Source organism: Tamandua tetradactyla, chromosome 14, assembly GCF_023851605.1.
Source record: "Tamandua tetradactyla isolate mTamTet1 chromosome 14, mTamTet1.pri, whole genome shotgun sequence".
Taxonomy (NCBI): Eukaryota; Metazoa; Chordata; class Mammalia; order Pilosa; family Myrmecophagidae; genus Tamandua; species Tamandua tetradactyla.
In genome coordinates this window covers 42,527,383-42,599,471 of record NC_135340.1, presented here as the reverse complement: position 1 = coordinate 42,599,471, position 72,089 = coordinate 42,527,383, and the positions used below count along the sequence as shown (strand labels likewise).

General features: G+C 37.2%; 1 long non-coding RNA gene and 1 pseudogene across 4 annotated transcripts; both read right to left on the bottom strand.

Moving 5' to 3' along the window:
- Window positions 1–24,190: 24,190 nt before the first annotated feature.
- Window positions 24,191–57,006, bottom strand: LOC143655022 (uncharacterized). 4 transcript variants are annotated; one of them, XR_013162038.1, is made up of 8 exons: window positions 56,941–57,006; window positions 56,606–56,737; window positions 45,171–45,243; window positions 44,065–44,086; window positions 42,889–42,963; window positions 42,687–42,797; window positions 42,520–42,586; window positions 41,925–42,347 (listed from the first exon to the last, which is right to left on the bottom strand). It is a non-coding gene; the product is annotated as an uncharacterized LOC143655022 (long non-coding RNA). The 4 variants fall into 4 exon arrangements; XR_013162037.1 differs by lacking the exons at window positions 44,065–44,086; window positions 45,171–45,243 and adding an exon at window positions 24,191–24,522 and having other exon boundaries at window positions 42,221–42,347; XR_013162036.1 differs by lacking the exon at window positions 45,171–45,243 and having other exon boundaries at window positions 41,928–42,347.
- A 14,223-nt stretch (window positions 57,007–71,229) lies between these two features.
- On the bottom strand, window positions 71,230–71,788 carry LOC143655374 (TATA box-binding protein-like 1 pseudogene; annotated as a pseudogene).
- Between the last annotated feature and the right edge of the window lie 301 nt (window positions 71,789–72,089).

The window sequence follows — 72,089 nt, the reverse complement described above, 5'->3', positions numbered from 1 at the left end:
ACTGCAGTGGAAAGGACAAAATAGAGAAACAGTATTGTGCAAATGAGGCAACCCAGGAGATTATGGGCTATTATTCATTCTAGAAATACTAGAAGAAGTACCAAAAATAAATAGCTTTAGCACAGCTGCATTTTTTTATGATAAAGTAAGACTTTTTCAGGTGCTATCAAGTGATCTGCTGTTCTATTTCCATTTCCAAAATAATAAGCAGTGTAGCAGAGATGTCTCACATAAGGACACTTACCAACATTGCTTAGCTTATGCTTTATGATTTTATGTGTTTCATCTGTAAAATGGGGATGATGATAGTACATGAGGTTGATGAAGGGATAAATGCATTCATATATAAAGTGCTTGCAACACTATTAAGTTTGATATTTGTTTTTACTTTTATTGTTCAAGGTATCATGACTATCAAAAGCTTGTGGGTTCTCTAATTTTAGCTCAATAATGTCACAAGTCTGATTTGAAGATTTAATCTGGGATTGAATAAGTAATATCACATTACAGAGAAAATAAAAGATAGAGTAGTAACTCCAAAAAGGAATTCAAGAGGTGATGAGAGAAAACACAATTTAATTAGGGCTGTTTGAAAAATACTGACCACTGTGCTCTGCTCCACAAAGACCCCAGCTCACACAGAACTGAGAAAGATTTCCAGAAAAAGTCTGGGCCCATCCAACTGCTCAGGAGAATGGATGCCATTCAACAAAGCACAACCACTCTCTATTCTTTTTCTCTCTACGTTCATGGTTTTAGAACATGCTTATTTTTTCTTTCTTCTTATTCAAATGTCTTACTTTCCTCTTTGTTGAATTCTTTCATTTTGATCCATTTTCTCTGTCTTTTCAAATTGAATTTCCCATTTTTTAGCTTCTATTTTCCTTAACAATATCATTTATTTTGTGCTTATTTGGAAGCTATATTCCTTTTTTCCTCTGTTCCCTCAAGTTTAGAAGTATGTCTTTCTCATGCATTTTACACATGTATCTGCCTTCAGGATTCAGCTTGCGTTGTCTCCCCTGATTTTCCTAAGCAACTTCCCATATCCCTGCAGTGTATAGGGTAATGGTGCTCATTCACTGAAACAAGGAATAATTTTTCACATTAAAAAAATTGCATAGTTTGATAAATATCCCAAAGGCAGTATGATGTTTCCAGCAGTTTAATCCTTTCAGTAGTGTCAACTATAGTACACTGATGTGTTAATGTTAAAGGGTCTTTTAAGAAATCTTTTAAAAGCATTTTTGAACTATTGTGCAGTCAAAATTAATTATTTTCATTGAACATTCATGAAAGAAAAAATGTGAAAGAGCTCAACCCAGCTCACCAGAAAACAAGATTTAAATCATTCAAAATGATGGTTAAACATAGGGATTAAATAGACAGTAGTGTAGTAGCAAGATTTCTAAGGAATTCTACTATCCTATTAAAATTTTCCTATAATTTCCATCCATCAACTCTTAACATAAGATATCAAGATATAGAAAATAATCATCTTCTAAAACAATACAGGGCCATATTTACAATTTAAACTGAAGTTAGTAATGTGAACTAAACAGAATCTCCAAGATGGTGCTATATCATGGAGATTTGATTCTTGCATTCAAGCTTCCTCCCTGTTTCCTAATTAACAACAGGATCAACTCAAAGGTTCAATAAATAGCCATCTAGTTTGTGAAATGTTCCATAATGCTCTAACTTCCTACTATTCAGAGTGGTATCTACAATAAAAAGTTTGGAATATGCTAAAGAAAGTAAGGAAAAGATAGAGGAAGAGGGTAAAAAGAAGCTAAACCCATCTTTTATTGTGTATTCATGTACAGCCATTGCACAAAAATTCTCTTACCTACTAACAGATACTATTCCAAAATGCTGTGTATGAAGTCATAGATTCAGGTGTCTAAAGTGACACTATCTCTATCTCTGGCAAGAAGAGTTGAAACACTTTTATTCCATTGGGGTTCATGGTTAAGAAAGTGCATACATTTACACTTAGAACAAGAGCATCTGTTTAAGGTCTGGGTCTCACTGCAAAAGAGTGACATTGCCCCACAGATTTGCTAGCTTGAATTTGGAGAACCAAGTCTGCTCCTTTGGTTTTTCAAACATACTGGCCATTTTGAGACTCCTCTCCCACACCTCCTGAACTCCACATTCTTAAGAAAATGGAGCTGGCTCTCTGAGGCATTCTAGTTGTGCTTCAGGATCAAAATAAGGTAAATGTTGTGTGGGGGGGTAAGCATAGGGTTTCTAGCAGGGTTAACATCCATCTTTCTCCTTGTAGCTTCTCCTCTTCCCTCAGTTCACAGACAGGAGACAGGCAACCTATTTGATAATTTCTTGCCTCTGGAGTTTTGGCTTGTGAGAAGCAGTGACCATTTAGGAAATCAGATCTTAACTACTGAGGTCTCAAAGATCGTGGGGTCCCCATCCCCAAAGGGGACACAGTAGCATCTCCAGACTTAAAGGAGCATCTCTAAAGTTACCAGTGTGAACCTATGACCATGGCTCCAAAAGGCCTCTCCTAATGTTTCAATTTTATGGGTGACCTTCTTACAACCATTCAGGGAAAGTCCTAATTATGATAGAGATTAAATTTCCCAACAGTCTTGCAGTAGGGAAATACCCAGAGTCAGAATCAGGTTGATTTTTAAGAGAATAAAGGAAAACATTGCCTCCTGCATACTGAGCTTGTGAGCTGAACTTACTAAGTATTACTATAGAAATTCCAAAGGAAAAAGTGCCCTGTGGCTCATGGAACTTCAAGCAGAGATGGCAAAAAATATATATAAAAATAAAATAAGTAAAATACAGGAATAGAATTAGAAAGAATGCCCTTAGGTAAAACAGAGCAACAAAAAGACAAGAAATTAAGAGAATGATGGCTCCTTTTCAGAAAGTTTTAAGGAGAATGGTATTTTGAAAGTTAAAGTTGTATACCTCAATTGTATACCTGAGTCAAACTACAGATTTTGCAGGTGCAAAATATGGAAAGTTTATTATATTAAATTATTCTTTTTATCAAAACTTCCCTTTGTAACTGTGTAGAGTGTGAAACAGTCTACATCCACTAAAATATTAGGATAGGGAAATATTAAGATCACCTTTAAAATAAGATGTAGATATTATTATAATAAAAAATCCTATATGATCAGATATCCTGTAGGTCAGAAGTGTGGGATTAAAAAAACAGGGAGATGTCCCATCCTTGATGGATCTCACGATGTATTTGGGAAAACAAAATCTATGAATAAATATTTTGAAATCAATACATCTAGCCATATGATAAAGCATGTGGTAATTATTATAAATGAGCATTGTAAGCAATCAGAGAAAGAAAAACATGATGAGGATAAGAAAAGAAAAGAGAAGAAAAAATTCAAGCTATTAGAGAAGAACTTCTAAATTAAACTTTCTATCAGATTTACTTTAACAATAAAGAAGTAGCATTTTTTATTAATTAAAAAAAATTAACTAACACAACATTTAGAAATCATTCCATTCTACACATGCAATCAGTAATTCTTAATATCATCACATAGATGTATGATAATCATTTCTTAGTACATATGCATCGATTTAGAAAAAGAAATAGCAAGACAACAGAAAAAGAAATAAAATGATAATATAGAGGAAAAATAAAAATAAAAATAAAAATAAAAAATACAAAAATATATAAGAAAAAACACTATAGCTCAGATGCAGCTTATTCAGTGTTTTAACATAATTACATTACAATTAGGTAGTATTGTGCTGTCCATTTTTTTCTTTTAGAAATCATACCATTCTACATATGCAATCTGTAATTCTTAACATCATCACATAGATGCATGATCGTCGTTTCTTAGTACATTTGCATCGGTTTGAAGAACTAGCAATATAACCGAAAAAGATACAGAATGTTAATATAGAGAAAAAAATAAAAGTAATAATAGTAAGAAGAAAACAAACAAAACAAAAACCTATAGCTCGGATTCAGCTTCATTCAGTGTTTTAACATGATTACTTTACAATTAGGTATTATTGTGCTGTCCATTTTTGAGTTTTTGTATCTAGTCCTATTGCACAGTCTGTATCCCATCAGCTCCAATTACCCATTATCTTACCCTATTTCTAACTCCTGCTGAACTCTGTTACCAATGACATATTCCAAGTTTATTCTCGAGTGTCGATTCACATCATTGGGACCATACAGTATTTGTCTTTTAGTTTTTGGCTAGACTCACTCAGCATAATGTTCTCTAGGTCGATCCATGTTATTACATGCTTCATAAGTTTATCCTGCCTTAAAGCTGCATAATACTCCATCATATGTATATACCACAGTTTGTTTAGCCACTCGTCTGTTGATGGACATTTTGGCTGTTTCCACCTCTTTGAAATTGTAAATAACGCTGCTATAAACATTGGTGTGCAAATGTCCATTTGAGTTTTTGCCCTTAATTCCTTTGAGTAGATTTCCAGCAATGGTATTGCTGGGTCATATGGCAATTCTATATTCAGCGTTTTGAGGAACCGCCAAACTGCCTTCCACAGTGGTTGCACCATTTGACATTCCCACCAACAGTGGATAAGTGTGCCTCTTTCACCGCATCCTCTCCAGCACTTGTCATTTTCTGTTTTGTTGATAATGGCCATTCTTGTGGGTGTGAGATGATATCTCATTGTGGTTTTGATTTGCATTTCTCTAATGGCCAGGGACATTGAGCATCTCTTCATGTGCCTTTTGGCCATTTGTATTTCCTCCTCTGAGAAGTGTCTATTCAAGTCTTTTTCCCATTTTGTAATTGGGTTGGCTGTCTTTTTGTTGTTGAGTTGAACAATCTCTTTATAAATTCTGGATACTAGACCTTTATTTGATATGTCATTTCCAAATATTGATTCCCATTGTGTAGGCTGTCTTTCTACTTTCTTGATGAAGTTCTTTGATGCACAAAAGTGTTTAATTTTGAGGAGTTCCCATTTATTTATTTCCTTCTTCAGTGCTCTTGCTTTAGGTTTAAGGTCCATAAAACTGCCTCCAATTGTAAGATTCATAAGACATCTCCCTACATTTTCCTCTAACTGTTTTATGGTCTTAGACCTAATGTTTAGATCTTTGATTCATTTTGAGTTAACTTTTGTGTAGGGTGTGAGCTATGAGTCTTCTTTCATTCTTTTGCATATGGATATCCAGTTCTCTAGGCACCATTTGTTGAAGAGACTGTTCTGTCCCAGGTGAGTTGGCTTGACTGCCTTATCAAAGATCAAATGTCCATAGATGAGAGGGTCTATATCTGAGCACTCTATTCAATTCCTTTGGTCGATATATCTATCTTTATGCCAATACCATGCTGTTTTCGCCACTGTGGCTTCATAATATGCCTTAAAGTCAGGCAGTGCAAGGCCTCCAGCTTCGTTTTTTTTCCTCAAGATGTTTTTAGCAATTCGGGGCACCCTGCCCTTCCAGATAAATTTGCTTATTGGTTTTTCTATTTCTGAAAAATAAGTTGTTGGGATTTTGAATGGTATTGCATTGAATCTGTAAATCAATTTAGGTAGGATTGACATCTTCACTATATTTAGTCTTCCAATCCATGAACACGGTATGCCCTTCCATCTATTTAGGTCTTCTGTGATTTCTTTTAGCAGTTTTTTGTAGTTTTCTTTATATAGGTTTTTTGTCTCTTTAGTTAAATTTATTCCTAGGTATTTTATTCTTTTAGTTGCAATTGTAAATGGGATTCGTTTCTTGATTTCCCCCTCAGTTTGTTCATTGCTAGTGTATAGAAATGCTACAGATTTTTGAATGTTGATCTTGTAACCTGCTACTTTGCTGTACTCATTTATTAGCTCTAGTAGTTTTGTTGTGGATTTTTCCGGGTTTTTGACGTATAGTATCATATCGTCTGCAAACAGTGATAGTTTTACTTCGTCCTTTCCAATTTTGATGCTTTGTATTTCTTTTTCTTGTCTAATTGCTCTGGCTAGAACCTCCAACACAATGTTGAATAATAGTGGTGATAGTGGACATCCTTGTCTTGTTCCTGATCTTAGGGGGAAAGTTTTCTATTTTTTCCCATTGAGGATGATATTAGCTGTGGGTTTTTCATATATTCCTTCTATCATTTTAAGGAAGTTCCCTTGTATTCCTATCCTTTGAAGTGTTTCAACAAGAAAGGATGTTGAATCTTGTCAAATGCCTTCTCTGCATCAATTGAGATGATCATGTGATTTTTCTGCTTTGATTTGTTGATATGGTGTATTACATTAATTGATTTTCTTATGTTGAATCATCATTGCATACCTGGATGAATCCTACTTGGTCATGATGTATAATTCTTTTAATGTGTTGTTGGATACGATTTGCTAGAATTTTATTGAGGTTTTTTGCATCTATATTCATTAGAGAGATTGGCCTGTAGTTTTCTTTTTTTGTAATATCTTTTCCTGGTTTTGGTATGAGGGTGATGCTGGCTTCATAGAATGAATTAGGTAGTTTTCCCTCCACTTCGATTTTTTTGAAGAGTTTGAGAAGAGTTGGTACTAATTCTTTCTGGAATGCTTGACAGAATTCAGATGCGAAGCCGTCTGGTCCTGGACTTTTTTGGGGGAAGCTTTTGAATGACTGATTCAATTTCTTTACTTCTGATTGGTTTGTTGAGGTCATCTACTTCTTCTAGAGTCAAAGTTGGTTGTTCATGTCTTTCCAGGAACCCGTCCAGTTCCTCCCAATTGTTGTATTTATTTGCATAAAGTTGTTCATAGTATCCTGTTATTACCTCCTTTATTTCTGTGAGGTCAGTAGTTATGTCTCCTCTTCCATTTCTGATCTTATTTATTTGCATCCTCTCTCTTCTTCTTTTTTTCAATCTTGCTAAGGGCCCATCAATCTTATTGATTTTCTCATAAAACCAACTTCTTGTCTTATTGATTTTCTCTATTGTTTTCATGTTTTCAATTTCATTTATTTGTGCTCTAATCTTTGTTATTTCTTTCCTTTTGCTTGCTTTGGGATTAGTTTGCTGTTCTTTCTCCAGTTCTTCCAAATGGATAGTTAATTCCTGAATTTTTGCCTTTTCTTCTTTTCTGATAAAGGCATTTAGGGCAATAAATTTCCCTCTTAGCACTGCTTTTGCTGCGTCCCATAAGTTTTGATATGTTGTGTTTTCATTTTCATTCGCCTCAAGGTATTTGCTAATTTCTCTAGCAATTTCTTCTTTGACCCACTCGTTGTTTAGGAGTGTGTTGTTGAGCCTCCACTTATTTGTGAATTTTCTGGCACTCCGCCTATTATTGATTTCCAACTTCATTCCTTTATGATCCGAGAAAGTGTTGTGTATGATTTCAAAGTTTTAAATTTGTTAAAACTTGCTTTGTGACCCAGCATATGGTCTATCTTTGAGAATGATCCATGAGCACTTGAGAAAAAGGTGTATCCTGCTGTTGTGGGATGTAATGTCCTATAAATGTCTGTTAAGTCTAGCTCATTTATAGTAATATTCAGATTCTCTATTTCTTTATTGATCCTCTGTCTAGATGTTCTGTCCATTGATGAGAGTGGTGAATTGAAGTCTCCAACTATTATGGTATATGAGTCTATTTCCCTTTTCAGTGTTTGCAGTGTATTCCTCACGTATATTGGGGCATTCTGGTTCGGTGCATAAATATTTATGATTGTTATGTCTTCTTGTTTAATTGTTCCTTTTATTAGTATATAGTGTCCTTCCTTGTCTCTTTTAACTGCTTTACATTTGAAGTCTAATTTGTTGGATATTAGTGTAGCCACTCCTGCTCTTTTCTGATTGTTATTTGCATGAAATGTCTTTTCCCAACCTTTCACTTTCAACCTATGTTTATCTTTGGGTCTAAGATGTGTTTCCTGTAAACAGCATATAGAAGGGTCCTGTTTTTTGATCCATTCTGCCAATCTATGTCTTTTGATTGGGGAATTCAGTCCATTGACATTTAGTGTTATTACTGTTTGGATAATATTTTCCTCTAACATTATGCCTTTTGTATTATATATATCATATCTAACTTTCCTTCTTTCTACACTCTTCTCCATGCCTCTCTCGTGTGTCTTTTTGTATCTGACTCTAGTGCTCCCTTTAGTATTTCTTACAGACCTGGTCTCTTGGTCACAAATTCTCTCAGAGACTTTTTGTCTGAAAATGGTTTAATTTCTCCCTCATTTTTGAAGGACAATTTTGCTGGATATAGGAGTCTTGGTTGGCAGTTTTTCTCTTTTAGTAATTTAAATATACCATCCCACTGTCTTCTAGCTTCCATGGTTTCTGCTGAGAAATTTACACATAGTCTTATTGGTTTTCCCTTGTATGTGATGGATTGTTTTTCTCTTGCTGCTTTCAAGATCCTCTCTTTCTCTTTGACCTCTGACATTCTAACTAGTAAGTGTCTTGTAGAATGCCTGTTTGGGTCTAATCTCTTTGGGGTGCGCTGCATTTCTTGGATCTGTAATATTAGGTCATTCATAAGAGTTGGGAAATTTTCAGTGATAATTTCTTCCATTAGTTTTTCTCCTCCTTTTCCCTTCTCTTCTCCTTCGGGGCACCCACAACACGCATATTTTTGTGGTTCATATTGTCCTTGAGTTCCCTGATACCCTGTTCAAATTTTTCCATTCTTTTCCCGATAGTTTCTGTTTGTTTTTGGAATTCAGATGTTCCATCCTTCCAATCACTAATTCTATGTTCTGTCTCTTTAAATCTATCGTTGTAAGTATCCATTGTTTTTTCCATATTTTCTACTTTATCCTTCACTTCCATAAGTTCTGTGATTTGTTTTTTCAGTTTTTCTATTTCTTCTTTATGTTCAGCCCATGTCCTCTTCATGTCCTCCCTCAATTTATCGATTTCATTTTTGAGAAGGTTTTCCATTTCTGTTCGTATATTCAGCATTAGTTGCCTCAACTCTTGTATCTCATTTGAACTATTGGTTTGTTCCTTTGACTGGGCCATATTCTCAATCTTCTTAGCATGGACAGTTATCTTCTGCTGCTGGCGTCTGGGCATTTAGTCAGATTTCCCTGGGTGTCGGACCCAACAAGGTTGTAAGATTTTCTGTGAAATCTCTGGGTTCTGTTTTTCTTATCCTGCCCAGTAGGTGACACTCGTGGCACACGTTTGTCTGTGGGTCCCACCAGTAAAAGGTGCTGCGGGTCCTTTAACTTTGGAAAACTCTCACCGTCCGGGAGGTTCGCTAGTCGAAGTGGCTTGGAAGAGTGCCAGCCGGCCCGGGGTCCGAACGCAGGAAGGGTCGCTGGCCGCCGCAGCCCGGGAAAGTGCCCGTCCGAGTTTCCTAGTCAGCCTGTGGTGCCAAGCATGACAGGAGGGTGCCAGCCGCCGCGGCCCACCCGGGAGAGTGCACCTTCCCGGGGAGTCACGGGTTTGGAAGGGCCCCCCCATCACTGTTCTCCAAGGCCTGGGGATTTCCGATCCAATTCTCTCAGTTGGTCCGGGGGGCTGCGCGTGGTGTGGGCACCAGCTGCCATGGTTTGAGGGGACCTCCTGTCCAATTCTCCCAGCCGGCCCAGGAAGGGGGAAGGGAGTGACTCTGGCCACTTGCCTCCCCACCCGGTGAAGCCCGCGCCCCTCGGCCATCTCACCAGAGCGGGTTCTCTCAGCCAGCCAGCCATTCCAGGATGGGGTACGCTGTCTTTTTTAACTCTGTCGTGGCTTTGGGAGCTGTTCTGTATCGTTTCTACTCCCCTAGTATCTGTCCTGGAGGAGAAACTAAGATCCGTGCGTCTTACTAAGCCGCCATCTTCTCCGGAAGTCCAGAAGTAGCATTTTTATATTCAACATTTAAGGTGAAAATAAACTGAAATTTGAATAATTTGGGATCTCCCCAGCAATAGCTGAGAAATAAAGAGAGCTATAGGCAATTATAACTCATGCAAGTTTTATGCTTCAAATGGACATTATCCCAGCAAAAATGAAATTCCAAATTTATTAATGCCTATGCAGAAACAAAAATAATGTCTCAGCAATCTAAATTTCCTCTCCACTTTACTCTGGATACATTACATAATTCATTTAAACACATGGTACAACCCCCCACAAAGAAAAAAATCCAAACAAATATTCCGAGCACCACTGTCTCACCCAAACTCTTAAGCTTCATGTGTGAGAAAAGAGCAGTTGTGCAGTCTGTATGCTCAACCCATCTTAAGTTTCATAGGTAAACTCTGAGGGTTTGGTAAAATCATAAAAATCCACACCCCAGTGGGAAGTCTAGCCGACTACAATAGTTAAGCATAGAGCTCTAATCATTATTCAGCATGTCTTATAAAAAGGTCCAAAATCATTGGAAAACTCTGTTTTTTTCTCATTTAGGTGGCACACAAGGAGGTAAAAACCTACAAAAGCTATCCAATATATTTCTTATTAACCAACATTAACTGCCTTCCTTGGGAATTGAGCCCTGTTTCTCAAAAGCAAATAATAAACAGTAAAATTCATCACACAATGATTTTTTTTAGTTGGGTTTAACAAGAGTAGGAAGGAGATTAAACAAAATGGTTTGAAAGGCCAAATATATCCAACAGAGAATGCTTACTTCCTAAGATTCACATCTGTTGCAAGAATTACTTGTTTTTTGCAGAGACAGCTTCCTTTTGAGCTCTATAAACTGGCAGTGTTCCTTCACGCTCTCATTGCACACCAACCTTTTATGGTGCTCCGATTAGCTTCATTGTTTATCTGACTACAAATCTACCACTTCATTGATGTTAAATCAGATGTTATTTAAAGCTTTCATGTTATTTTGATAACTGGTAACATGATTTTTTTCAGTATTTATGCGTGATGAATTTTTAAAACTTGGACAAGATTATCAGCAAACACATTTTGACAGATTCCCCCATGGTGTCAGTTCACAGAGAAAAATATCCATTTGGCATGTAATATAATAGCAAATATGAGATTTAGTTGGCATTATTAGACCTCAGAAATGGACCACCAGAATAATTACTTGTGGCCTTTTTTCATAATTAGTTACTTTTCTATTATAAAAGTGTTAATTATTTCACTCAACCAAATATTGTGAAATGGAAAGGCCAGGCTAGATTATCTAAGTCTCAACTTGGTTGTTTGTAATTTATCATGCCAGGGAGTGAAACATTCTAGAGTGAACTTCAGCAACCTAGTTTAAGGTTACAAATAGGTTTAATAAATGTATGTGTTGGTCTGTGATCCCTTTGCATGCTCCCTTACTACTTCCTAATTCTATTTACCATCTAATTATCAATTCTTATCTTTAATAGAAATTAGCTAACATTATTTTAGACCTAAGCAATTAGAAATTCATATATTAAAAAGAATGATTAACTCTATGCAATATCTTTGGGCCCCCTGCTTTCATCTTGTCCTTTCTAGAAAGACTTCCTATAAATTGATACTTCATTAGAAGAAAATAGTTCAGCTTTTCAGAGAATCATCAAATACTTGCATTTACCCAAAACTAAATCACTTTTTTATGCTCATAAAATTCTAAAAAGAAAACTGTCATTAATTACATCAGATGTTTCAAATGTAAATGCCTATACAAGCCAGGAAGTTAATTCAAGTGACCATAGTCATCCAAGCATACTATTGCAAATCAGAGATGATACAATGTATTCATATTTTCTATCATATATCTCATATGAGTAGCCACTACTCATCAAAAATTTATTGCTTCCAGAAGGGTATAAGGCCTAGGATAGCCAGATCTTCTGATTTTCTAAGAAAAACTATAATTCTAGATTTTCTTGAAAAAAATGCATTAAATTTTTTAAAAATATTATGTAAGCCAAAATAAATACATCTGTTGCCTGGATTAACCTAGTTTGAACTTCTGAATTGAATAAACCAGAAAATTGAATTGGATTATAGTTCATTTTTGACTCTCGAATGCCATTGTAGGCAATTAGTCCCATCTCTTTTCCTTTTAGAAATTTATCTTAATTTTATTTGTATCACACCCCTTTTACTTAATAAATTTTATCATTTAAGTAAAAATTAATCATCAGTGGATTAAGGTTTAGAGAATACTCCAGTGTTCAAAAATAGAAGTGATAAAATGTCTTTCAACATACCAGTTAACTTCTTCTACCAAGTTTAGATGTTCTATCCTAACATCTAATCTAATTAGTCTCCTACAGCAACCACAAACTGGGTAGCTTAAAACAACAGAATGTGCCCTCTCACAGTTCTGGAAGTAAAAGTCTGCAAAGTGTCATCAGGGCTACCATCCCTCTGAAGGTTCACCTTCAACATGGCTTCTATGCTTCTCTGGCTCTTCTTATACGGACACCAGTTAATTGGATTTAGGGTCCATCATGATGTGGTATGACTGCATCTTAATTTATACATCTGCAAAACCCCTATTTCTAAATAAGGTCATATGCAGAGGTTCCAGATAGATATGAATTTTGGGTGGATGCTATCCAACCCAGCATATACCTGATTCTGATTGTTATAATCCTAAAATAAGAAAAGTGCACAGATGCCTACTTGTTCTTGTTAACTCAACAGAACTAAAGATCAGGTCCTGTCCTTACCACTAAAGAAAGCAATATAAAACCAGTGTAACTGTTTTCATTGGATTTCTTGTTCTTTTCATGCTTTATCTATGAACCTGTCAGAGGACAACATCAAGAAAGTGAAAATCAGTCCACAGACTAAATTAAAAAAAGTTTTCAAATCACAAATCTAGTAAAAGATTCTTAGCCAGAAAAATATTTGAAACATTTTCGAAACTCAATAATAAGATACCAAACAACCCATTAAAAATGGGCAAAAGATTTAAAAATACACTTCATCAAAGAAGACATACAGATGACAACTAAATGCAAAAAGAGATGCTCAGCATCATTGGTCACTAAGGAAATGAATATAGAAACTCCAATTAGATATCACTATACACCTTGTTAGCATGTCTAAAATTTAAAAGATTTAGTATACCAAATGTTAGTGAGGCTGTGCTGTGGCTAGAACACACATATACTGCTATGGGAGGGTAAAATGGTACAACTACTTTGGTATAAAATAGAAACATACACTAACCATGTGGCCCAGCCATTACACTAATAGTAATTTTCCTTAGAGGAAATAAAACACATGAACCTACAAAGACCTGTACACAAACATTTGTGGCAGTGAACCATTCTGTTGGGTGAGTAGGGTATAGCTTACCATGCTATGCATGGAATAAACGTTCAGGTTCCAAACCTATGGATGACATAGTCTGGATTTTCAAATTCTCATATGAGGTTCTTTTTTTCCTCATTTAGAGCCTAAATGGAGAAAAACTTCATTTTTTCCTCAATGGGTGAACAAATTTTGCCCTGCCCTAAGATCTTCTTTTACCAAAGATGCAGTTCTTTGATGGTCTTAGTTATTAAATTGTGTTGTTCCCAATTTCATGTACTTTATAGCCCCAAGTATTCATAATCTTACCCTGCTTGGGTATTATAATCTGAATATCTAGTCATAACTGGCTTGGATAGCCCTATCTGCCAACTCAAGAACTATTGCAGAATCAGATTTGGGATTATTGCTAAGACTCCACTTTCCTCTTCTTTCTATCTTCTTGGATTTTTCCTTGCTCTCTTGGGAAGTCTGTTTTTAAATATGTTTGTCATATTTTATCTAGCTCTGATTTTTTTCCTCTTTGAGGCCACCTGTTTCCAGCTCCTGATTTATTTTTCTCTCAGTCCCAGGTGATAAGTTATTTGCTTATCCTGCCCCAGAGATGATGAACCAAGGCTGAGAAGAAAAGTGATATTCCTTTCACCACGTGGCTATAAAGTGACAGAACCCAGATCTGAACTCAGAAAGTGCACGCCCCTACCAGCTATTCTCCACTGTGAAATTTTGGTTCCCCAAATCCACCTTTAGAACTCCTTAAATTATCATCCTAGTCTATTAAAAAATAGAGCTAAAATATAGCAGAAACTTTTGCTTGTTATTTCAATTCAGCTTTCTAAATTTGTGATGTTAAATTATAGCTATTTTTAGGGAATCGTATCTCTCACATTAAAAATTCTGGGTGGGAGTGCATGGGTGGTTCAGTGATAGAAAGCTCACCTGCAGCAGGAGACCTGGGTTTGATTCCATGCCCATGCCCTCTCCCCCAAAAAAAAATCAAAAAAGAAATTCTGGGTGAATGATTCTTAAAGTTTATATAAATTATGCAACAGGAGTTGGCCTCAAAGAACATATTTGGTGAATATTTTTCTATGTTTTAGGTTTTAATGTTTTAAGGTTTGAAGGTATAGAATACTGGCTTAAACTTCTTTGTAACTCAGATAGCAAGTCTTCAATATTTACAATATAGGGAAAAAATGAAAGTAGAGGGAAGGAAGGGACAGAATTAAAGAAAGTCTCTGAAAATGCCATGCAGTACTTAGGAAAACATCTTACATTTGAGGACATTTTTCCCCACTGTGTATTTGGCCTTTGATTCTGCCAGGCACCCCAGTGGTTTCACTTGCCTGAGACCAATTCGGATGGCTGTGGAACTCTGTATTCCATCCATGCTAAAATAAAAGAGAGTAAGTCATGTAGGAACCAAATATATTAAAACCATCAATATACATTAGCATGTTTAGTGGTTAATAATGTTGTACTGTATTTTTCTTAGTATCAACCCTAAACAGTTATGACCAGAACAGCTTCTTAAATAACCAGCCTACTGCATTCAAATATAATCAGCATAAATACTAAATAGTGTCAAAATCTGAATGTGTTGACCTATATTGCACGTGACTGTATCTATAGTTAGTCTAGATGCTTCTAGGTGAGAAATCAGAAAAGTAAGGGACTGGAATTTTGAAGGAACCAGAACCGTCCTTGTATGGGGTGCCTGTAACTTATACAACATGCCAGATATATATTCTTTAATATGTGTAAGGTGCAAAAGAGTTTGAAAATACAGATGACATGGATAATCTTCTAAGAATCTAAATTAGAAAAGCTGATCAGAGAAACAAAAAGCATGAATAGGCCAACAACTACAGATAAAATGAATAAAATAGATTAAAAAATAATGACCACTACAAAGAACTTAGCTTGATGGGGAGTTCCCATCCAAAGGAGAAACATGAAAGTGAGTAGGTCGATGCTTTAAAATATATTTTGCATTTTGAACAATTTCAAGACTATAGAAAAGTTAAGAGAACAATATAATAAATACTAGTGTGCCCCACACCTAGATATACCAACTGTTAAAAACTTACCAAATCACTTCCATATAATTCTATAAATACATACTTCCCTATTGCTCAAGTCATATGGAAATGGGCTTCAACCATCATGAAACCTCACCCTGAACAATTTCAGCATGCATCTGCCAGGAACAGGAACATTCTCTGACCAATACAACACCATCATCACACTAAAACCATTTCTATTACAGATAAATGTCCATGCAGTATGCAGTCTATACTAAATACTAAAATTTCCCATTTCTCCCAAATGTTACATACAGCCTTTTTTCTTTTTACCTTTTTAATCTCAGCTCCAGCCAAGCTTCATACACTGCATTTGATTTTATCTCTGCAGTCTCCCTTGAAACAGTCTGCCCCAGCAAACCTCACTGTTCTTCATTACTTTGAATGCTTCAAGAGCTCCATTTGGTTGTCTTGCAGAGCATCTCACATTCTGGATTCCTCTGTTTCTTCCTGATTCAGCACAAGCAAATCCTATAATAGCACCATAGAGCAAATATGTTGCACCTCCCAGGACAACATAGTAGAAGGAATGTGATGCCAAGCCTTCCCACTGTTGGTGATGACCAACTTGACTACTTGGTGATCATGGTGAGCCCCAAACATTTCCACCTCTTGTTATCTCTTCCCATTTCTAATTATAATCTGTGGGGTGATACTTTGAAACAATGTGAATATCCTGTTTCCTTACAACCCTTCACCCAACAGTTTTATCATGTGAAGATTATCTTTACCTGGATCAATTATTTACACAGGGCTTACACAGTGTTGATTTTCTAATTCTAAAATTTCTTTTACATTTTTTAACTGGCACTCCCATGAAAGAAGAGAGTTCCTCTCCTTCTTTTATTCCCCTATCTGTCTCTTTCTCTTAAAAAAGTTTTTGAATCTTATTAAGGCATTATAATTTTTAAAGGCATTTAGTATTTATGTTCCATAGCTGGCATCTTCTGAAACCCAGACTACTCCCAATTTGGCAAATAAGAGCCCCTGTAAGCTAGTTCCTGTGTCCTTTAACTATGATCCCATTAGTCTTTTTTTTGCTTTTTCCTGATTACTTGCACAAGCAGATATTTCATGCTTTGAACATAAAACCAGCCATTTCTCCAAAGATCCCTGAATCCTATTAGCAGAGAATGGCACTTGGAACCATGATCTGAGGACTAGATAGGCTTGTGGGCACTGAAGCATCCTTGTGTATGTGTGCATGTCTACCATACACACCTGATTCTCATCAACGTTAATATATTGACTCATTTTTCTCTGTCCTACAATGAAAAAGAATTTTTGGAATGTTACACAAAAATTACAACCCAAGAAAAAAGCCCTATTAACTAAAATTTATAATTCTTTATGTCCATACAATATGTATTCCACAGAGGATATGCATTAAGAATACTATTAAAACATTACTTAAATTATTTTTATAAGGTCATGTTATGAATATGCTATGCTTTTAGAACATACCTACTACAAGTAGGTTTACCTTCTAGACTATGAGAATAAGATTCATCTAGGAAAGTCAGCAGTACCCCATACAGGAACTGTTTAAAAAGTTGAAAAATTGATCACACTTCAAGTGGAGATATGAATAAAGCTGATCTGGATAGGACTATGTTATGTTAGAATGGAGGGTAAAGTATGATATTGTCCATATTTTAAAACATTAACTTCTGTTTGAGACTAAAGAGAGAGATGTTTATTGGGTACAATATTTGTATTTGGAGTAGTGCATTTTGATGCTTTAAAATGTACTTTGCATTTTGAACAATTTCAAGACTATAGAAAAGTTAAGAGAACAATATATATATTGAACTTATATTCTCAGTTCAATTGAACACCATAAGCACGTGGAATCCTGAACAGGGAATGAGATTTTGTTGGTTTATCCAGGTTAATGTGATGGCCTGATATATCCCAGAGTAATTCTGTCAGTTAACAAAAAATGTATTTACAAAGTCCCCTTGGGGAACGTGCGAGAAAGGAGGAAATATTAGACTTCCTCATTTGGAGAATTTCTGGTATTTTGGTGAAGAGTATGGCTGCCAAATCAATAGGCCAAGTCCTCAATCTTTGGGTTTGCCCCTATAAAACTTATTCCTGCAAAGGATTGGCTAAGTCTACTTAACATTAGGCCTAAGAGCCACCCCCAGAGAATCTCTCTTGCTCACATGTGGCATCTATTGCTAATCCAACTCAGCAGGTGAACTCACTGCCCTCCCTCCTACATGGCACATGACTCCCAGGGGTGCAAATCTCAGATCTCACTTTCAATGTGAGACAGAGGGACTGGGATGAGCTGGGACTCAGCATCAAGGGATTGAGCAAGTCTTTTTGACCAAAAGGGGAAAGAAAGAAATGAGACAAAGTTTCAGTGGCTGAGAGATTTCAAACAAAGTTGAAAGGTTATCCTGGAGATTATTCTTAGGCATTCTAATGATATCCCTTTTTAGTATCTGGCATATTGGAGTGGGTGGAAGCTAGTACCTGAAAATGTTCAGCTGTGTTCCAATAACCTTGATTCTTGAAGATAACTGTATAAAGATATAATGTTTGCAACATGACTGTGTAATTGTGGAAACCTTATGTCTGATGCTCCTTTTATCCAGGGTATGGACAGATGAGTAAAAAAATGTGTATAAAAATAAATAAAAGGGGGGACAAAGGGTAAAATAAATTTCATACATGCAATAATAGATTTCCAATGTTTGAAATCATGCATAGTATTTTCTCAAATCAACAGAATTATATTAGAAATCAATAACTGAAATATATCTGGAAGATCCTTAATATTTGTAAAGTAAATAAATAATCCATGGGTAAATAAAGAAATCACAGGGGAAATTGGAAATTAAAATCTATCCTATCAAAATTTGTGAGATGTTGCTTAATTACTGCTTAGAAAAATTTGTTGTGAGGGAGTGATGATTAGGTTCTGAGGTCAACTTGGACAAGTGATGATGTACAGTTTTCTAGTCAGGCAAGCACTGCCTTGATCACTGCTGCAATGATATTTCATGGCTGGTTGATAAACCAGATATATGGTCTGTTAAATCATCTGTAAGCTGATTGCATCTGTCGCTGATTACATCTATGATCAAGTTAGGCACATAAAATGAGATAACCCAATCAGTTGAAGACTTTGAGGACAAAGAATTTTTCATTACTTCTTCACCCAGTGAGCCCCTCCTATGGAATTTATCCGGACCCTTCATTGGAACAGCCAACTTCACAGCCTTCCCTATGGATTTTGGACTCTTCCATTCCAATGTTTGCATGAGACACATTTATGCATCTCATATTTACAGATATATACTGTTGGTTCTGTTTCTCTAGAGAACCATGATTAATTAGTATGAGTTTTGACATTAAGATGCTAGAAAAATCAGAGCAAATTAAATCCAAATAGGAAGAATACTATGGTGGTTGTGGATTTAAATCAAAAGGTTCCTATTTACCTATATATATATATATATATAACTTGCAATACTGTACATTGATAGGACCTAAAGTCAGTGACATCAGATAATGTTGAATTTTACTGAACATGTGATGCTGAAAAGCAGCAAAAGTTAAGAAATCCTTCACCCACTGTGTTACTGGATGGACTTAATTCTTCTCAACTTGACTAAACCTTAGACATACCTCTCCTTGCCTCTAGGCCCCTGGTCCCTTCACCATGAACCTTATAGAATCCAAATAGAAATGTATTCCATTTGAGCTTGACAGTCAACTCAAAGGATAACCCCAAGCCATCCACAAATGTCCTTGCTTGATCTTCTCCCATTCAATAATTTCCCACAAGCCACTAATCCTTAATAACTCTCCTGGTCTCTGTTTCTTCAGATTTGAGCCCTACATGTTGCTGCTAACATGACAACCTTCTGGTTTCTATCTTCTGTTTTACAGTAGCCTTCTGGCTTCTCACTTTTTTATGGCATGAGGATTTGGATTAAAATATCCTTGCTTGTTTCACAGTCTTCAGTGAATTTTTTTTCTTTGGTGCATCTCAGGAGCAGTGAGCACAACATTTCTCATCAAAAGATACCAGGGCCCTGCAGACTAATTGCTGCTTCCAGAATGGGGAAAGAAAAGTCCAAGATGAGTGCTAAATATATTGTTAACCATAAGGTATGGAACATGTCAAAAGACCAAGGAACCACGTTGGATGGAATCCTGCTGGACAAATATGAGATGATTTGAAATGAAAGTAAATCATAGTAATAATGGAGTAAACCCTCCAATGTAAAATAAAGCTTTTAAAGCGAAGTTCCTAATCAAAATTAAGGAATCTTGTAACATAGACCAGAAATATTTTTTCCTTTTGTGTTAGACAAAATACTCTACACTTCCAACTTTCTAGGATTAAAAACATCTATGAGAGCTTCATCCACTGAATTATTTCTTGTGGAAAAGCTTGTGCTACACCACTGTTGTCTTGTCAGTGCTTCATTTTGGACTGACCATGGTCCCTCCATTCCACATTTGTGGGGCTCCCTAGTGATCTGCATCCTAACCTGGCAGTGACCAATATTTGTCACTAAGGGTAAGGACCTTCCAAACTTCTTTGAAAGAGCCAGTTGGACTAGAGTATGATTGTTGAATAACTAAATTGATACTTTAATCTCCAGTATCTTGGATCAGTTAGAAGTGTGTTCTAGTTTGCTAGCTTCCAGAATGCAATATACCAGAAACAGAATGGCTTTTAAAAAGGGGAATTTAGGGCGGGCCGCGGTGGCTCAGCGGGCAAAGTGCTTGCCTGCTATGCCGGAGGACCTCGGTTCGATTCCTGGCCCCAGCCCATGTAACAAAAACGGAGAAACAGAATACAATAAAAACAAGAAAATGTTTCCCTTTCTTCCTTCCTTCCTTCCTTCTCTCTGTCTTTCCTTTATAAAAAAAAAAAAAAAAAAAAAAAAAAGGGGAATTTAATAGGATGCTAGTTTACAGTTTTAAGGCTAAGAAAATGCCCCAGTAAAAGCAAGTCTATAGCAATGTCCAATCTAAGGCACCCAGGGAAAGATACCTTGATTCAAGAAATCTGGTGAAGTTTTTACAAAATAGAAAAAAAGAGTCAATTGTGATTACAAAAAAAAATTTCTTCTGTCTAGCCTCTTATAATCTGGATGAGTAAAAAGGAAAAATCCGAGATGATGGTGTGGTGGCTCCTAGCAAACTCTGAGATCTGTCCTGTTACTGCTTGTTGAGGAGTGCTTTGAAAACTATTGTTTTTTGTTTCTTTGCTTTGTATATGTTATATTATACAATATAACAACAAAAAGAAAAACACCCAATTATAAAATGGGCTAAAGATATAAATAGGCTGTTTTCCAAATACAGATGGCTAAAAAGCACATGAAGAGATGCTCATTTCTTTAGGTATAAGGGAAATTCAGATAAAGACTACAATGAGATAGCATCTCACACCTATAGGAAAGGCTGCTATTAAACCAGAAACTACAAATTTTGTAGAGGAGGTGGAGAAATTGGGACACTTATGCAGTGCTGGTGGGAATCTGTAGTGGTACAGCTGCTATAGAAGACAATCTGGCAGTTCCTCAGAGAAACTAAATATTAAGTTGCCCTATGACCTGGGAATACTGCTACTGAGGATGTATACAGGAGAGGCGAAAGTACTGCCACAAACAGATATTTTCACACTAACATTCATAGCAGCATTATTCACAATCACCAAATGATGGAAACAATCTGAGTGCCCATCAACAAATGAGTGGATGTCATATGAAAGACAACATGATATTTGTGGCCCCTTAATTTATAGGTTCAGATTCACAAACAACACAGACTTCAGTGATATAGAAATGAATTTTATTAGGAAAATAATTAAGTCAAATAATTAAAAGAGCTTTCAAAAATAAGGCATAGTTATATCATCAGATGAGATGGCACCAACACCTGAAGAGAAGTGCTGGAAAGTCTTAGAAATATCATTGCAAGTCACATGCACAGCAACCTTGGAGAAAGCATTCAGAGTTTACTTAGTAAAAATCCACAGCAAAGCATTCTTTTCCCAGATAAGATTCTGATGAGGTGCTCTCTCTTTCTTATAAGATTCTCCTCTCTCTTCTTTTTATTCATAAATTTTCCCCTCTCTCTAACTGCTTGCATGCATTTTTAATTGATATCTTCACACAATAGTGAACAAATTAGCTTACATGACCGGGCCCACTTGGGTCCTCTGGGAACTGGCTAGGGACCGAGAGGAGCTTCCTAGGACCTACACATCTTTATCAAAGTACTCCTCCTTCCAGGAGGATAGCCAATCCTCTCAGCTAGAGTGCACATTTCAACTGTTTCTTACCAAGGTCATGCAATGGCAACATCAGTTGAACAGAACAAACTACAAATTTATTTTTTCCTTACTGTGGATTAAGAAAGTTTGGTATATATATGATGGGGTGTTATGCAGTGATTAAGATGTAAGTGATTAAGACAATTTGGTATATATATGATGGGATATTATATAGTAGTAAGATGAAATGACATCCTGAAGCACATGACAGTTTTGATGAAACTTGAGGAAATAATGCTGAGTGAAATAAGTCAAACACAAAAGTATTTATTTGTGGGAGAGACCAGGATTAAGTTGAGGTTTGGATTTTCTCTTTGGTGGGGGTGTGTTTATACATTATTTTTCTCTTGGGAGCCATGAAAGTTATCAAAAATTTATAGTGTTAAAAAAAAAATTTATAGTGTTGATGGACTGTTGATATTGTACATTTACATGATGCCCAATGAATGGAGGGGCTGAAGGATACACTGACTGAAAGTAGAATGCCAAACAGTGGTGTGTACATATGATCAAATAATGACCTGCCACTGAAAGAAATGAAGTTGTTTGGCATGCAACATTGTGAATCTACCTGTGGGACATTATGTGATGCAAAATGAAGCCAGAACCAGAAGAGCAAATGTTGTACGGTCTCATTTAAAAATACTTATAAGATTATTGGGGCCTAGATTGTAAGTTCTTATAACAGTCACATTTAGTCCAGAACAGTAACTTTTTTTGCCTGGGTGGGAATTGAACCTGGGTCTCTGGCATGGCAGTCAAGAACTCTGCCTGCTGAGCCACTGTAGCCCACCCCAGAGCAGTAACTTTTCTATTTAGATATTGAGAGGATGTGCTATAAATTGGAAACCTGGTATTTCCCTGGAAATTTTGGTACCTGTGTGACACCTGAGACTTACAGTAGGACTTCTGCCCTTCTGAAGGTCAGCATGCAACACACAACAACTGTTAAAGAAATTGAAAAAGAGATCTTAGAGATAAGAATGAAGGCAATCAGTTCAGGATTGAGGTAGTTCAGCATACAGGATGAAGGGAGATATTGTCTGTATTCTAGGACTTTACTTACTCTATGAGACCAAAGGAAGAAAGGGTAATTTTGTCCAGAACTTAGATTTTCTATAGCATATAATCTAACTCAACCTGTTTGTATTGATTATTTAAACAACCCAGACAGGGATCTCAGAATGGGAATGAGGACCTGTAATTCTGTGTAGCTTTATGTAATGCCCAGATACATCCCAGAGTATGTTAAGCAGATAACAAAAATATTGGCAATGTTCCTTGAGGGATGGAAGAAGAAATATGGAATTATTAAACTTTACCACTGGGGAAACCCCTGATGCTACCTCAAATATTAGGGACTCCCAAGTCAATAGGCCAAGCTCTTGATCTTGAGGCTTGCTCTTGTAAAGTTTATTGATGTTTCAGGGAAATTTAAATGACCTATACATATGCCTAAGAGTTACTTCCAGGGGATTTCTTTTGCTTTTCTGATATGGCTTCTCTCTCTCTTTAAGCACAACTGTGCAAATGAAGTCATTACCCTCTGTCCTACATGGGACATGACATCCAGGGGTGAAAGTCTCACTGCCCATGTGTAATATGACTCCCAGGGATAAGTCTGGTCCTGGCACTGTGGGATCGACAATGTCATCCTGACCAAAAGGGGTAAAAGAAGTATAATAAATAAGGTATTATCAGTAGCTGAGAGAGTTAAAATAGAGTTTAGAGACTACTCTGGAGGCTGCTCTTATGCAAGCTTCAGCTAGAAATTGCTACCTATCATGATATATAATGAAAACATTCCTGCCAAGTCTAAAGAACATTTAGGGCTTTATATGAGATTCAAAGGTTCCACGTACTATGATTACTTTCCAAAAACCTAATACCTCCACATGGGTTCCAAGGCCAGATATGCCCTGAAACAAAGATTGGCCAGCCAGTCCACTATATCAACTAATTCCATCCCCTTTTCCCATATTATCAATAGCCCTTTCCAACATGAAAAATGTTGAAAGGGCAAAGCCCAAATAATGTTAAAGATTGGGAGAAAAATCAAAGGATAATGTGAAATTATGTAGAGAAGATAAGGTTTAACAAATGTGTATGATTACTGAATTATTATATCAATATTTCTTTTAGTGTTGGGGTCTTGGAGCAGCTAGTGGTAAAAACCTAAAATTGTGGAATTGTAACCCAGACCAAACCCTGAAATATGTTCTACAGCTAATTGATGTAGTGTGCTTTGAAATTTTTTGCTTTATTTGTATATATGTTATTTTTCACAATAAAAAACAGCCAGTTGAGAGAGAAGCATACTTTCTGTTTTAAGTGCAATTCTCAATTAAATAAGCATTTTGCCTTTATGAAAATGTTGTTTCCAGATATCTTTATGATGTGGTAAAAAGAAAATCCTTTTAGTAGTAGAGACAGGGGCCAATGGCACTATATTGAAATATTGGCAACTCAAATAATGTCATGTAAATAATATATTGTTTATTAATTTAACAAGTGTTAGAACTTCCTTTGTGTCTGAGTGTGGTGTGTCCATCCTGTGAGTGCCCAAGTTTTGAGTTCCACCTCAAGGTTTGCTTTAAATGTTGAGATTGATAACACCACACATACAAAGAGGGTATTTTAATGTTTATTTACATCACTAAAGTCAGCATAGGGAGAGAGAGAGACAGTACTCTCAAGGAGGTCTGAGATGAATCAGAGCCAGAATGGAAGCTGGGCTTGGGTTTATATTGTGGATGTGGTTGAGGTATGTGAGGTTTCCTGTCTTTGAACAGGGATGCCAGCTCTCAAGTAGGGTGCATGCAGGGTTTTCACCAGGTTCCAGATGTGGGAAAAAAGGGAGGAGAGGGGTGAGGATTAAAAGTTGTGATGTATAAGGTCATAAAATAGGGTCATACTCCTCATTACATGAGATTACAATATCCCAGTCCTGATCACCACCAAGGGTCCTCTTCTCAATCTCAGACTGATTGCCCTGCAAGCAAAAAGGTTTTTTTTTTTACTTCAATCCTATCAAATTGTTTACTGTATACTTTGCCCTGTTATACTATTTCTTGACTCCCAGATGATTATTTTGTATGTGCCTATATCTCTCTGTCAAAATGGACAGAATGCAGACAGATCTTCAGATCACTGATATAAAATTCTGAATCCAACTCTGCACACATTCTTTTAATTACCAATTATCAGCTTTGTCTTATCTTTTGAAGCAGGTCTAATGAATCCTTGGGCCCCTGATGTTACAAAGCTTAATTTAACTTACTGCAATTTAATGAAAATATTTTCATTATCCTTGGTATGCACTAAACTGTGAGAAGTGTGAAGGACCAAATTGTACAAAGAATTTTGTTATATATTTTATTTACTTTATCTCTTCATCCTCACCATGACATCATAAAGCCAACATTATTCCCCTTTCTTGGATAAGAATGTGGAGGCTCTGAGTAGGTCCAACTAGGTCTTATGGGCTCACATAGTAAGAACCCTGGGGAAAAAATCTGGCATTGTATAGTTTGCTTAGGAGATGCAGAGCTGAGAATCAGGCTTGGAATTAGAGGATGCTGGGCAAGAAGAAGACAGGTTCAACTATGGCACATCAGGAAGTGTCTTAAATTGCACACTAAGAGTCAGCCCCTATGAACTTGATTTTATCTTCATCTTTACATTCATTGGGGTGTAATAAGCTCCAGCAGGCACTATATTCTGTCAGAACAAAATGAAATATCCCAAACCTCCATGGCCTTTATTTTCATGCAGGTACAGAACTTTCTGAACTCCATGGGAAACAAGTGATCTTTATTTCAATCATCCACTGAAACCCTGATAGTAACAAGGAATTTTGTTGAAAATAATTCCACCATCACTATTATGCCATTTGAACATCCCTGAAGTAGCACAGAATGGATCTCATGCTTGACTTGAAGTCAGGGGTGTTTCTTGTCTCTAACAGAGCCTGACAGATGTCTATGTTTAATCCACACCCACAGTGTGGATATTTCTAGCTTTCTATAAGCAAACTGTTTCCTAGTCCACAAGAAATACCAGATTAGTTTGGGGAGATGCTGCAGCCCACCATGCATCATAAAATATATTAGGAAGTCTAACATTCCCTCAACCGCATTTGCCCTCACATTGCAAAACATTGCCCTGGTAACTCTAACATTTTCTACAGGAGTGGAAGAGGGAAAGGTAGATAAGATTTACAAGTGAGTTCCTGCTGATACAGTCTACATACCAAATAGACACATTTGATGTGATAGAAACCAAAGTAAAATATAAACAGTCTCAGAGTATCCAGATAAAGAAGGCATCACACAAAGTTTAATTGTGTTTCTATGATGTAGAAATTAAAAATCAAGTTTATGAAATTCATTGAAGAACTATTATCTATGAAACTGAAAAATGAAGTAAAAGAATTTAAGAACTCAATCAGTGATTTTATCAGCAGAACAGACCAAACTGAAGACATATTTAAAACACTGGGACATTGGTCTTGTGTTTGGGGACCCATTTGGCGCACATATATTCAGGAGTTACTTTAAATATCAAACAAGGAGCCCTCAGGATCTATATGCCTACTTGTATATCATCCTTCTCCACAAGGGGTTTGAGGAGCATCAAGACCTTAGTGAGCAGGAATTTGCTGTGTGTCAGAATATAAGTGGACTTTTTGCTAAGGAGAAAACAGCAGACCCAAAGGCTAAAGTGTTTCTGGTGGCCTCATGGACTCTGAAGGTTGGTTGCAGCTCATTTTTTCATAGAAGGGAGCTACAGGAGAAGAACAGAGGTGTCCCTTGACCCCACTGAATGTTGCACCCAATGTATCATGTGGAGCATCCTACATAGGCTATAACTTGGAGTGATACAATTAGTTGTGTATATTAGAAAGTTCACACTAGTAGCTGTAGGGTGGATGGCTTGAGCTTTGTAGAGGCAAGAAGGATAAGAAATTAGAGACAAAAAATGCCTTAGGAGACTGGGGCAGGAAAGATGATTGGCCCTGAGCTAAGGCCTTGAGAAGGAGAATAGGGCAGGTACCACATAATAGACTGAATGGATGTTGAAATCACTGTATCCAGAACATGAAGGAAAACAATAATCCTTTAGGTAAAAGGATGAAGATTGGTGCAGAGATTAGTTCCTAATAATGAACACTGCAAACAGACACGAGTCTGTCAAGGATAGATATTAGGTGTGAATCTCAAAAACACTGGCAAAAGAATAAACTTGTAGCTTGGTCCACAGAGAGAGAGGAGCAAAGTGGATAATCCAAATTTCATGTTTAATAACATTAGGCAGTAGCAGCCTGAGCCCAAAGAAAATACTAAATTGTGCTTAGTGATGGTCATATGCACAGAAAATACAAAAAATAGGATTACACACAAACAGCAATGGAGACAGAAATACCAATGTCAAAGAAACCAGTCATTTTGTGAAGTGAGTACTCAAAATGCACTATAAAGTTGTTGTATATATTTTGAAGTTACCTAATACCAAAAATTTGATGTATACTTCCATATCCTATGAATTACCCAAGTATACTCTGCAAAGATGTCTTTTTATGTTTGTAACTCCCAACCCCCTACCTGTGTGATATTATGTAATATTTTTACAGAGTATTTTCCATCTATTAATTCTGAAATACTTGGCACAATTGATGGCTAAAATTTCTTTACACTGTTCTAAAGATTTTGTTATACTGCAACCACCACACCAATCATTCAAGATGGTTAAGGCCCAGTACAGTAAACAGGTAACTTGGTCACAGAGACTGCAAAGGTAAAATAATTGGTGGAGCACAGATAGAGTATGGATGATCAAATTGACAGTAGCAGCTGATCAGTACCAACTCGTGTTACCTAACCCCTTGTGCTGAAAGTAAATTATTAGCAGGAATCTCTGACACCATTAGGAAAAAAGAAAGAAAAACAGTTTTACACTGATTAAAATGGCAAATATATGACACTAACTTTTCACAAAAGTATAAAAATTGATCAGGTTCCAAGAGGGTGGCTTGCTGAGATGTGGAATTTAGTTCTTCCTCCAGAGCAGCTAGTAAACAGCCAGGAACAATAAAGAACAACTGCTGGGGCCATATCAGTGACCAGGTGCACAGGGTACACCAGTCTGAACAAGTTGGACAAACTGCAATCCCACCCAGAACTGTAAGTCCCCCTACCATGGAGACTGGTGCCCCCACCCCACAGGCTTGTTCCTGGAGGGGAAGAGAATGCGGCTCTTCTAGCAGTAGGGGCTGGGCTCAGACAAGCTCCAATTGTGGAATTAACACATTCTGACTCCTGAAAATAGGCCCCTAGCTTAGATAAACCTTGAATAAGAACTAAAGGTACTAGGAGTTTTCACCCTGGCACAGAGGGGCAGGGCTGATAGGAAAAAAAAAAACAGAGGTTTTGGGGATTGGACAGCACAAAATAGTTGAAAAGGGCTGCACCCTAACAAAAGGAGGGGCACATAGAACTTGGAGATACACAGAGCAACCTACCAACTTAAGCCATTGGTTAACAAACCCTAGGAACAGGGGTCCTGTTCTGAAAATAATTTTATTTCACTTTGTTTCTACTGCTTAACTGCACATTAGATAAAGCTGCAAGGCTTCTCAGGCTTCACTGCCCCAGGCAACGGTGGAATTAAGCTTGTCTTAGAGACAAAGGAAATAGTCAAGTGAAAGAAATTAATTCCCTGGAGGCTGTGCCTTCCCCCAGAGAGAGGTGGAACCCAGCTCAGGTGGAATACCTCCCTTGAGGAATTCAAACCCCAGGGACTGGAAAGCTGAATCAATTAAAGCCAGCCTACAACTTCTCTGCCTCAACCATGCAACCAGCAGGGAGAGTCTGCTGAAGTTAAAGGCACCACATCACTTTATACTGGTGGGAAACCACAGGCAGACCAGCACCACATACTGGTCAGAACAGGAAAAGCACCGAGTCTAGAGGCTTCATTAGAAAAAGTCTGTCAAACTAATGGGTCTCATACTCTGGGAAAACTGATGCAGGTGACTCTTTCTTCCTGAGAGGAGGTCAGTCCGGTCTGGGAAAATTTGACTGGGTTCTATAATACCTAAGTAGGCCCTCCAAAGGAAAATAAAAGACTCCATATAGACAGGGCAGAAAACAAGAAAACAACTGAAAAATTCTGATCCATTAAACAAAACCTACACTAGATAACTAGAATAAGCTGAATTGAATGTCAAAGAACAGATAATGAACAAAGCCATCTGTCAGGAAAATCCTACATAAAAGAATGAAAACAGTTGCCAGAAAAAACTATTAGGGAAATCAAATACCTAGATGCCAGCAAAAATTAAGGAATCATACTAGGAAAACTGAAGATATGACCGAGTCAAATGACCAAACCAACAATTCAAATGAGCTATAGGAGTTGAAACAACTAATTCAGGATGTTCAAACAGACGTGGAAAATCTCATCAAAAACCAAAAAATTAAAGGAGGATATAAAGAAGGTGTGGTAGTTAGGTTCGGGTGTCAACTTGGTCAGATGAAGGTCCCTAGTTCTGTGGCTGTGGACATGTGCCAAAGGAATGTGTAGCTCATCTGTCACTGATTACACCTGCAGTTGGTTAATGCAGTACCTGCTGCAATGAATGATATTTTATTTAACTGGGTGGATGCTTAAATGAGAAAGCTTAACGCAGCCAGCCTAAGTAGCTCAGCATACCTCATCTCAGCACTCACAGCTCAGCTCAGGCCTTTGGAGAGGCAGGAAGGAATCACCTTGGGAATGCTGTTGGAACCAGAAGCCTGGAGAGAAGGCCAGCAGAGAGAACATTAGGTGAAAGCTGCTTTTCTTCTGAATAACTATATGATTTTTAACTAAATAAAATCCCCTTTGATTAAAAGCCAATCCATCTCTGGTGTGTTGTATTCTGGCAGCTGTGGCAGACTAGAACAGAAGGCAACTCATGAACAAAATTAAGGATTTGAAAGTCTGAAAAAAATAAATCACAAAACTTATGGGAATGAAAGGCACAGTGGAAGAGATGGAAAAACACCAGTGGAAACCTACAGCATCAGATTTCAAGAGGTAGAAGAAAGGATTAGTGAACTGGAGGATGGGACATCTGAAATCTGACAAGCAAAAGAAAATCTAGGGAGGAGAATGGAAAAACATGAGTATGGACTCAGGGAATTGAATAACAATATGAAGCACACAAATATACAAGTTGTGGGTGTCCCAGGAGAAGAGATGGGAAAAGGAGGAGAAAGACGAATGGAGGAAATAATCATCGAAAATGTCCCAACTCTTATGAAAGACATAAAATTACAGATCTAAAAGAGGTACAGCATGCCCCAAACAGAATAGCTCCAAATAGACATACTCCAAAGTCACTTATTAATCAGAATGTCAGATGTCAAAAAGAAAGAATTTTGAAAGCAACAAGAGAAAAGCAATCCACCACATACAAGCTAAGCCCAGAAAGCCTATGTGTAGATTTCTCAGCAGAAGGCATGGAGGTGATAAGACAGTGGTATTAGATATTTAAGATTCTAAAAGAGAAAAACTGCCAACCAAGAATTCAGTGAAGGTAAAAAGAGAAAAAAAAATTAGATATGACATACAAAATCTAAAAGGCAAACTTGTTGAAGAAAGTACTGTCCTCACAGTAATAACACTAAATGTTAATGGATTAAACTCCCCAATAAAAAGACATAGGTTGGCAGAATGGATTAAAAACAGGACCCATCTATGTGCTGTCTTCAGGACATGCATTTTAGACCCAAGGACAAGCATAGGTTGCAAGCAAAAGGTTGGGAGAAGATATTTAATGCAAGCAACAATCAGAAAAGAACAAGAGATGCTATGCTAATACTTCAAATGTAAAACAATTAAATAAGACAAAGAAGGACATTATGTATCAATAAAATGATCAGTTCAATAAGAACACATAACAATTATAAAAATTTATGCACCAAGCTAGAGTGCTCTAAAATACATGACGAAAAGCCTGTAAACACTGGAAAGAGAAAGAGATACATCCACCATAATAGTTGGAGACTTCAATTCCCTTCTATTATTGATGGATAGAACATCTAGACAGAAGATCAGTAAAGAAACAGAGAATTTGAAAAATACAATAAATGAACTAGACTTTACAGATATTTATAGATCATTACACCCCACAACAGCAGGGTACACCTTTTCCCCAAGTGCTTATGGATTATTCTCAAGGATAGACCATATACTAGATCACAGAGCAAGTTTCAATAAATTTAAAAAGAATGAAATCATACAAAACACTTTCTTGGATCATAAAGAAATGAAGTTAGAAATCAATAATAGGCAGAGGGCCAGAAAATTAAAAAATATATGGAGACTCAATAACCACTCTTAAACAACCATGGCTCAAGGAAGAAATTACAAGAGAAATCAGTAAATATCTTGAGACAATTGAAATGAAAACACAACCTATCAAAATATATGCGCTGCAACAAAGGCAGTGCTAAGAGGGAATTTTATCGCCTTTAGGCCTATATCAAAAAAGAAGAAAGAGCAAAAATCGAGGAATTAACTGTTCACTTGGAAGAACTAAAGAACAAATAGCAAACTAACCCCAAAGCAAGAGAAGGTAAGAAATAATGAAGACTAGAGCAGAAATAAATGAAATTGAGAACATGAAAACAGTCAAAAAAAATCAACAAAACCAGAGGTTGGTTCTTTGAGAAAATCAATAAAATTGATGGACACTTAGCAAGGTTGACAAAAGGAAAAAGAGAGTGGATGCAAACAAATAAAATCAGAAATGGAAGAGGAGACATAACCACTCACTCCACAGAAATAAAGGAGGTAATGAGAGGATATTATGAAAAATTTTATGCTAACAAACTAGGCAGCATAGATGAAATGAACAACTTCCTAGAAAGGCATGAACAACTAACACTGCCTTGAGAAAAAATAGACAACCTCAACAAATCAATCACAAGTAAAGAAATCGAATCAGTCATTAAGAAGCTCCCTCAAAAGAAAAGTCCAAGACCAGATGGCTTCACGTATGAAGTCTACCAAGCATTCAAGAAAGAATTAATACCAATCCTGCTCAAATTCTTCAAAAAATTGAAGATGAGGGAAGGCTGCCTAACTCATTCTATGAAACCAACATCACCCTTATACTAAAGCCAGCAACAGACACTGCAAGAAAAGAAAATTACAGACCAATCTTTTTAATGAATATAGATGCAAAACTCCACAACAAAATTCTTGCAAATTGAATCCAGCAGCACATTAAAATAATTAGACACCATGACCAAGTGGAATTTATTCCAGGTATGCAAGGATGGTTCAACATAAGAAAAACAATTAATGTGATTCACCACATCAATAAATCAAAGCAGAAAAAACAGATGATCATCTCAATTGATGCAGAAAAGCATTCCACAAAATTCAACATCCTTTCTTGATGAAAACATTTCAAAGGATGCGAATATTAGGGAACTTCCTCAACATGATAAAGAGAATATATGAAAAACCCACAGCTAACATCATCCTCAGTGGGGAAAGACTGAAAGCATTCTACCTAAGATCAGGACAAGACAAGGATGCCCACTGTCACCATTGTTATTCAACATTGTGTTGGAATTTCTAGCCAGAGCAGTTACACAAGAAAAAAAATACAAGGCATCAAAATTGGAAAGGAAGAAGTACAACTCTTTTTGCCCATGATATGATACTGTATGTCAAAACCCCCTAAAATCCACAGCAAAATGAATAGAGCTAATAAGTGAGTACAACAAAGTGGCAGGTTACAAGATGAACACTCAAAAATCTGTACTGCTTCTGTGCACTAGTAATGAGCAATCCAGGGAGAAATCAAGAAAAAATTCCACTTACAATTGTAATCAAAATAATAAAATATTTAGGAACAAATTTAACTAAGGATACGAAAGGCCTATACAAAAATAAAGCTACAAAAAAGTGCTTGATATTACAGAATACCTAAATAAATGGAAGGGCATGCCATGTTCATGGATTGGAAGCCTAAATATAGATAAGATGTCAATTCTACCTAAATTGATTTATAGATTCAATGCAATACCAATTAAAATCCCAAAAACTTAACTTTGCAGAAATAGAAAAACGAATAACTAAATTTATTTGGAAGGGCAGGGTGCCCCAAATAGCTAAAAATATCCTGAGAAATATAAATCAAGTAGGAGGTCTCACACTACCTGATTATAAGGCATATTACAAAGGTGCAGAGGTAATGCATGGTACTGACCTACAGATAAATATACTGACCAATAGAATCAGGTAGAGTTTTCAGATATAGACCCTCTCGTCTTTGGACAGTTGATCTTTCATAAAGCACTCATGCCAACTCACCTGGGACAGAACAATCTTTTCAACAAATGGTGCTCAGGGAACTGGCTATCCATATGCAAAAGAATGAAAGAGGGTTCATATCTCACACCTTATACAAAAATTAACCCAAAATGGATCAAAGACCTAAACATTATACCTGAGGCCATAAAACTTTTAGAAGAAAATGTAGGGACGTATCTTATAAAACTTGTAATAGGAGGCAGTTTCCTAGATCTTACACCCAAAAGCATGAGCATTGAAGAAAGAAATAGATAAATGGGAACTCCTCAAAATTAAACTATGTTGTACATCAAGAACTTTGTCAAGAAAGTAAAAAGGCAGCCTACACAACAGGAGATGATATTTGGAAACAACATATCAGATAAGGGTCTAGTATCCAGAATATATAAAGAGATTGTTCAATTCAACAACAAAAAGATGAACAACCCAATTAAAAACTGGGCAAAAGACATGAACAGACACTTCTCAGAAGAAGAAATACAAATAGTTAAAAGGAACATGGATAGGTGCTCAACTTCTTTGGCTGGTAGGGAAATGCAAATCAAAACCACAAGGAGGAGGGATTTCCAGAAATACAGCTGAATAGCTTGAACTTAGCCCTGCTCCACAGAAAAGTTAGAGAAAGAACAGGAGAGCAACTGAGGTGGTGATTTGGGAGTGCACCTGACCTGGGAGAGCCTTCTGCACCACGTGCAGCAGCCTTGGTTGCACAGGCCAAGAAACTGAGAAGCAGAAAGCTGGAACCTGGTGTGGAGCCATGGAGCCAGGGAGCAATTGGGAGTGCATGGATGGGAGCCCAGGACTATTAAGTAAGCCAGGTCATGTTCCTTGGGAGTACTACCCTCACCAGTGCAGCCCCATGACTGGCTACTCACTTCACACCCCATACACCCAAACCTCTCATCCTCTCCCATTCCCTGGGCTCCAGGTGTCCCCACCCCAGCAGTGCACAAACCTGCCCCATGCCCCCACCACAAGTTCAGCCCAAACCACCTCTCCAGCACACCTCCCAAGCACTACCTACCCCTCCCAGATCCCTGTAGGCTGTTGCCAGTGCATAAAGGCTGCAGGCACTAATCTCCATACCTGGGCTAACCCTGGTCCTTGTCCATAGTATCCCACAGCCTCACTCTGCCCCACCTGAGCACAGTGTATCCATTTATGGCACTCTCACGCCCACACATGCACATGGACCCCAGTCACGTCATTTAGCTCTGGGAGCAGCACTTTGAGGCAGTCTTAGAATCATGCTTGCATATGACTCTCAACCAAACTTCCCAGCTCTGAGAAAGTGCTAATCTGTGCAGTTGGGTCATATCTGCCCCCAATTCATGAAGGCATAATACCTAACTGTTGCCACAGCACTATGCATATGCACAAAGGGCCTGTGCCTTAGACCAGTGCACACCAGGTTACACCCCCCAGACTTTAGCACCCACATCCTCCCTGCCACTGGGCACCCACACTCACAAGCATCAGTGTAACATCCCCAATGTATGTCTATACTTGCCCTGAAACAAATCACTGGATAGAGTGCCCACCCCATGCCCTGTTCCCTGCTGTATAGCCATCCTACAAACACAAGGTCTTAGACTACTGAAACAAATCGACACACAAAGTAAATTAATCAAGATATTTACATGTGATGAAGACAGCAGAAGATCACTAAGCATATCACAATGCAGACAGATATAGCCCTACATAATGACCAAATTAAAACACCAGAGGAGACACAGAGGCTGGAACAACTAGTGAAAGATGTTCATACAACTCTGCTTAATGAAATAAGTAGGGTAGCAAATGATATAAAGCAGATCAAGAATACAGTAGAAGAGTATAAAAAGGAATTTGAAAGAATGTATAAGAAAATAGTAGAAATCAAAGAGATTAAAGACTCTGTTGAACAAATAAAAAATGTACTAGAGGCAGACAACACCAGATTTAAAGAGACAGAAGAAAGAATAAGTGATAAAGAGAACAGGATAAATGACTTTGAGGACTCAAAACAGCAGATGGCAAAAAATATGGAAAAAATTCAGCAGGAATTCAGGAAAATGATAGGCAAAACAAAACACACAAATATAAGAATCATTGGTGTTTGAGAAGGACAAGAGTGGAGTAAAGGCTTGGAAGAGTAGTTGAGGATATAATGGAGGAAAACATCCTAACCCTCATAAAGGACATAAATACACAAATCAAAGAAGCCCAAAGAATTCCAAACAGAATAAATCCAAATAGGCTTTCCCAAAGGCACATACTAATCAGTCTGTCAAATATTGAAGAAAAGCAGAAAATCCTGAAAGCAGCAAGACAAAAGCAATTTACTACATACAAGGGAAATCAAATAAGACTGAGTTCAGGCTACTCAACTAGAACCCTGGAGGCAAGAAGGCAGTGGTATGATATATTCAAGATCCTGAAAGAGAAAGACTTCCAACCAAGAATTCTGTACCTAGCCAAATTGTCCTTCAAAATTGAAGGAGAGGGCCAACCACAGTGGTTCAGTGGCAGAAGACTCACCTGCAATGCCAGAGACCCAGGTTCGATTCCTAGTGCCTACCCATGCAAAAAATAAAGAATAAAAAAAGTCAAAGTTGAAGGAGAGATTAAAGTTTTCACAGACAAAATAGTCCTGAAAGAATTTGTCAACAAGGGACTGGACCTACAAGAAATGCTAAAAGGAGTTCTGCCCACTGAATTAAAAAGACAGGAGAGGCAGGTCAGGAGGAGGGCACAGAATTAAAGAGTACTACTAAGGGTAATTTAAAGAATACAAAAAGAAAGAAGGAAAAGAATATGTAAATCTGACCAATAAAGTAAAAAATATAAGATGGTGGAATCAAGAAACCCCTTTTCAGTAAGAACTTTGAATGTTAATGGTCTAAACTTATGAATTAAAAGATACAGATTGGCAGAATGGATTAAGAAACATAATTCAGCTATATGCTGCTTACAAGAGACTCATCTTAGACAAATGAATACAAATAGATTGAAAGTGAAAAGATGGAATTGATAGCCAGCATCATACTCAATGGACAGAGACTGAAAGCTTTCCCCCTAAGACTAGGAACAAGACAAATATGCCCACTGTTACCATTATTATTCAGTGTTGTGCTAGAAGTTCTAGCTAGAGCAGTCAAGCAGGAAAAAGAAATTAAAGGCATCCAGATTGGAAAGGAAGAAGTAAAACCATATTTGATGCTATATTTTGAAAATCCTGAGAAATCTACAGCTGTTACTTGAGCTGATAAACAAATTCAGCAAGGTGGCAGGATATAAATTTGGAAAGGAAGAAGTAAAACTCTATTTGATGCTATATTTGGAAAATCCTGAGAAATCTACAGCTAAGTTACTTGAGCTGATAAACAAATTCAGCAAGGTGGCAGGATATAAAATTAATGTGAAAAATCAGTAACATTTCTATACAAAAGCAATAACCAAGCTGAGGAGTCAGTTAAGGAAAAAATCCATTCAAAATAGAAAGTAAAAGAATCAAATACTTAGGAATGAACTTAACTAAGGATGTAAAGGATTTGTTCACAGAAAACTAGGTAACATTGCTAAAAGAAATCAAAGGAGATCTAAATAGGTGGAAAGACATTCCCTGCTCATGGATAGGAAGGCTAAATATAGTTAAGATGTCAATTCTCCCCAAATTGATCTACAGTACCAATCAAAATTCCAACAACTTAATTTGAAGATTTGGAAAACCCCACTAGCAAATTCATCTGGAAGGGAAAGAGACCCCTAATAACTAAAATCATCCTAAAAAAAGAAGAATGAAGTGGGCAGATCAATACTCCCTGACTTTAAAACCTATTATAAAGCCAGAGGGGTCAAAACAGCATATTACTGGCACAAAGACAGAAGCATTGACCAATGGAATCAAATCAAGAGTGCAGAGATAGACCACCAAATAAATGTATGGTCAACTGATTTTTGACAAGGCCCCCAAATCCTCTGAACTTGGACAAAACAGTATTCTCAATAATTGGGCATGGAAGAAGTAGATATCAATAGCCAAGAGAATAAAAGAGGACCCCTATCTTACACCCTACACAAAAATTAACTCAAAGTCAATCAAACACCTAAATATAACAACTAACACCATAAAGCTTCCAGAGGAAAATGTAGGGAAATATCTTCAAGACCTAGTAGTAGCAGGTAGCTTCTTAAACTTTACACCCAGAGTACAAGTAACAAAAGAAAAAATACTCTTTTGTTTGATGAATGGGAGCTCATAAAAATCAAATGCTTCTGCACCTCAAAAGACTTTGTCAAAAATGTGAAGAGGCAATCAACTCAATGGGGGAAAATATTTGGAAATCACATATTGGACAAAGGTTAGATTTCCTACATATATAAAGAAATACAACTCAACAACAAAACAGCATACAACACAATTATAAAATGGGCTAAAGATGTGAATAGGCATTTTTTTTGAAGAGCAAATACAGATGGCTCATAAGTACATGAAGAGATACTCATTTTCATTGGCTATAAGGGAAATGCAGATCAAGACTATAATGAGATACCACCCTACACCTATAGGAATTGCTTCTATTAAACAAACAGGAAACCATAAATGTTGGAGAAGATGTGGAGAAACTGAGACACATATGCACTGCTGGTGGGAATGTATAATGGTGCAACTGCTCTAGAAGACTATTTGGTGGTTCCTTAGAAATCAAAATATTGAGTTGCCCTATGACCCAAAAATAGCACTACTTGCTGTATACCCAAAAGAGCTAAAAGCAATGACACAAACAGACATTTTCACACCAAACTTCATAGCAGCATTATTTACAATCACCAAAAAATGGAAACAAACCAAATACCCATCAACAGACAAGTGGACCAATAAAATATACATACAATGGAATATTATGTAGCAGTAAGACAAAATGATGTCCTGAAGCACATGATAAGATGGATGAGCATTGAGGACATAATGCTGAATGAAATTAGCCAGACACAAAAGGATAAATACTGTATGATTCCATTTTTTATGACTAACATAAAGGTATAATCAGAGGCTTATAATATAGATGATTGGGAATTTAAAGACGCACAGAAGTGAGAGATAGGTGAATCATTACCTAATGAGGTTGAACTCCAATGCAAGGAATAGATAGGCGAGAAGGTGATTCTCTAGTGGGTCTAGAAGTAATATTACCATATTGAAGTTGAACAAGATTGAAAGGGATTGTATAGACCTATGTTTCCCACTGATTCACTGTAGAAATATGAATTAGTTTTCACAAGAAGTACTTCAAAGATTTTTCACTTAAAGAGTTTTTAAGTCCAGGGTACAGTGGGGAAACTGCTACTGCATGCTATGAGCTGTGCTCAAAATGAAACCACCAGCACTAGCATAGTGCTAACAACCAAGGCAAATAGCGGGGTGATGGACAAGAGCTAAGAGAAGGTTTAGACTTCCTATTTGGCAAGGGTGTGTTTATTGGTTGTCTTTCTCTTGGGATCAATGAAATTATCTAAAACTGAGAATGTTGATGGGCTGTGGATTTGGGGCCTTCTACATGATGCCCAATGAATGCAGGTGGCTGAAGGATGCATTGATGGAGAAGTAGATTGGTGAATTATGGTGTATATTTATGAATATAGGGTGTGCTGCTACAACAAGGAACAAAGTTGTGAGACATGCAATGATGTGAATGAACATGTGGGACATTTGGTGAGACAAAAATCAGAAACAAAAGAAAAACAATGGTATGATCACCTTTACTAAATGCCTATAAGAAAACAGGGGCCTAGATTGTAAGCTTTTAGAGCACACAAATTAAGTCTGGAGTGGTGATTTTTATTTCTGTATTTTGAGAGGCTGTTTTATGTATATAATCTGATATTTAGAGATAATGATGAAGCCAAACAGGTTGGGGTTAAAGTATTTCAGAATATAGGGGTAAGGAAGACAGCGTCTATATTTTAGAACCACACACACTTTGGGTGACTAGTGGAAGAAAGGTTTATTTGATCTGGAACTGAAATTTTCTGTAGTGCATAATCTAATTCAACCTATCTGTATAGCTCATTTGAACAACTGAATCACAGGGAGCCCAGAATACGAAAGAGGTCCTTTATTTCTGTATAGATCATTGGAATGCCTGGAAACATCCTAGAATATATTAAGCAGATAATCAAAAAGTATTGGCAAAGTCCCTTGAGGGAGGAGAGAAAGAATATGGAACTATTAAACCTTACCATCAGGGAATCCCCTCATACTTTGTCAAAATTTAGAGACACACAAATCAATAGGCCATGCCCTCAATCATGAGGCATACTCTTGTAAATCTTATCTAGGTAACAGAAAAGCTTAGACTACCTATAGACATGCTTAAGAGTTGTTTGTGGAGGACTTTGTTGTTGCTTATATGTGGTCTCAGTCTCTCTAAGCCCAACCCTGCAAGTGAAATCATCACCCTACCTCCTAATGGGGCCAGGGGTGAAAGTCTCCTTGGCAATGTTGGAGATGACTCTCAGGGATGAATCCAGACCTAGCATGATGAGATCAACAATTCTATTATCACCAAAAGGGGGGAAAGAAGTGTAATTAATAAAGTATCAGTGGGAGAGAAAATCCAAATAGAGTTGAGAGGCTACTCTGGAGGTTGCTCTTATGCAAACTTCAGATAGACCTTGCTACCCATCATAACTTGCCAACATTCCAACAACCTGGTGACCATTCCAGCCAATCCTAAAGAACACCTAGGGCAATATATAAGGTTCCACAAGATTATACAGAGAAGATAGGATTTAACAATGAATAAGAATGCTGAATCATTACATTGATCTCTCTTTCAGTCTCCAGTATTATAGAGCAGGTAGAAGTAAAACCTAAAATTGTGAATTTGTAACCCATGTCAAAATCTGAAGTATGTTCTACAACATACAACAATTATGTGATATTTTGCTTTGAAATGTATAGCTTTTATGGATATGTTATTTTTCACAAAAAAGACAGAAAAAAAGTCCATTGTGAAGATAAAAAATATTTAAGCCTCCTAGCCTCAGCTAGATGGAAAATCAGCTAGAAGAAAGAATATGTTAGGACTGTATGATAGCCCATGACAAGTTCTGGGATCGGTCCTGCAATGACTTTTTAAAGAGTGTTTTGTAAACTGTTGCTTTTTAATTTATTTGCTTTGTATATATTATACTATTCAATAAAAAAGTTATTAAAAAACAACGAGATATCATCTCACACACGTAGGAATGGCCATTATCACTAAAACAGAAAATGACAAGTGCTGGAGAGGATGTGGAGCAAAAGGCACACTTATCCACTGTTGGTGGGAATATAAAATGATACAACTGCTGTGGATGGCAGTTTGGCAGTTTGGCAGTTACTCAGGGAGCTAACTGTAGAATTGCCATATGATCCAGCAATACCATTTCTAGGTATTTATTCAGAGGACTTGAGGGCAAGGACACAAATGGACATTTGCACACCAATATTTATAGCAGCATTATTGACAATTGCCAAGAGGTGGAAACTGCCCAAATGTCCATCAGTGGATGAGTGACTAAACAAGCTGTGTTATATACATGTGATGGAATATTATGCAGCTGTAAGTCAGAATAAAGTCATGAAGCATGTAACAACATGGATGAACCTTGAAGACACTATGCTGAGTGAGATTAGCCAGAAACACAAGGACAATTACTGTATTGTCTCACTGATATGAACTAAGTTTAATGAGTGAACTTGGTGAATTTCAGTTAAGAACAGAGGCTATCATGAGGTAGAAATAGGGTAGAGATTGGGTAATTGGAGCTGAAGTGATACAGACTGAGCAACAGGACTGATTGCAAAAATTCAGAAATGGATAGTAATATAAGTACACTGAATGAAGCTGAAAATGAGAATAATAGAGGGAGGAGGGCTGGGGGCACATATGAAACCAGAAGGAAAGTTCAACAATAAAGACTGAGATGGTATAACCTAGAAATGCTTAGAGTGTACAATGATAGTGACTATATGTACAAATTGAAAATTGTTTTTGCAAATTGAAAAATGTTTTTGCATGAGAAAGAACAAAGGAATGTCATTATTGCAGGGTGTTGAAAATAGATTCTTACTCATTTTTTAAAACAACTTCTGTGTGAGACTAAAATTTACATTTTGACTAGTGCATTTCCTAATTTAACTTTTATGGACAGTTTAATTGAATGCCATGAGTACTTGGAAATTTGAATAAGACATGAGATTTTGTAGGTATGTCCAGGTTAGTGTGATGCCCTGATAAACCCCAGAATGATTTGAACAATGAATAAAGAAGTATTTGTGAAGTCCCCTAGGGGAATTGGAGAGAAAGGGAGAAAATCCCACTTCCCCATTTAGAGAATTCCTGACATTCTCACAAGCAATGGGGACAAACATATCAACAGGCCAAGCCCTTCAGTATTGGGGTTTGTTCCTTTGACACTATCCCCATAAAGGATAGGCTATGCCTGCTTAAAATAAGGCCAAAGAGTCACCCCCAGAGAGCCTCTTTTGCTGTTCAGATGTGGCCTCTATTTCTCTCAGCCAACATGGCAAGCAAACTCACTGTCCTTCCCCTCTCTACATGGGTTATGACTCCCAGGAGTCTAAAGCTCCCTGGCAATGTGGAAGAGAAATCTTAGAATGAGCTGGGAGTCAGCATCAAGGGATTGAGAAAACCTTCTTGGCCTAAAGGGGGAAGAGAGAAATGAGACAAAATAAATTGTCCATGGCTGACAAATTTTGAACAGAGTCAAGAAGTTATCTTGGAGATTATTCTTATGCATTAGAATAAGTTTATGGTGTATTAGAGTGACTATAGGGAAGTGCCTGAAACTGTAGAGCTGTGTTTCAATGATTGTATAATAATATAGCTTTTGCAATGTATTTGTGTGATTGTGAAAACCTTGTGCCTGATGATTCTTTTATCTACAGTGTGGACAGATGAGTAAAAAATATGGGTTAAAAATAAATAATAGAGAGAATGAAGGTTAAAATATATTGAGTAGATTGAAATGCTAGTGACCAATGAAAGGGAGTGGTAATGGGTGTGGCATATATGAGTTTTTCTTTTTTTCTTTCTTTTGCTGGAGAGATGCAAATGTTCAAAACAACACAAGTATGTGATGATATTGTGAGTCATTGATTGTAACCACGTCAAGAATGTTTGTATGTCAAGAATGTTTCTATGTCTGTTCATTGTTTATAATAAAAACATTTTAAAATGATAAAATTACCTACATTGGTCCACAAATTCATTCACACAATAGTATTTGAAACAGGGAACTCAAGACGATCTTACTCTTACACGTACTTTTTTCTCTCATTGTATGTTCTCTTGAGCTTGGCTATGTTCATTGTAAGCATTTTGCTTTCCTCTTCCAAAGCACTGTTTTCAGACTGCAATGCCTCACAGTCTTCTTGCAGCTTTTTAATATATTCTGTAAATTATAGAAGATTTAAGTATCACATGGTGTGCATATGGACCTGAAAAACGTTTTGGAGGCTGAACAGAGGTGTGTGAATCCAAAAATCAGGAGATCATTCTTGATCTACCAACGCCAAAGCATGCATTTTCATTAAGAGACAATTTATTCCTACTAAGCAGCCTACCTTCCAAAGAACAATTGTTGGATGCCAAGCCTCATAGGTGATATTGTAGTATCAATGCAGAAGTTGCCTAAAAATTCCAAAACAAAAAAATTGTGAAATTTTGGATCCAGTGTGCAAACAAAACTCAAAAGTCAAAATGTGGTAACATTTTACAACAATGTCTTTACCGAGTCTTGGTCCTTCACATCCTGACCTCCCTCCAATTCCATTGGAACTTGCATCCAGTTTATCATATAACCCATGATTTTGTTGATTAAATTCAGTGTTTGCTTGTAATCCTACACAAAGCATATTTAAGTTATTAATGATTACTCATCACTTGTACTTCTGTTTTTAAGGCATGATACAGGATAAAGAAGGCATTTTTACCTTAAATGTATTCATTTCATCTGAGAGACTAATTTTTAACTTGTTGACTTCATCAACATGATCCTTTTTTTAAATCTATAAAAAATGTCATAAAGGACAGAGAATTCAGAATATAAATTGTCCCATGGTATTGAAATCATGCCCCAAGTAGGTGAACTCTGACAAAACTAAAGAACACAATGTTATACATTCATGATGCTGGCTTCAGATTTTGACTGTTTATAAGAAACAAACTGTGATAAAAGACATTGTAATGAAAGAAACTATACAATAAAAGTGAAATCACAAGACACATGGAAAGAATTAAAGATGAAATCTGGAATACATAAAAATTATTTGTGCCTTCTCTTTGAAATCAAATAATTTTGCTGTGAATATTTTGTTTTCCTCCATGCAGTACTTCACAATTTCAGATATTTCTTCATGTTGATATAATACCATCCCTAAAAAGATTAGGAGAAGTGAATAAAATGGAATTGCCCTTGTATATTAGCAGCCAAGTTACATGACCTGGTACTATGAGGGCAAAGCACCTTGAACAGAACCTAGAATTTCAGACTACCCAGACTGGCATTAAAGTCTCTCATATGACCCTGCTGTGCAATGTATTGAGGCTCTGGGTCTCAGAAGATATCAATACTTCATTATCCCAACACATGATACATGTATGGAATTTATTATCCAATTTGGATCATTTTAATTTCTACTCATTCTCCACTAGAATTAATTGTTCCCTCCACTTAACCTTCATAACATCGTGTATGAATGTCTATTATACACTTAATTTTCCTAACAATGTTTGGAACCTTCTCCAAGCCTTAACTTTCTTGATATACACCAACAGTGTCTCATTCATTTTACTCTGCCCCTAGATCCAGGTAGTACCAGACACCATCCACCTGAAAACTCAGACAAATGTCATCAATTTATCCATAAGCTTTTCTAAAGTGAACACTTCTTCTCCCAACTCCCACAATCTGTCCCTCCTTTCAATCCCTTTTCCTGTTGGCAGTAACTCTACCTACTCCTTCATTCAGACTAGGAATTGTAACATTTTCCAGTTATGAAGAAATCAGACATCAGAACTCAGGGTCTTTTCTTCTATCTGAACTAAAACTCACATCAAGTACCAATATTTAGAGAATATTGCAGAGATAACATAAGTTAAAATCTTACCTGAATATAATATATGCCCCACCTAGGAGGTAAAGAACATTAAATTTAAAGCCAAAATATTTTATGAATATAAATATTTAAATTCCTGCTGAGCAGGCAAAATCACATCCAAGGGAAATTTTAATATTGGATTGGTTTAGGATAATTAATCCAAAAGGTGAAAAAAAAGAAATTTTTTAAAACTTGCAATTTAAATGGTATGTAATACTTCTAAATAATTTTCTGGTGAAAGCACTAAAGCAAATACCTCATTTTGGAAGAAAAGTCTTTCTATTCATTTGTAAACCTGCACAAACCTTATTTTTAATAATAGAAATGACAGACATTTTTATAATAAATATCCTAAAGTGTCATTAACCCGAATCAATTATTTATCAACCCCCAGAAAGAAATATGAGTTTCAGAACCAGGGTTGCTTTTAAAGTCTATGAATTTTCTGTGTCAAAACCAGATCCTTTTATATGACTAAGGGGATGCATTTATAAATATCTGTCTCAGGGTTTGTAACAACTCATCAATGATGCAATCAAAACAGAGTAGAAAAGTAAACTTTATAGATTTCAGGAAATATGACTATACTGAATAAAAAAATATGTAAACATGAGGTGGTGTGATGGTGGTTCAGTGGCAGAATTCACCTGCCATGTTGGAGACCTGGGTTTGATTCCCAGTGTCTGCCCATGAACAAAAGAAAATATGTAAACATTTTTAAGGCTTTGCATTAGATAATATGAAATTTCATTCCAGGAATGTTGTGAGAATTCACAGTTCCTCTAACAGTAATGAAAGTACCCTCCCAGTATTTAATGTTCACCTTTCAGTAGAAACCATTTTTAAGTTGAAGTTTTCACATTATCTTATACAGTTGTCTTTTTCCTTGAGTTCTTTTTTTTTTTTTTTTTTAAAGACAGAGAGAAGGAAGGAAGGATGGAAGGAAGGAAGGAAGAGAAACATCTTTAAACATTTTCTTGTTTTATTATATTTTGTTTGTTTGTTTGTTTTTTACATGGGCTGGGGCCGGGAATCGAACCGAGGTCCTCCGGCATGGCAGGCAAGCACTCTTGCCCGCTGAGCCACCACGGCCCGCCCCTCCTTGAGTTCTTTACCTCAAAATTTTTAACTAATTATAATACCAGTTCAGCTTCAATTTCAACCATTATTTGTATTCATGTTAATAACCTAAAAGAAGAAAAAGGACCAGGATTATAAAAAGTCTTTGTTTATTATGACTTACAGTGAGCTTAAGACTTAATTTAATATACTCACATCTGGGATATTCATCCTTAAGAAAATGACAAAGGAAATCATTCCCAAGGAGACCAAAAAAGTAACATATACCCATGGAAATCCAGAAATATTAGGTCCAAGTTGAAAATTTTCCTGTAAAATATCATCTGGCTGAAATAGCAATACCTGAAATAATGAGAATCTCAAAAATAGTACAATATAAGAGGTCAAAAGAAACACTCATAGAAATCTTAAATGAGCTCTAAGACATAACCATGTCCCTCAAAAATCTCCAAAGGATTCCATTTGTGTTAGTTAGATTCAGTTGTCAACTTGGCCAGGTGAAAGCACCTAGTTCTGTTGCTGTGGACATGAGCCAATGGTAGGTGAATCTCATCTGTTGCTAATTACATCTGCAGTTGGCTAGGAGGCGTGTCTGCTGCAATGAGTGATGTTTAACTTAATTGGCTTGTGCTTAAATGAGAGAATGCAATGTAGCACAGCCTAGCAGCTTGGCATTCCTCATCTCAGCACTTGCAGCTCAGCCTGGGCCCTTGGAGATGGAGAAAGAAATCACCCCAGGGAAAGTTGTTGGAACCCAGGGGCCTGGAGAGAAGACCAGCAGAGACCATCCTGTGCCTTCCACATAAGAAAGAACCTCAGTGGAAAGTTAGCTGCCTTTCCTCTGAAGAACCAACAAAATAAATCCCCTTTTATTAAAAGCCAATCCGTCTCTGGTGTGTTGCATTCCGGCAGCTAGCAAACCAGAACACCATTGTTTCAAGGAAGATAGGAAACTGAGTGCTGCATGCTTTGTGCAGAGTTGGCTTTGTTATTGGAAATTGTGTATTTGGTACCTTTAAGTATTGCACTCACTCTCCATGCTTTTTACAAGGTAATGGATTAACAGATTTTGTTATATACATAAATAGAGTGAAGCTCAGCAATTGAAAGGAACAAACTATTACTATATGCAATATCAGCTAGATTTCAAGATGATTACTATGAGCAAAAAAACCCCAGAAAAACAACACAAAACAGGCTACCTACTATACATTCCATTCATATAATATTCTAAAAAATTAATATTAATCTGTATTGACAGATGGTAGATCAGTTATCTAGCACCCTACCAGGAAACATGTGGAATGGGGGTTGTAGGGTGGCAAGGTGGTCAAGAGGAAACATTTGTTGGTGTTTGATATGTTTACTGTATTGGTTGCAAAAGTGTTTTCACAGATATACAGGCATTTAAAACTGAAATAATCTACACAAGTGCATTTTACCATATATCATTTATAGATCAATAAAGCAAGATAAAAACAATCTTGATACAGAAACTGTGAGTTTCCAATTTTTGACAAATTTCAAAGTCTTTCAAAAATAGAATGTTGCACCTATAAGCCAATTTCTAATTAGAAATATAAAACAAAATCAAGAACTTACATTAGTAAATTCATAAGATGTTTGGATTAAATCCATTGAAAAGGCCTAAATATACAACTGACTTGTATATAAAAATGTACAAAAGTGATAAGAATCAGTAAAAGTTGTATACAATAGGTAGAAATGAAAGCATTCTTAACAGTGAGGGGGTCCATATATAAATATGTTGCATCATTCTGATATACTATATAGAAACAACTGATAACTATAAGTGAGTAGATAATTGTTGTTATACTATTATTGTTATTCTAATGAAAATTAAATATGGAATAATTGCTAGGAAAACTTTTTTTTAATTGAGGTTTGGTTTCAGAATTCAGCTTCACTCAGAATACAAGACACATTATCAGAATTTTCAAGTAGGTAGGTCATCTGAAAGAATGGATTATTGTTTATCCTGAAGATTTCAATTATAAGAATCAAAGGTAGCTAAAAACCAAATTTCAAATAACTACTGGCAAGAATTCAACTTCCTATTTCAATTGTACTGTAAACCAGCATTTACATGGTTCATTAGCCAATGAACAGCAAACATGAATATTAGTAGTTAAAATGAATAGGAAATTTCTGGAATGTGTGGTCAGTACAACAAAAGACAAACATTGATTTCTCAAAAACTATATATTACAAGAATTTTAGGAGAAAATTCATCTACAGTTTAATTGACACATCAAATGTGTTTCATGCAAATTTAACTGTCTTCTGAGAAAAAAGAAACAAACTTCTGAACTCTCTTACACTTTCATCTGTGGTCTTCACACAAGGGTGTGAAAAGTGGGAAAATTTTATAAATATGTCCTGTATTTGAGTTATAACTGACATGAACATTTCTGTGACATCTGACAACTGTCCAGGTACTGGTATCAGTAATGAATCCCTACCTCTAACCCAGCATATGGGGCCGCTGCAACCTGTGCTTCTTCAGCCTCTACAAAACAAGAAAATACTGCATGATTGTACTAGTCAGGGTTTGCAATAGAAACTGAGATATCCAAATTATGAGATTTATAAAGTTGTCTCATGCAGCTGTGGGAATGGAAGAGTCCAAAATCTACAAGGCAGGCTGTGAAGCTGGCAGCTCTGATGAATGATCTGGATGAACTCCACAGGAGAGTCTCAATTACTGAGGAAACAATGAAAAAGTCTCTGTGTTTTCTTAAAAACCTTAAACTGACTGAATTATCTCATTGTGGGAGACACATCTTAGTTAATCATAGATGTACTCACCCACAGATGCAATCAACTGACTGATCACTTAATACACCAGCCTTCCAGTTTATCAATCATCCACAAAATATTTTTGCAGCAATGGTCTGGCCAGTGCTTGCCTTATCAGACAACTGGACATAATCACTAGAGCAAGTTTAAGGCAGAACCCAACCATCACAGTCCACCCCTTGTCACCTTGGCAGCTGTACACATCACCTGGGAATTTGCTTAATTTCCAAATAGAATACAATAACAGATATATGTTTAACCAAACAATACTCACATGTTCTGCATTCAAATGGAAATGCACAGCATCATTCCAGAATAGTGTGCAAGTCCTTGGGTAACATTTACTTTTAAATTTGAAATCCTATGACTCAAAACTATAGCATGAACTGTACAACTTATGTCATATGACAAGAGCAAATTGTACAAATGTAAACATATTCATGATAAAACAGGGAGGAAATATTCATACAGACACCATCCTCATTTCTGTAACAGGTCACCTGGTCATAGTTCATATTTATCCCCCACAGGAACAGAGGTAGAGGGAAACGGAGCCAAGAAGCAAATGATCAGCATGGCTTCCCAACTGACACAAGTGTTCCAGATGCATAGGCCTTCCATGAATTAAGGTATCATTCCCTGGATGCATTAGTTGGGACATTTTAATGTCCCATAGAACATAGAACTATATAAGTTTAACTTATTTAAGTCTTTTTTAAAAAGCCATTCTATTTTGGATATATTACATTCTGGAAGCTTATAAACTAAACCAGATTTTGGTTCTAGGGAAGAAGCATGCTGTTGTAGTTTGCAAACACCAAACATGTTGGAATGTTTTTTTAAATGGATAAAGGGAAGATTTTGGAAGAAATGAGATATACTTGACAGAGAAGGACTAGAATGCTTTGAAGAGATTCTTTGTAGAATTGTGAACTCTAGAGACACCTCTAATAGTGTCTTAGAAAGAAATGATGCAGGCATTATTGCAAACTGTAAGGAAGGTGATCCTTCTTTTAAAGTGACAAGGAATCTGGCCAAATTGACTGGCTTTGTATTGAAGGCAGACTTTAAAATCCATGAACTTGGAAAATTAGCAGAAGAAATTGACAAAGTAAAAATGAAAATACAGTGTGGCTTCTCCTTGAAACTTGTAGTAAAATGTGAGAATAAAGAGATAAGTTGAGAACAGAACTCTTGTGTCCAAGAAAACAGAAATTGGTGACCTGGAAAATTCTGGGCCTCCAGAAAGTAAGGCATGAGTGAGTTTTGCCCCACATGAGGGCTTAAGCAAACATGGAAGCAGTCAACCATTTCAGAAAAAAATAATGATTGGAGATTGAATTATCCAAGAAAGTATTTCTGGAACATCCTATTTTCTGGTGGGTGTGATACAAGTGTATTGGATAGAAAACCAACAAGAGTGCTGTGGATTCTTATACAAAGAGAATCACTGTCAGTCTGGACTAAAAGGGAAAGGAAAGAGACAAATTGAAGAAAAAATCACATCAGAGGAAGAACTATGGAGGTTAAGGTCTGAAGCCAGGAAACCTCAGGCCAAGAAAGCATACCATTCCATAAATGTGGAGAGGGTAAGATTTCCCCAGAATCAGAGGGCAGGCCTTCTGCTTCATTGCTAAGGAAGAGTTGTACTGCCCCACTCCTGTTACTAAGCTGTATTCATCAGGGTTTTCTAGAGAAACAGAACCAACAGGAGATACCTGTAAATATGATATTTATAAAGTTGTGTCACACAACTGTGGGAATGCAAGAGTACAAAATCCAAAGGGCAGGCTGTGAAGCTGGTAGATCTAATGAAGCCTTTGGACAAACTCCACAGGAGAGACTCACTGACAGAACAGCAGTGAAAAAATTCTCTCCTCTCCCTTAAAGTCCTTCAACAGTTTGGATTACTTCATTGTGGGAGGAACATCTTAGTTGATCATAGAGGTGCAATCAACTGACTGATGACTTAATATACCAGCCTTCTGGTTTATAAATCAGCCACAAAATAACCTTGCAACAATGGACAGGCCAGTGCTTGCATGACCAGAAAACTGGGCATAATCACTTGGCCAAGTTGACACCAGACTCTAGCCATCACAACCACAAAAGCAAAGTATCAGGGATCATTTTGAAAGCTAAGGAAGGAGAATTTTCAATTTCCAAAAGTATATTGCAAAATGTGATAAGCAGCAGAAAAATTTTAATGGAAGACTCTCTAAGAAGGAAAGATATAAGAGGTATATGAAGACAGGAAATGCATTTATCTCTGTTTCATCTTTGCCAAAGAGACTGTACATCATAGTTGCCTTCACATTTATACACAGGGTTTTGTCAAGTTCTTATAATCTGACAAATAACTTTACACAATTAAAACCATCAACACTGGACATTACCTCCATTGCCAGTCACCTATCAGGTGCTTAATTTCACTTCTGTAGATAAGTCCTGTGAAGAATTATCCATTGGTATTGAAAAAGCAAGTGGAATATTGCTTTAAAAGGACAAATTCTGTATAAATGATTGTCAGGATCCATGCAAATGAATGTAGCAGCCTGTGTCAGTTTGAAACTTTTATGCACCCCAAAGAAGCCATGTTCTTTAATCCTGATTCAATATTATTATGTGTTGTGTGGGTTTGAAAACATTATGTACCCCAGAAAAGCCATTTTTAATCCTTATCCAGTGTTGTGGGGGCAGATCTTTCTTGTGATCCTAATCCATTACTGTATGTTGGAAACGTGGTTAGATTATCTCCACAGAGATGTGGAATGATCAGTTGTGGGTGTGACCTTTGAATAGATGGAGATATGACTCCACCATTCCACTTGGGTCTTGATTAGTTTCCTGGAATCCTTTAAAAGAGGGAACGTTTTGAAGAGACACAGAAATAATAGAAGCCTCAGAAATGGCAGAGCTACTGGAAACTTCAGTGCAGAACTGATAGAGATGTCAGCACTTGAAAAACAGAGACATTGATATTTACAGATCCTTGCAGCCCAGAAGATGTCACCATGAGATGTTAAGATAGCCAAATCCTGGAGAGAGTCAAGAGAAAACAAGAGATGAAACCCAGCCCTGCAGAAATAAAGAGAGGAAACCTCACAGGAATAGAAGCTGAAAGCAATGGAACCCAGGAGCAAGGTAAGTGCAGATGCCAGCCACCTGACTACCCAGCTTGCAGAAGTGTTACCAATCAGCCTTTCTTGAGTATAGGTAACCTCATATTGGTGCCTTAATTTGGACACTTTCACTTCCTTAGGATTGTAAACTTGTAACTTATCAAACTTTTAAAAAGTCATTCCAGTTCTGGTATATTGCATTCCAGCAGCACTTTAATAAAGGTGGCATATTTTTATTAATATTTTTATGTGGATATGTGTTCCACCCATTTGTGGGTGTGATGTTTTAATTAGGTATTTCCATGGAGATGTGTCTCCATCAATTCAAAGTGCTGTTGCTTCCTGGAGTCTTTAAGAGGGAATCATTTTTGGAAGAGTTCACAGAACAGCAGAGCCAACATGAGACCCACTCACTTGGAGATGTAGAAAGTAAATTCCCCCATGGAAAACTGTTTGAAACCAGAAGCCAAATGATGGGCAGATGGTAGCCACATGCCTTCCCAGCTGACAGAGTTGTTTTGGTTTCATCAGCCTTGCTTGAGCCAAGGTATCTTTCCCTAGATGCCTTAGTTTTGGACATTTCTATGGCCTTAGAACTATAGACTTGCAAATTAATGCACTCCTGCTATTTTAGTTTGCTAATGATGCTGGGAAACAATGTACCAGAAATGTAGTGTCTTTTATGAATGGAGCTTAATAAGTTACAAGTTTATAGTTAGTTCTAAATCTGAGAAAATGCCCACATTAAGGCAGTAACAAGATGATACCTTCACTCGGGAAAGGCTGATGCCATCTGGAATACCTCTGTCATCTTGGAAAGCAAGTGGCTGGCTTCTTGTCCATTTATATTTACTGTGGGATTCCTTGCTTGGCATATGTTGGCATTCACTTAGCTCCTCCAGGACATGACTCTGGGTTCTGGCTTCCTTAGTGCCTCATGGGAAGGCACATTGCAACATCTGCTGAGCCATGCATCTCCAAATGTTTGTGCATCCTGTTGGCTCAGTCATCTCTGAAGCAACTTAACTCCAAGTGTCTGCATCTCCTCTATCTAGGCACTCCAAGCACCTACAAATTTCCATGTCTCTTAGTTCTGAGCTTTCTCCAAAATGTTTTTTCTTTTAAAGGATTTCACTAAATTAATAAAGACCCACCTTGAATGGTGGAATTAAATCTCAATCTAGTCAAAAGGTCACACCCACAATTGAGCATGCCACATCTCCCTGGAGATAATCTAATCATAAGTTTAAACCCTAAGCAGCAAGTCTGCCACTGCAATATTGGCATAGTAAAGAAAGCATGGCTTTTCTGAGGTTGTTGACAATTTCATGCCAATACACCCCCTTCAAAGCGGTTCCACTTCTGCTATATTGCATTCCAGCATCTTTAGCAAACTAATACAGATTTTGGTACTGGGAAGTGGGGGTGGTATAGTTTGTAAATACCAAACATATTGGGATGGCTTTTTAAATGGATAAGGGGAAAATTCTGAAGGAGTTGTGAGGGTCTTGATAGAGAGGCCTAGAATGCTTTGAAGAGACTGTTGGAAGAAATGTAGACTCTAAAGGAACTTTCAATGAAGCCATTGACAGAAGTGAAGAATGTGTCATTGCAAACTACAAGGAAGGTGGCCCTTGTATTAAAATGGCAGACAAGTTGGCCAAATTGAGTACTGTTGTTGGATGGAAGTTAGAATTTAAAGGCAACATTCTGGGATACTCAGCTGGGGAAATTTCCAAACTAAATGGGGGAAAATTCAGCCTGGCTGCTCCTTGTAGCTTATCATGAAACGTGACAGGAAAGAGCTAAGTTGAGAATTGAACTCTTGGGAGCAAAGAAAACAGGGATTGATGGTCTGGGAAAATTCTGGGCCTTTAGATAATGAGACCCACGTGAATAGGGCACCATGTGAGGATTTAACCAAACATGGAAGCAGTCACTTATTATAGGACAAGTGTGGATTGGAGATGGAGTGATCCAGAAAGGATTTGTGGAAATTCTTATTGTCTGATGATTATGATTCCTGCATGCTGCATAGAAAATCAAGGATAGTGTTATGTGACCTGTATAAGTGGAACCACTGCCAGTCTGAAAAGCAATAAATGGAAGGGAAAATAATTTCAAAGGCATACCCATGGGAGGTAAAGTCTGGAGCCAGGAAACTTTGGGAAAGGAGAGAGGGCAAACACAAGCACTTGAAGAGAATGAGTTTTCCTGGAAGGCAAAGGACTATCCTTCTGCCTTGTTGCTCAGGAAGTGTTTTGGTGCTCCAGGCCTAAGAGAGATGGAGCACATAAACCAGTGATTGGAGGAACCCTGGTGATTGTCCCATTGTTCTGGAGGGATTGAGCATGTGCTCCAGAGATGGCAGGGAGCTAGGTTGCTGCACTAGTGTTTGGAGAGGGTGGAGCTAAGAAAAATGTGATTTCCCCAACCATACCCAGTGTTGCAAGCCTCACCCCAGCATTTGCAGAGAGCAGGGCTATAACATAAGCCCTTGGCAAGGGTGGGACTATTGCTATTTAATGTCCCAAGGAGAAGTGACTCTCAGATTTTGAAATCTAAAGGAGTTTTCCCTGCAGGTTGTCAGAACTGTTTGAGTCCAGTGAACCCTGTTTTCCCTCACTCTCCCCCTATGGCAATGAGGTCATTTATCTTATGGCTGTTCATTCTTTGTTTATTGGCAGCAGATAACTTGTTCTGAGATTTACAGGTCCACACCCAGAGGAGAATTTTTTGGCTTAGGACAGATGATGCAGTGAGTGACCTGGATGAAATTTTGTGCTATTTTTGACTTTGTATTGTATTTGTATTGTTACTGAAATGGCTTAAGACTTTGCAATATTGTAATGGAATTAATGTAGTTTTTACGTGGAAAAACCATGTATTTTGGTGATCCAGAGTGTGGACTATGCCAGTATGAAAATCTTGTGTACCCCAGAAAAGCCGTGTTCTTTAATCTTGATTAAATATTGTTGGGTGGAATCTTCTTAAGTTGTTTCTATGGAGATGTGACACACCCAATTGTAGGTAGGACTTTTTTTCTTTTACATGGGCAGGCACTGGGAATCGAACCTGGGTCCTCTGGCATCACAGGCAAGCATTCCTGCCTGCTGAGCCACCATGGCTCGCCCTTAGGTAGGACTTTTTGATTAGATGGTTCCCATGAAGATGGATCTCCACCCATTGAAGGAGGGATTGTTTACTGAGATCCTTTAAGAGGTAGCTATCTTTGGAAGACTGCACAGAAGTGACAGAGCCAACACCAGACCCAGATATTTGGAGTTGCAGAAAATAAATACCCTTAGAGAAGTTATCTGAAACCAGAAGTCAGGAACAGCAGACACCAGTCACATGCCTTCCCAAACGACAGAGGTGTTCTGGATTCATCAGCTTTTCTTGAATTAAGTTTATCTTTCCCTAGTTGTGTTAGTTTGGGCATTTTTAAGAATTACATCTGTAAAATTGAAACTTATGCATTCCCCTTTAAAAGCTGTTCCATTTCTGGTATATTGCATTCTGGAAGCTTAAGAAAATTAATGCATTGCCCTGTTAAGGAAATTCTCCAGAGTGTGGGATAATGGCTAAGTCACAGTACCTTCCCTTTTGAAACTCATGACCTTTTTGGGGAGCAGGATGAACAAGGTCATTGCAATACAGAGATGAAAGCAAATATCTTCTGGGAAATGCCAGTAAAGCACCTTGTAAGCATTCTCATGCAACAAAGATTCATTTTGGCATCCTAAAGTACACATTTCCACAAGGAGTGGAAAGTAAGAATTAGCCTCAGAAGGCCAGCAGGATTTATGTAAGTGGACCTGCTTATCAGAAAGAGTGGAGTTGAGAACTTCAAAACCAGTTAAGTTTTCTAAAAGCTCAAAGTTGAGGGAAAGAGGGTGTCCCTGTTCTATGTTAAATGCAGCCAATATCCAAGGAAAAAGTTCTAATTTTAAAAAATACCAAGAAGTATCTTGACAGATTAGTTTGAATGTACAGAAACAAAATAAATTCTTCTCTGTGTGGGGTGGTTCCAGGGCAATTTTGCCTAAGTCATACCTAGAGCATGACTATTGGACCCTTCCATATCCCTTCTGGGCATCTGAGACATAAAGATCAAAGGTGCCCAGCCTTTTGCTACAGAAGATTCCTCCAATATCCCTATTTGATTGACTGTTTTTTGGGGGGAATGGTGGTTGTGGTGTGGACGATGCTGATTTTTAATGAGTGATATTTTCAGAGCTGGGACTGTGCATCTCCCTTTATTTGAACAAACCTGAAGACATTAAGGGCCATTTTTATTTTAGTTAAATAAACATTCTTCATGTGAAATTTTTACAAAGAGAAGGGCAATATGTAATATATCTCCTGGTGAGGACAATCCTAGTAGACTACCCTCTTTGTACATCTGAATAGGCTGCAGCCATGTTTCAATATCTGATGGCCTTCTCAAGCTCCCATCAAACTAACTGTAGAGACCCTGGGTTAACCTCTAGGAGGAGACTTATTCTGAACTAGCAGAAGGGAAGGGAATACTCAGAAGTTCTGTGTGGTAGTTAGATTCAGTTTTCAACTTGACCAAGTGAAGGCACCTAGTTTTGTTGCTGCAGATATGAGCAAATGGTATGTGAACCCCATCTGTTCCTAATTACATCTGCAGTCAGCTAGGAGGCATGCCTACTGCAGTGAATGACCTTTGATTTAATTGACTGGTGCATAAATGAGAGAACAGAATGTAGCACAGCCCAAGCAGCTCATCATACCTCATCTCAACACTAGCAGCTCAGCCCAGGCCTTTGGAGATGCAGAAAGGAATCACCCCTGGGAAAGTTGTTGGAACCCAGAGGCCTGGAGAGAAGACCAGCAGAGATTACCCTGAGCTTTCCCACGTAAGAAAGAACCTCAGATGAGAGTTAACTGCCTTTCCTCTGAAGAACTAACAAAATAAATCTTCTTTTATTAAAAGCAAATCCATCTCTGGTGTGTTGCATTCTAGCAGCTAGCAAACTAGAACATTCAGAAAGCCAATAAATAAACCAGAAAGGACAAGGGTCACAACACACTTGGAATTTTTAACCAAATAGCTATAACAGCAATGATTAGGCCTGCTGTTTGCAAGACTAGTGAGCTTTCAGATATATAGATGACTAACTTAGAGAAAACATGGTGTACACAAGGCATCAACTCTTTTAACTGGCAGAGCCTGAAGCCCTCATCTTGAATTTCTGGAAAAAATTCTGACATCATGACTCTAATTATACCAGAATTCATTACTTTTTGATGTTATAAAGTTATGCTTTTCAGATTTCCATAATTTCCACCTTTTCTGTATGTGGGACCTATGGGGGTGGTAGGACCCAGAACACAATATGAAAGTAGTCATCAGAGTCCTTTAAGGCTGGAACAAGAAAGCTATTCACAGGTACTGTTTCTGCAAGGAGGACCTATCCCCCCTCATACACCTTAAGGGAAACACAGTGTGACAACCCAGTTAACATGGATAAAGTATGGCAAGTGCAACATTTACTCACACTGGCATTTGGATGACCTGTCATTGTCCAGGCTGATTGGAGCAGGAGGAACCAAAAGAACAAACTCAGAGGTCCCATAATTGGTTGGTCATTGGACTATCCTGAGGTTGGAAGGAGTAGGGCAGAGGGGGCCTAGGGAGAAGTGGGAAGGGGTGGTGAGGGGAAAGGGAGGAAAGGGGTACGAGGTGGGAAAGGGGAGAAGGAGGACAGAAAGGATGACACAGAACTGGTATTCAGGAATAGGGTGAAGGTAAGGGTCAAGGTGAACCTGGAGGAAAATTGGGTCAACAGGTAAAGTGTTGTCAGGACAGAAAAGCAGGTAAGGTGAATCTCACAGTAGCAGGAAGAGGTGGAGGAGGCTCTCTCTTCCTAGTAGCCTTCTCCCATTTGGTCGCTGCCTTAGCAACTTGACATCTTATAACTCTCCCTCACCCAATCAGCAGCCTTCTTCCTGCCTCATCACAATGGAACATCACAATGTGCACTGCAGTTTTATAATGCCCCTCCCCCATTTTTTCTCAACCACTTGCCATTCCAACTACAGTCACTTTCTGAAACCTCTATAGACCTTCTTATCTTTTATCCTTTTCCCTTAAATCTTCAAGGTCTTAGTGAAGTCTCACATATGGAATATTTAAAGAAGCCTATCAAATCTGTGAGAGCAAGGTTGTCACTCATATAGAAAGTTGGACAGAATAATTTGGGAAATACAAATGCTTAAGTTCATTAAAGCTGTTCTACCTAAGGAGTCACTGGAGAATCACAAATTAAAGCCATCTTCATGTACCTCCACACCCTCAATGGCTGTAAATGAAAGGGTATGACACTAGCAAGTGTTCAGAGCTTGTAAGCAATGGGGACTCCACTGCACTCCTGTTAAGAGGATAAATTGGTGATAACACTTCTAAAATCATATGTCATCACATACTAAACTTTAACTCAGTTCAATACTTAGAACAATATATTATTCAGAAATGGTTGCTGCTTACGTGCACTGGAAGGCATGGACAAGAATGTTTATAGTAGCTTTGTTGGCAATGGTCAAAACCTGGAAATGAGATCAAATATCCATCCACAGAATAGAGGTAGTTTACCTAAGATTACCTAAGACAGTGTTGTGTTGTCATAGTATACATGTATATGTTCATATAAATTTTGGCTCCAAATATAAATACTTACTGTAGAGGTAGGTTACTTAAGACAGTTTAATGTTGTCAGAATATTATATCAGTGGAAAAACACAAAACATCCAGTAGTAGCTTCACACAAACAGGGGCAACTGAGTTTTCTGTTTTTTTTTCTTTTTGCTATATCATTTTACAATCATCTCAGTCCTGTGCTACTGGATTAGAGTGCAATCACTTCAAATATTTCTCTCTGTCTATTCTAAAACACTAGACACTAAAAATAAATAAATTTATAATGAATCAGAGTCATAGTCATTTGTTACATCCTAATTTCTCAGATCTCCTTCCTCATTTGATCATCCTTAGAATCTTTAGGGGAAAAAAATTAACTTACTATGAAAAACTTTTATAGAGACTCAAGCAGATCCCAGAGCACCCCCAAAGATATTCAGAAATACTATTGATTTGGGCTTGGTACCCTGTGGTAGTTTGCAATTTCTTTTTGAAGTTTGCATAAAAGATTAACTTTCTTTCTAACTGCTAATGGTAACCCCCTAATGAGGACACTGAGTTCAACTTTTTGGGCTGAGGTCCCAGGAGATAGAACTATCCTTCTATAATTTCTTGCAGAGAGATAATAGCATATCTTGCCTTTCTAACTCTTTTCACAAAACTACTTCCATCCATAAACCATTTTAATTCTGGGTTATTTTATGGGCCGCTATTGTATGCCTGGCCTGGTAGGGTAATTGTAAGCTAGTGTCTCTGTGCATGAGTGTTCTAGGGGTGCTAGTGCACTTTCCTGACCTGGGCTTACAGGCAACAGGGCAAATGGGTTTAGGTGGTGAAAACTTGGATTTGAACCTTTGGTGTGTCTAAGACCTGGGATCTAATGTTTCAGGAGCCTATTGTTTGAAGGCCAGTGAGGTCCTCTTGCCCTCGGAATATTTCTCATATACTGAGGTGTATATAATGATAGGCTTTGTCCCCATGTCAACTTGGTGGCCTCTACCACTCTGAGGCATGGCATCCATCTCTGGAATGTGGTATCTAATGGCCTTTAAAAGTATGCTACAGGTTGGGGAATATACTAAGAATCCTAATGATATTGTTTTCTTCTCAGCTGCATATGGGTAAAAGGGCTTATCTAAGTTTGGCAGACCCAGAGCAGGGCAGGCTGGTAAGAGTGTCATTGAGGGCAGTGAAGGCAGTATCCTGTTCTGCACTCCATTCTAAAGGAGTACTGTCTAGTCCCCTAACAGCTCTGCAGTTTCTCCAAATTGGCATATCCAGGTTCTGTAATATCCTGCTGCCTCCAAGAAAGCTATTGTTCTAGTTTGCTAGCTGCTGGAATGTAACACACCAGAGATGACTGGCTTTCAATTATAGGGATTTGTTTAGTTAATGTATAGTTCTTCAGAGGAAAGGCAGCTAACTTTCAACTGAGGTTCTTTCTTATGTGGGAAAGCACAGGATGATCATTGCTGGCCTTCTCTCCAAGCCTCTGGGTTCCAACAACTTTCCCAGGGATGATTCCTTTCTGCATCTCCAAAGGCCAGTGCTGAGCTGTAAGGCTGAGAAGAGGTATGCTGAGCTGTTTGGGCTGTGCTACATTGAGCTTTCTCATTTAAGCACCAACCAATTAAATCAAACATCATTCATTGCAGCAGGCATGCCTCCTAGCTGACTACAGATGTAATCAGTGACAGATAAGCTTCACATGCCATTGACTCAGATCCACAGCAATAGAACTAGGAACATTCACCTAGCCAAGTTGACACCTGAATCTAAGTACCACAGCTATTAATTGTTTCTTTTTATATATACTTTGTATTTTGTATTTTTATTTTTTCTCTATATTATCATTTTATTTCTTTTTCTGTTGTCTTGCTATTTCTTTTTCTAAATCGATGCAAATGTACTAAGAAATGATGATCATACATCTATGTGATGATATTAAGAATTACTGATTGCATATGTAGAATGGAATGATTTATTAATTGTTTCTTGGTCTTAGGTGGTGACATTGAGAATATAACCTTGACTCTTTTGGGTGACAATATTACTACCATGGTGTGAGAATAAAAACAAGGTAAAGAACTGTTTACAGACAATTTGAGCCTTACAGGCTGACACTAGGTATCAATATTTGGCCAAGAAATTAAGTGTGGAATGGTGTCTATGAGGGGGGACTTTCCTAGTTGGACTGCATATTAGTAAATCATGCACATACTGTAGAAGGGAATTACATTCTAAATGCTGGAGGTCTACATCCTGTACTAGTGCATTTCCAAAGAGATAAGGACTGTCCCTACACCCTTGAAGTTGGACTGTCCAGGTGAGTTGAGGTAGCATATTGTCCCCTCAGCCCTACAACTCAAAGGTAATAAAAACAGAATCTGGATGTAAATGTATGCAGAAGAAGCATCCTTAAATCAAGAATGACTACCACATGGTGGAGCTCAGGATCTTATTTAGGAAGGAATAAATAGGCAATATAGGGTAAAGGAACTGACGATTTGGCTTATGGCCTAAAGATATTTCACTAAGAGGTAGGTCTGACTTGTCTTTGTAATGGGCAGGATAGGGGTATTACAAAAGGACTGGCAGTGGATGAGAACCTTTGCTTTTAATAATTTTAGGGTGATGTTTGACTGTCTCTAAGATCATCCTGCTTGAGGCCGTGTATATATTTTAACTTTTTGTTGTATAATATAACATATATACAAAGCAAAGAAAGGAAAAAGCAATAGTTTTCAAAGCACTCTTCAATAATAAGTAGTTACAGAACAGATCCTAGAGTTTGTTATGGGCTAGTGTACCATTATCTCAGATTTTTCCTTCTGGCTGCTCCAAAATGTAGGAGGCTAGAAGGGATAATTTTTTTTATCATTGCAATTGACTTTTTTTCTTCATTTTTTCTGAGAATATAACATATATACAAAAAAGCAATAAATTTCAAAGCACAACACAATGATTAGTTGTATAACAGATTAGAGTTTAGTATGGATTATAATTCTACAATTTTAGATTTTTAGTTCTACCTGCTGTAAGATACTGGAGACTAAAAGAAATATCAATTTAATGATTCAGCAATCATATTCATTTGTAAAGCTCTACTTTCTCTGTATAACTCCACCATCACCTCTCATCTTTCTATTCCACTCTTTAGGGGTATTTGAGCTATGGCCGTTCTAACTTTTTCATGTACAAAGGGACTGTAGACAATATGGGGTAGGGAGATGGAACTATCTGATGCTCTGGAGAGGCTGGCTCCTCCAAGTTTCAAGACTTACCTGATCCAGGCCCCATCTGGAGGTTGTAGTATCTGGAAAGTTACCCTAGTACATGGAACCTTTGCAGATTCTTATATATTGTCCTAGGTGTTCTTTAGGTTTGGTTGGAATGGTTTTGGTTGCAGTTTGGCAATTTTTGATAGGTAGCAATGTCTAACTGAAGCATGCCTAAGAGTGACCTCCAGAGTAGCCTCTCGACACTATTTGAACTCTCTCAGCCTCTGATACTTCATTAGTTACACTTCTTTTCCCCCTTTTTGGTCAGGATAAAATTGTTGACTCCATGGTTCCAGGCCTGATAGATCACTAGGAGTTATCTCCCACATGTCCAAGGAGACTTTCATCCCTGGATGTCATGTCCCAAGTAGTGAGGAGGGCAATGATTTCACTTGCAGAGTTGAGGTTAGAGAGAATGAGGCCACATCTGAGCAACAAAAGAGGTCCTTCAGAAGTAACTCTTAGGCATACTTAAAGGTAGGCTAAGCTTCTGCACTTCATGCATAAGCTTCACAAGAGTTAGCTTCAAGATGAAGAGCTTGGTCTATTGATTTGTGAGTCCCTAATATTTGACACAGTATCATGGAATTCTGTGATGTTAAAGTTTAATAGTTCCATATTTTTGTTCCCATCACTCAAGGGATATTGCCAATACTTCTTGATTATCTGTTTAATGTATTCTGGGATGTATCCAGGCATTACATTAAGTTATGCAGAATTTAAGACCTTCATTTTTATACTGGTCTCTCTGTGTTTTGATTGTTCAAATGAGCTATCCAGAAAGGTTGAATTAGATTGCATGCTGCAGAATATTTAGATTCCAGACAAAATAAACTTTTTTCCCTTGGTCACAAAGAGTAGGTACTGTTCTAAAATACAGACTTCCTTACCCCTGTGTTCTGAATTACCTTAATCCTGACTTGATTGGCTTCATTCTTATTTCTACTCACCAGGTTATACATATATAAAACAGGCTATCAAAATCAGGAAATGATAATTACCAGTATGGGCTAAATGTGTCTGCTATAAGAGTTTACAATCTATGCCACTGTTTTCTTATAAGCATTTTCTGAAGGAGACCAAACAATAATTTTACTTTTGTTTCTGTCTTATTTTGCCTCACCAAATGTCATAGGTTCATTCACATTATTGCATGCCTCACAACATTTTTCCTATTTTGTAGCTACACAATAATCGATCATAAGAATATACAAATGCACACCAATATACTTCACAGTCAGTACATCCTTCAACCACCTGCATTCATTGAGCATTATGTATAGTGCCCAAAGTCCACAATCCAACACTTTCAATTTTAGATAATTTCATTGTTCCCAAGAGAAGGATAGTCAATAAACAGACCCTACCACATAGGAAATCTATGCCGCTTCTTAACCCTTGTTCCTCCTCCTATTATTTATCCCTGGTTTTGCTGTGGTACTGCTGATGTTTTCCTGTTAAACACAACCCATAGCATGCAGTAGTAGTTTTCCCCTTGTACCATGGACTTAAAACACTCTTTGTACATGAATCATACTTTTGAAGTAGTTCTTGCAAGAAGAACTACTTTTTTATATATTTGTAGTGCTAATCAGTTTGACACATAGGTCTATACAAACCCTTTCAAACATGTTCCTCTTCAATACAGTAATATTACTTATAGAGCCACCAGAGAACTGCCTTCACTCTATCCCCTACATTTGAGCTTAACCTCACTAGCTAACTGTTCACCTGTCTAGCTTCTGTGTATCTCTAAGAACCCTATATTCTGTATTATAAGCCTCTGATCTTACCTTTACTATTGTCATAAAAGTGGACTCATGATATCTATACTTTTGTGTCTGGCTTATTTCACTCAACATTATGTCCTCAAGCCTCATCCATGTTATCATATACTTCAGGATATCATTTTCTCCTACTGCTGCATAATATTCCATCGTATGTATATACCACATTTTGTTAATCCACTTAGCTGTTGGTGAGCATTTAGATTGTTTCCATGTTTTGATGATTGTGATTAATGCTACTATGAACATCGGCATGCAAATTTCTCTTTGTGTGACTGTTTTCAGCTCTTCTGGGTATATAACAAGTAGTACTATTATATTACTGGGTCATAGGGCAACTTGATACTTAGTTTCCTAAGAAACCACTACACTATCTTCCATAGCAGTTGTACCATTATACATTCCCACCAGCAGTACATAAATGTCCCAATTTCTCCACATCCTTTCCAACATTTGTAGTTTCCTATAGGTGCGAAACCAGCCATTCTTTTAAGTGAGAGGTGGTATCTCATTGTAGTCTTGATCTACATTTTCTTTATAGATAATGAAAATGCATATCTCTTCACGGGTGTGTGTGTGTGTGTGTGTGTGTGTGTTTTATGCTGTATCATGGAGTCACATTTCATTATTTTCCATGTGAGTGTCCCATTACTTCAGCAGCATTTGTAGAATTTTTGTTGTTGTTGTTTGTTTAGCTTGTTTGTTTGTTTGTTTTGGGAAGTGCATGGACTGGAAATTGAACCCACATCTTCCTCATGGCAGGTGAGAATTCTACCTCTGTACTGCCCTTGCATACCCTCTTCGTGTGCTTTTGAACCATCTGTATTTGTTCTTCTGAAAAAAATGCCTATTCATGTCTTTAGCCCATTTTATAATTGGATTGTTTGTTCTTTTGTGCTTGAGTTGTATGATTTCCATACAGATTATCAAACCTTTGTCTGATGTGTGATTTCCAAATATTTCCTCCCATTGAGTTGGCTGCCTCTTCACTTTTTTGATAAAGTCTTTTGAGATGCAGAAGCATTTGATTCTGAGAAGTCCCCATTTATCTACTTTCTCTTTTGTTGCTTGTGCTTTGGGTGTAAAGTTTTGGAAGCTACCCCCTCTTAGTAGGTCTTGAAGATGTTTCCTTGCATTTTCTTCTAGAAGCTTTATGGTACTAGTTCTTATATTTAGGTGTTTGATCTACTTTGAATTAATTTTTGTATAGGGTGTAAGGTAAGGGTCATGTTTCATGCATTTGGCTAATGATATCCAGTCCTCCCATGCTCATTTATTGAAAAAACTATTTTGTCCCAGTTCAGTGGATTTGAGGACATTGATAAAAATAAGTTGACAATAGATTTGCTGGTCTATTTCTACACACTTGATTTGATTCCATTGATCAATACTTCTATCTTTGTGCCAGTACCATGCTGATTTGACCACTGTAGCTTTATAGTAAGTTTTAAAGTCAGGAAGTAGTAACCTTCCTGCTTCACTCTTCTTTTTTAGGATACTTCTAGCTATTCACACTTTCTTTTCCTTCCAGATGAATTTGGTAACCAGCTGCTCCAAGTCTTCAAAGTACATTGTTGAAATTTTGGTTGGTATCATGTTGAATCTGTTGATCAATTTGGGTAGAATTGATATCTTAACTCTATTTAACATTCCTATCCCTGAGCAGGAATGTCTTTCCACCTATTTAGATCCTCTTTAATTTCTGTGTACAAGTCCTTTATAGCCCTGGTTAAGTTTGTTCCTAAGTACTTGATTCTTTCACTTGGTGTTTTGAATGGATTTTTTCCTTAACTGACTCCTAAGCTCGTTATTTGTGTGCAGAAATGTTACTGATTTTTCACATTAATTTTATATCCCATGACCTTACTGAATTTGTTTATTAGCTCAAGTAACTTTTTTCTCAATTTCCTAGGATTTTCAAAGTATAGTATCATGTCATCTGGAAATAATGAAAGTTTTTCTTTTTCCTTTAAAATTTGGATGCTTTTATTTTTTTTCCTGCCTGATTGCTCTAGCTAGAGCTTCTAGAGAAATGTTGAGTAATAGTGGTGACAGAGGGCATCTTTGTCTCATTCCTGATCTTAGGGGGAAAGCTTTCAGTCTCTCTCCATTGAGTATGATGCTGGATATGTGCTTTTCATATATGCCCTTTATCCTAATGATGAAGTTAACTTTGATTCCTGCCATTTGAAGTGTTTTTATCAGAGAAGGATGTTGAATTTTGTGAAATGCTTTTCAATAACAATCAAGGTGATGATGTGGTTTTTCCCTTTTGATTTGTTAATGTGCTGTATTACATTAATTGATTTTCTTGTGTTGAACCATTCTTGTATTCCTGGTATAAACCCCACTTGGTCATAGTGTATACTTTTAAAAATGTTATTGGATTTGATTTGCTAGTATTTTGTTGAGAATTTTTGTGTCTATGTTCACTTGGATGATTAACCTGTAGTGTTCCTTCCTAATAGCGTCTTTACCTGGTTTTGGTACTAAAATGATCTTAGCTCCATAAAATGAATTAGGTAGATTTTGCATTAACCTTTAGGAACCATTTGACTTTTTAACAGGGAGAATGGGGGTGTTGTAAGGAGAATTAGTTGGTTTTAACAGTTCCACTCATAGGAGGCATTTAACAATGGGTTTGATTCTTCAGAGAGCTTTAGGGGGTATTGGGTATTGGAAAAGAGCAGGAAAGGAGGTAGGGTCCCTAAGGCAAATAGTAATTGATTCATGGTGGGCCACGATAATGGGAATTTCTATGTTCCATACTTCAGGGTTGACAAGAGAGGGAGATAAAGGGAGAGAAGGGGGTTTGGTAGGGTCTGTTGAAGAGGCTGTATTGACTAAAGACTGAAGGAAGATGCTTGATGTGGTTTGTGGAGAAGGAATGAATATTTGGACTTTTAACCCCAACTAGGATGTCCCCTACCTAAGATTAGTATGGAGCAGGATGGGAGGATAAGGATAAGTGAGTAAATGCATGGTTCTCAAGTAAACAGGGTAGGATTGGTGTAACTGTTACAGCTGTGAAACTACGCCATCAACCCCAACTAGTGAGACTGAAAATTCAGTAGTTAGTACTTCATATTTGGGGAGAGCAGAGTAAGTGGCTACTGCATCTCTAAGAAATTAAATTAGCTTAGCTGCTATTAAGAGAGTTACCTAAGTTTCCATGTGAGTGATCATTGCTGGGCCTTGTGTAGTTCCTGGGCACCTTCAGTCCTCTGCCACTAGTCCCAGAAGTTCTGGGAGATTAAAGCCAGGGGTCTTGGTTGAGTGGGTAACTGATATCCGCATGCCTTGAAGGACCCAGGGGCAGCTGGACTTCCAATGACTTTCCTGATTCCAGAGTGGGCACAGCATCAAGGAGAGGGAAAGTCTGGGATTTGTGCACTGTCTGGTCAAGTTTCCTGGCTGTCACATTTAAAACAAGTTCTCCGTTGATTTTTTTCCCTCTCTATTTAGGGAAGCCTCAGGTTTCTCTCAATGTAGAAGCAAAGAGTTGGTAAGCATGGGTGCAGAATTTAGCTTTGGTTTCCCCCTTAAGTTTTACCTGCTGGACTTTTTCTAGGTCTCTAATTTTTAAGACTTTAAAGGCTAGAATAATTATGTCACTTTGGGCAGTTTGGAGTTCTACTTTTGATTTTTGGAGTTTCTGATTAATGTCAAGGGCTGATTGGGAAATAAAATGCATATGGAGGAGTAAAGTACCTTCAGGAGAGTATGGGCTTAGATTAGTATAGCATTTGGAGGTTTCTCTGAGTCTAGCTAGAAAGGCTGCCTGATTTTCATCACCTTTTAAAGAAATTTCTTTTATTTTTCATAATTAACTGCTTTCTGTGTGGTCATCTGTTGTCCTGCAGTGAGACAAGTTATCATAAGGCTGTGAGATCATTGACCAGTTGGAAATGTAGAAGAAGGATTTGATAAGCACAATAAGTTTGTCAGAGAGAAGGAGGGATGCCTACAGAAGCCAAAGAAGGTCTGGATATATGGTACTTTACTCCACTTACTGAGATGCTGACAATACTTGTCAAGGTTTAGAAGAATTTGTGGGTAGAGTGTTCTGTTTTCTGGCCAAATTGATGTGTTATCCAGTTTATACGGTGGCCAGGTGGTATTACAATAGAAAATGAATCTCTTAAATCAGCAGCAAGATCAAGGACCTACCATTTCCATTGATAGTGGATAGGGTAAGGAGAAAACTTTCACTCTTAGATGACTTAGAAACAATCAAGAGGGCATATCCCCTTGAGAGTTTTAAGCCCCAGTGAGTATGTTGAGGAGTGGAAGGGGGTGTCTCACCTTCTCACTTGCTCCTAGGGTCCTAGACTCAGCAAAGGCAGCTTTCCCCTAGTGCTAGGATTTCCAGACATGTTGTCCTATACAAAAGAGAAAGAGAGTTTTAGATGGAAATGAGGAGGGTGTTTTCCCTTATGCTGAGATGATTTCACTGGGGTTGGTGCCAAAGTCAGGCAAGTGGGTTCTGTCCCCAACTATGGAGGTTTCATCTCTGTTCCTGGTCCCAGATTTCAGTACCAAAATGATAGATTTTTTTGGCTGGGATAGAGGACAAGAGACTAAAACTTGATCAAAGGAGTTTTATTCCCCATAAAGCTCTTATTCACAATAAAGGCTATACACTGGTTGTCTGAAGCCTAAGATGGCAACAGCCTACCCTCTTCACTAGATCTTTTAAGCAAATAACCATCAATGCCTTTTAGGTCAAAACCACTAGGAACACCTGTGATTCAACAGCTTGGCTTTATTATTCAATGTCATGAGTAAGAACACAACTATGGGAAAATATGCAGTTTCTAAGTAAGAGGGTGTTAGAAAGACACTATGTAGAATTTAGGTTTATTTTGGAGAAATAAAGTTTATAAGTAATCAAAATGTTATAGATTGAATGTTCTCAGAAATTAGGAGCAGTTCTTTTATTATTTATTGTATTAAGCCTTATTCATCATTAGGGCAAGTTATAGTAAAAATAAAGATATAGTTGGCAAAGTAATAGCACTCCCTCAATTGGTAATAGAGAAGGATGCTCGGTATTTTGACATTGGCATATTGAGCTTCCCTGATCATCTTCCAGCTTTCTGATGAACAATTGTAGTTACATGCAGAGTAGATACTGAATGTGGAGGCAAGCTCCTTGAATTTAAGTTTCTCTTCTAGCCCCCAATTGGTTTGAACAATTCTTTATAATTTAGCTGATTTTATCATAGCTGCTTGTATCATGTCCACTTCTTTCTTCTGCTCTCTGACAATGTTGAAATATTTCATTTGTCAAATCTCCTCTTTGAGGGCCTTGTCCCTTTTTGAAATTCAAGTTACTTGGATATTTGAAAGCTCAGCTTTCTGGTGGGCTTTTGTAAAGGTATGATACTTTTTAGATTATTTGGGTTTCTCAAAATTGTTAGAATTGAAGCAATATTTTTGCAGATTTTTACATCTTAATTAGAAGTGGAAATTCTATATTTCCTTTTCAATCTTATCCAGGTAGTTGCTTTCAATATCTGTTTTCTGGATAAGTCCACACTTGCCTGGATGATATTTGTCTGCAGTTCTGGTTCTGTACCTTGAAAATGGAATGAGGCCTTAGAATACTAAGTATAACTGATCCCATCTATCCTGCTTTCCAAGTGTTCTCCTTCTTCTTGCCCTTCTTCTTCCTTTTCCATCTCCTAATTTTACCCTTCATCTTCTTCACCTTCTTCTATTCTCTGCCTATATCTACTTTTACTTTAACTTACCTTCTTCCCTCTGTCTCTCCTCATAATCCTCCTCCTACTCCATCTTTTCTCTGATTCTACTTCTACTTTTAACATCTTCATCTTATTTATCACCCAGGATGAACCCTGCAAACTCTACATATATCACCAACTGATTGATATGGAAAATCCAGTGAAACATAATATCTCATTGTACTTATGTGCATTCCTTTCTCTCTTATTTCTGTCCTTGTCTTAATGAAGACCTGCATTAACTTATAATGTATTGATAAGAGGCCTGATAATCCATGGATAAAATGAAAAGATCATCTTGTTCTCTCATTCTCTGTATTAATGTGTTTAAAATAAGTTACTCTGTAGTGAAGAAGCTTACTTTTGAGGGCTGGTATCACTCATATGGGCTCTGTGTTTGTGTGTGTGTGTGTGTGTGTGTGTGTGTATTCACATTTTTTATTCATAAAAAAATTACAGCACTTGTAGAGAGCAAGCAGAAGACTGCACTTTACTCATTTCTTCACCTCTGGCCATCCTAGTGAGTCATCCATATTCTCTGTGCCAGGTGACACTCATTCAATGACCCTGAAGCTAGACCTGTCAGACTGTCCTTCCTTCTCTTTGCAAGCAAAGCATTTTGATGAGACATTGATTACCCATTTTTCAAGTCATTTGAACACTGAAAATATTAAGACATTTGGATCTGCATCTTGGTTATATAATCAGGTTTTATTTTCCCTTTTCTATAATTTATTACAAGCACTGTAAAACAGGAGGACACTTATTACCATTAATTAAAATTAAGTGGATGATCTCAGATTTTTAAAAGTCAGCCAAGAACCTGTAACTTTTTCATATAATTTTATTCTCTGTATTTTATAAGGTTAGCTTGCTAACTGTATTTTTAAATGAAGCAAATAAATATGTATGTAAAAAAAGAACAATAAAAGTATGAAAATCATAATTAAGTCTACTACAAGAATGAAAATACAAAAGTCAATCTTTACAAACACAGATTCCCAACACACAGGCAGGGTCTGGGGAAGGCTAGGAAAACAAGATTAAAAAATAAAAGAAAGAATATGTGTTGTTCAGTGTTTAAGATAATTTTTCAAAAATTGTATAATCTGGTAAGGAAAATGTATTAAATATGGAGGCTAAGATATTCCATTTTCCACGAAGGTTTCAAAATATTCTGGTAATAAGAAGACTGTGTTGGTATATTACCTCTGTTTAGTTTCTACTGAGACACTAATTCACCTCTCTAGTCAGCTTTATTTCTAAGTAAAAACACTGTAATCCTCAACTCCTAAAAGCAAAAGGGACAACTGTGTGGCAGTCCATTCTGGGGCTCCTGGGTGAGCCAGACAGACACTGTCTCACAAATGCATATTTATTGTAAGTTTAAGAGTTTTTGTACTATATTTAATAGTCACTCTTAAATCCCACTAAATAAGACACAGCAAGAAGAAAGACATAGTTTGCACAATGGCGTTCAAGTTCACATTGAACTATATAATAATTATATTATATAATTGTATTATATAATTAATATAATTAATTATATATAATTAATTATATATAACTATAATGATATATTTATAATTATTTATAATTATATATAATTATATATAATTAATTGATATAATTAATATAATTAATTGTATTAATTATATTATATAATTGGCACAGAGGCAGCTTGTGGGCACTTCTTGTTAAAATAGCACAATGCTATGGAATTTTGGCAAGACTTTTAATATAGCCTTCGGCACCAACATGAGATTATTGAGCCTAGAACTTCACTCACTTTCCTACAACTACAGTAGAGTCTTTCCAGAAGTAAATATGTACATGAGGTACAACCAATCACTGTTTCTTTCTCATATTCATCTTGTGGGTAAAGAGGATTCTTTTATTAAAATTACAATTTAAAATTTTTTGACGTTTTCTATCATCTTAAATTATCAACATAAAACATTAGACTTTATCTCTAAGTTTCCACTCTGGTTCCCTAGAGTTTATAAATATGTTTTCACTTCTAATTTGCAAGAAAAAATCCTAGTTGATAAGTAGTAACAGAGCATTAAAGAGATACTATATACATATATATATACAAAAGACACTTCAAAAGGAAGCCAGCACACTTTAGCAAAAGTCTAAGCTTGCACAGTTTAAAAAAAGAATTATGAAGAAAATTTTTGTTAAAATATAAAATGAGGATAAAAAGTTATTGAATTTATATGAAAAGAGATCTTTTCCTAACTTTTATTTGTGCATATTCAATTGAAAAAGACAATTTTTACAGGTGCTTTGGTGCCCATATTTAGCATACAAAAATATGAAAGACTATTCACAGATAAAATACAGTATTAGCTCAAACCAGAAAAAAAATCAATGATAACAACAATTAAGGTTGTGCATACTGTGATAGCTCTACTTAGAGGACGTGAGAATTACTGTGGAAATAAACAGAATGTCCTTTGGTAAAAGCAGCAATGCCATGTCTTGTAAACTTATGTTTTATATTACAGCAAGGTTTGAAATAAACCCCAGAGGAACTGGAGCTTATATTGCAGTTGTGATTGAATAAGAGTCTACTTCCTCCACTACTGTTGGCCCAGTTTCCTTTTGTTTTGAGTCCAAAGTGCAGCAGGTTCAGACAAGGATTCTAACGAAAGAAGTGATCAATTATGAAATTTCTTTCCTGCTTTCAAATACAAATGGATAAATCTGTTCCACAGCAGTAGGGACAGCCTTGGTATTGGGCCTTGTTGCTGTGATACTTCCTATTGAAAACATCTGTAATGTAGCTCAGAGATTTTATTCTATAGCACACTGCAAGTTGCAGTGCAGCTTTGTAATTGGCATGAGGTCTGTTGTTCTTTGAGAACTCTGCCAAACATATTTCAAATGATGTGTGAGACACTGCCAAAACGTTAAAAACTTTAAAATGTGCAAATACTACCTGAAAACCTAGTTTCTGCAGACTGTGTGCTAAACATCTGGCACCAAATTTAGCTATTTTTTTACTTGTTGCTCCAGTACAAATTATTTTTCCTCAGGACCAAATTGTAGCGGTAATTCTAAGCTTTCTAAGCGTCATTAATATTTTTCCAACCTCACCCTAATAAATTGCATTTGCTCCCTCCAAAGCAATCTTCCTTAAATTCAAATGGCATCTTTCTCTAAAAACACAGGCTACATTTGTAATCCGAATATCCAATGGAACATTTCTGTCTGCATCCATTGAGGTAGTTTAAAAACTTAGTGTCCCTCCACGAAGACCATATCCGTGGGAAGAGAGGGTGGTGGCAGAGGACCCGGCAGCAGCGCTACTGTCAGGGGCGGCTGATGAAGGAGGATGAGGAGGCAGGCACGCTCCCCAGTGGCCATGGAATTTCCTCCCCCGCCCATTGCTAGGAGCACTCAGCGGCTCGAGCTCTGTCTTTGGTGCTTTGTGGCTGTGGGTCTGGGCAGTTATGTTCTTTTGGGAAAATAATTTAAAGGTTATATGCCGCTACTTATTACCTGTGATCTTTGATTTTAAG